This window comes from Lutra lutra, chromosome 2 (genome assembly GCF_902655055.1).
Source record: "Lutra lutra chromosome 2, mLutLut1.2, whole genome shotgun sequence".
Taxonomy (NCBI): domain Eukaryota; kingdom Metazoa; phylum Chordata; class Mammalia; order Carnivora; family Mustelidae; genus Lutra; species Lutra lutra.
Window position 1 is genome coordinate 197,556,684 of NC_062279.1, and position 69,785 is coordinate 197,626,468.

The following is a 69,785-nucleotide window of genomic DNA, read 5'->3' on the forward strand; positions in this document are numbered from 1 at the left end:
GCCAGGGAGTGTCAAGCTGGATGCTTGCCTCAGTTACAGAGCTTGATTATAAGGCAGCAGAAAGTGCCAAGCCTTTAGAGCTACTTAGCAATTCTCTTGTTGGAGATCCAATGAAATAAATTGGATCATCCTTCATAATCATAATTTCCCTAAATACTTAGGTAAGGAAATAGTTTTAAAAGAGTTTGACAACACAAAGAAAAAAAATGGATAGGCTAAACATCTAACAATTTGTTAGGTCAAGCCAAATGAAAGAAAAACCATGTAAGTGACATTCATGTAGGAAATTATAGAGAAATCGTCCCTGTAAATGCGTGCTCAATAGAGATTTTGTAGTAAAATGTCAGTGCAAGCAACTGAAAAAAAACGTTTATTTGAAAGAAGGTGTACTAACAATTTGTACATTTCATCAAGTTGGTTAAATTTTCAACTTCTTTTCCTCAAAAGTACATCACTTCATTATAGTTCTGTTCACAATTTTCATGAGGAAATACAAGAAGTTTGCATCACAACGCACGTTGAGTTCTGATACCCAGGTGTTGTGTTAGCTTTCAGAAGGGAGTAGTCCTGACACATGCGTAACCCAGCTTTAGTTAATGCGAGGATCCCATAAAAATTCAGTTACATTCATTATTCAGACTGCATAAATTGCTGTGCCATTGAATTTTAATGGATTTTATTTACGTTCTTTGGTGATGTGTGTGTAGGGGAGAGAAAAGGAGAAATAGGAAGAGAGGGAAAAGTTCCTTTTCTAAGATAATTCTATTAAAATTATACCATTTAACCTTTCTCTTCGCAAAACAACTCTTCCCATATGACAAAATTCATTACTTGTATTTAGCTATTGAGGATCCTTAAATTCTCAAAAATGACGCCCCCTGGGTGATCTTTAGTTCTTACGATTACTCCTATTTAGTTGATATTTAGTTGTTCAATAGGAGTATTTATGACTCGTATTGAGTTGTTCAAAAGCACTGTGTAGTTGTAAGTTAGCTGAGAAGGTTGTGTAGGTGTATTTCATCAGTTTATGGAGGAAATACATTCTCTCATAGAGATTAAGGAGATTTTTAATACAAGCCATCATAAAGTTATAATTCATTGGGTCTCAGTTGAGGAGTGACTGCTTTACCTTTAATCTTAAATGTCTGATATTCATCAGTTCTATGGGAGTGTGTTTTTATAGGATAATTAAGATGGCTGTAGGATTGTACAATGACTTCACATATTTAATTCTCAGACTAATACCACCTATAAAGTATTGCATAGCCAGAAATTTCAAATAAATACTATTTTTCTTGCCTTGTGCTATTCTTTCTGTCTTGAATGTTACTCTGCCACTTCTTCCTTCGTGAATTTCTATACTTTGCCCAATTTCAGTGAGACTTTTTAGAGAAGACTCCTCTGACCCTGCGGATTTGTCCAGATTCCTCTGAAGCCCACTCTCAGGGTACCTGTTTTTCTCATTACTGTCTCTTATCACAACTGCAGTAAAACTGTTCCCTCTGTAACTAGCTTACTTACGTGTTTCCCCTGCCCCACAGCCCTGATACAATGCATTATTCATACAGCTTTCTTGAGAAAACATAGGATCTGTGTAATAAAGAACAGATAGTGTTTGTGAAACCATATTATGGAACAGGATATTAAAACAGGGCACTTTTAGTCTCTTTTCCTCCTGAAAAGGAAAGTTTTGGAATTTTAGATATACACCGGCACACACACTTTGCCACAGAGATGCATTCATTGCACTAGACCCCAGTTTTTTCAGTTATCCAGTCACGATAGGCTGTCACTCGGGTATACACTCCTGGCTTATCTGGCAGACCGCATTGATCCCCCCAGCTTACTATCCCCACGAGGAACCAAAGCCGCCGTGAGTCCTCTTGAACGAGTGGGCCACCAGAGTCACCCTGAAGGAAACACAATGATGAAGTGTTAGGCAACCCTAAAGTATTAAGGAGTTTATTTCTATTATTTCCACTTAAAGGAAAAAAGCCCATGGGTAGTTAATGGTATTTTGAAAATTGATGAGCTGTTCCTCTCAATTTACATATAGCTTGCAGTCATTAAAAAAATGTTTAGTTTTGGGAAAGAGCCCACAGATTGGGATCTTTGAAAAACTGTGGAAGAGCTCCTTATCTACTTTTTCAAGAATGTGAGCACTAAATATAAAAGCCAGTAATATTTGAGGAAAGAATAAACCTGATTTTTCTGCATACAATTTGCTCCAGAAAACAGCAGCAGTTTCCTCAAGAAAGATTAATTTTTCTTGAATTTCCAGAAATGTAATTCCTGATAGTAAGTAGTTGCTGCTTTTACTAAATGGGGTTTCAGACATTAGATTAAAATCTACTGAAGGACATAACCACACTAATTTTTTAAATAATTTAATTAAAAATCTTAGTATTAAAACTGTGTTCTAATTACTTAAAGATTTCATAATTATTTGCATTTTTATGTTTGGTTGAAAATGATAGGCAGATCTAAATAGTTTTCCCCCCTCATTTGTGCTGTTTTACAGTTATGGACACTGTTGTGACTCAAATAACTAAGCTTTTTGTGTACGTTTTCTATCTTTAAGGTGCTGATATTCAGGTGTTTTTATATTTTAAAATCAATTATTGTCTATGACTCTTAGATGAGTGATTAATTAATTAATTTTTAAAAAAGATTTTATTTATTTATTTGACAGACAGAGATCACAAGTAGGCAGAGAGGCAGACAGACAGAGAGAGAGGGGGAAGCAGGCTCCCTGCAGAGCACAGAGCCCGATGTGGGGCTCCATCCCAGGACACTGGGACCATGACCTGAGCCGAAGGCAGAGGCTTTAACCCACTGAGCCACCCAGGTGCCCCGAGTGATTAACTTACTTAAACCTTTAGAGTGACTGAGAGTTTGAGATTGAAATGATATATTTTTCAGAGATTGAAGTTATTAACATCAGTGGTCATGGTCTAGATTAACAACAGTAAAAATAGCTGAGATGGCTGAGATTTCTTTGTTGTTTAGCGCATGCGACGTACTCCTCTTATCCCCAATTTATGGATAAAAGATTAGTTATAAAGGTTAAGGACATTATATGTTAATAAGAAAATAAATAAAAATAAATAAAATTTAAAAAGGTTAAGGAGCTCAAATGCAGTTCTGTCTTGTTCTTGAGCTTTGCTGGTTAAACAGTCTGGAATTCCCTTTCTCAAAATTAGTGTTGGATCACCTTCATAAGAGAGTTTCAATTAGAAAATCTAGATAACAAATTTTTAGAGGATCAGGGCTGTGTATTATAATTATGTTACCTCTATGCCTAGCCCGGTGTCACAGGCTAGTAAGTACTTATAAACTTAGATAATGATGTGATAACATTGTCACGAACTTACCCGGCATGCATCCACTCCACCTTGAGGTAGACCCGCACATAGCATTCCAGGCGAGACGGCTCCATTATAACTAATTGGTGCATTACATACATCATTACTTATTATTCTGACCCGTGCTTGCCGTAGATCTGAAACCGTGTTCCCTGTGAAGTATAAAAGCAAACAAAAACCAAAATTGATAAATTAATAACTCTATGGAAATAGGGGAAGGAATAAATGTATCCCAAACACTATTTCTTATTCAGCGAAGGAGACTATTGAAGATGTAAGTAGATTCCTGCAGTAGAGTAGAATAACCCCTGTACACAGATCAATTTTATTTTCTTGCTTTATCTTTGTGATGCAGTGCCCCTTAGACCTTGAAAGCAAAACAAATCTGCTATTGACTAGTAGTAGTCAAGTAATTCACTGACTGACTTTGAATTGAAAAAATAACATATTGAAGAACCTTTCTCGCAATTGAAAGAAACCAGTCTGGTTTCAAGGCTAAAGCACTAATTTATGGTATGTTGATGTTCCTTCAAAGTGGCACTGCCATTTTTGTGATTGGTACACATTTTACCTATTTTACCACATTACTTTGAGCCATAAAAACACAATGAGATATTTTCTAGGACAATTAAGCCTTCATATTATTCCTTGGAGATACAATCTACAACATGAGCTGAAGCATGTGGAAATTGTTAATGCTATCCTTCCATTGGCTGATATTCTCATTTTCACCATGTCCCTATTTGTTCCTTCATGTTGCCCTCATTTTTATGCCTATTTTCTTTATTCAATAAACAAGAGTGAGCAATGCTTATGTATATATGGAGTTTCTTGCTCTAGAGGCAAGATTCATTTCATCTCAGAACACCTTAATGGTTGTTAATACCCTTAGAGAATACCTATCCAAAGCTTCTTTTCAATTAAAAAAATTTTTTTCCTTATGGGGAGACATTTGAGATCTACAGAGTCTCTGGATCATTGAAGAACTCATGTTTCCTCATCACTTTGGTTTACATATCCTTATTACTATGTTTGAGAATTCCCCATAGTTCACAGGGACATTGTTTTGCTTTGCTGAGGAAACCCAGTAATAACTAGAGCTTGGACTCTTCCAATATAAGGTTGTTCCTTCCATAGAACATGTCCTTCAGGTGTTCCCTAATCTAAAAAAAATTACCTAACAGCAAGTGCCAGGGGATTTTGTTATTGTTGTTGTTGTTTTTTAATTTTCCTGAGACACTTACCACCAAATTCTGAAGATCCCCATCCTGTCACATAAGCAGAAGAACCAGGTGGAATATTCTGGGTAGCCTCTGGGAGACACACCCTATGGATATCTTTGGTAAAATTGATGCCTCCATCAAGTTGCATAGCTGCAATATCATTTTCATGAGTTGCAGGGTTATAATTGTTATGGATTAAAATAGTCCTTACTCTTCTTCTCTGTTTAGGAAATGTTATCGAAACACCAAAGGTGGCAGTCCATACACGAGGATTAGATTGGCTAAAAAAAAAAAAAAAAGAAAAAAGAAAATATACTTTGAAAGGGAATTTGTGAGTGTTTTTAATATTTGAATTTTGTGTTTGTCCTTCTTGTCACCAGCTAGCAACTATGTGACCAGTATCTCTTTGGTGTATATTTCTGGATTACATAGCTAGTAATGATTGATGATTTATCTAAAGGATATGTAAATTGGGGGTTGAATAACTTGGTGTTGCTCCTAAGGTTGAATAAAAATAAAATGTAACCACATAACAATGTAAGAGTTTTGTGGAATTTAGATAGAGATGATACAGAAATAAAAATATATATGCCCAGGAAATAATTTTATAAGGTACAGTAACTTATGTAAGAAGAATGCTAGTTAAAAATACTAATGAGAAAAGTAGTTTACAGTAAGCAAATTACACACATTTTTCATATTGAACTTCTTTTGCTCAGGTTCTTTACAGAGAAGATTCTTTTTTAAAAAATTTTTATTTATTATTTATTTATTTATTTATTTAAAAAATTAACATATAATGTATTATTTGCCCCTGGGATATAGGTCTGTAAATCATCAGGCTTACACATTTCACAGCATTCACCATAGCACATAGCCTCCCCAATGTCCATAACCCAACAATCCTCTCCCTTCCCCCCTCCCCCCAGAAATCCTCAGTTTGTTTTGTGAGATTAAACAGTCTCTTTTTTTTTTTTTTTAAGATTTTATTTATTTATTTGACAGACAGAGATCACAAGTAGGTAGAGAGGCAGGCAGAGAGAGAGAGAGGAGGAAGCAGGCTCCCTGCTGAGCAGAGAGCCCGACGCGGGGCTCGATCCCAGGACTCTTGAGATCATGACCTGAGCCGAAGGCAGCGGCTTAACCCACTGAGCCACCCAGGCGCCCCGAGATTAAACAGTCTCTTATGGTTTGTCTCCCTCCTGATCCCATCTTGTTTCATTTTTTCCCTCCCTATCCCCTACAACCCTCCACCCTGCCTCTCAAATTCCTCATATCAGAGAGATCATATGATAATTGTTTTTCTACAGAGAAGATTCTAAAGATATTCTTCATCTCTTTCTTCCCTCCCTTTTTTTTCATCCAGCATGTGAATAAGAGCATGATTTTGGAAAAAGTTATATTTAGATTTAAATCTTGGCCATGCCATACATTAACAGTGTTATTTAGGGCAATTTGTTTCATATCTCTAATTCTTAGTTTATTTTTGCATAAAATGTGATTGTTGATATGCTCTTGCTCAGTTTGTAAGTACTGAGACAAGTGTGTCAAGCACAGTGTTTGGTGCACAAAGTAAGCATTCAATGAAGATACCTATTATTTTCATTAGAGTCATTATTAAGTGTCTACTTTGTATGAGAAACAGTATGAGTGTCTGGGATTAAACATATAAATAACTATGCTATAGCAATCAGACAAAAGAAGACAAAAGGCATCTGAATCAGCAAGGAAGAAGCACAACTTTCATTATTTGCAGATGACATTATACCATATCTAGAAAACCTCAAAGACTCCACCAAAAAAACTGCTAGAACTGATAGATGAATTCAGTAAAGTTGCAGGCTACAAAATTAACATGCAGAAATCTGTTGTATTTCCATACAACAGTAATGAATCAGCAGAAAGAGAAATTAGGGAATCAATCCCATTTATAATTGCACCAAAAACAGGAAGATACCTAGGAATAAACCTAACCAAAGAGGTGAAAGACCTGTACTCTGAATACTATAAAATACTGATGAAAGAAATTGAAGAGGACAATGCAAAGACATTCCATGCTCATGGATTGGAAGAGCAAATATTGTTAAAATGTCTATATACCTGCCTCACGTTGAGGTCTTTTATCCATTTCAAGTTTATCTTTGTGTATGGTGTAATACAATGGTCAAGTTTCATTCTTCTATATATAATTGTCCAATTTCCCCAGCACCATTTACTGAAGAGACTGTCTTTTTTCTACTGTATATCTTTTCCTGCTTTGTCAAAGATTAGTTGACCATAGGGTTGTGGGTCCATATCTGGGCTCTCTATTCTGTTCCACTGGTCTATGTTCCTGTTTTTGTACCAGTACCATGCTATGATGTCTTGGTGATCACAGCTTTGTAGTAAAGCTTGAAATAAGGTCACATGATGCTTCCAGTTTTGTTTTCCCTTTTCAACATTTCCTTAGCAATTTGGGGTCTCTTCTGGTTCCATACAAATTTTAGGATTGTTTGTTTCAGCATCTTGAAAAATGCCGGTGGAATTTTGATCAAGATGGCATTGAAAGTATAGATTGTTCTAGGCAGTATAGAAATTTTAACAATGTTTATTTTTCTGATCCAGGAGCATGGAATGCTTTCCATCCTTTTGTGTCTTCAATTTCTTTCTTGAGTACAGATCATTTACCTCTTTGGTTAGGTTTATTCCTAAGTATTTTATGTTTCTTGGTGTTATAGTAAATGGAATCAATTCTCTAATTTCCCTTTCCATATTTTCATTGTTAGTGTATAAGAAAGCAACTGATTTCTGTCTCCAAAAGCAAAGGAAACAAAAGTGAAAATAATCTCTTGGGACTTCATCAAGATCAAAAGCTTCTGCACAGCAAAGGAAACAGTCAGCAAAACAAAGAGGCAACCCATGGAATGGGAGAAGATATTTGCAAATGGCACTACAGACAAAGGGCTGATATCCAGGATCTATAAAGAACTTCTCAAACTCAACACCCAAGAAACAGATAATCAAGTCAAAAAATGGGCAGAACATGAAAAGACACTTCTCCAAAGAAGGCATACAAATGACCAACAGACACATGAAAAAATGTTCATCACCATTAGCCATCAGGGAGAGTCAAATAAAAAACACATTGAGATACCACGTTACACCAGTTAGAATGGCCAAAATTAACAAGACAGTAAACAACAAGTATTGGAGAGGATGTGGAGAAAGGGGAACCCTCATACACTGTTGGTGGGAATGCAAATTGGTGCAGCCACTTTGGGAAACAGTGTGGAGATTCCTTAAGAAATTAAAAATGGAGCTTCCCTATGACCCTGCAATTGCACTACTGGATATTTACCCCAAAGATACTGATGTAGTGAAAAGAAGGGACATTTGTACCCCAGTGTTCATAGCAACAATGGCCATAGTCACCAAGCTGTGGAAAGAGCCAAGATGCTCTTCAGCAGATGAATGGATAAAGAAGATATGGTCCATATATAGAATGGAGTATTGTGCCTCCATCAGAAAGGATGACTACCCAAATTTTGTATCAACATGGATGGGACTGGAGGAGATTATGCTGAGTGAAATATGTCAAGCAAAGAAAGTCAATTATCATATGGATTCACTTACTTGTGGAACATAAGGAATAGCATGGAGGACATTAGGAGAAGGAAGGGAAAACTGAAGAGGGAAAAATCAGAGGGGGAGATGAGTCATGAGAGACTGTGGACTCTGAGAAATAAACTGAGGGTTTTAGAGGGGAAGAGGGTGGAGGGATGCGTGAGCCTGGTGGTGGGTATTAAGGAGGGCATGTATTGCATGGAGCCCTGGGTGTGGTACATAAACAATGAATCTTGGAACACTGAAATTAAATTAAAAAATAAAAAAGAAAAGCTGGAGTGATCACAATTCTGGACTTCAAGTTATATTACAAAGCTGTAGTAATCGAAATAGTATGGTACTGGCACAAAAATAGACGAAGAGATCAATAAAACAGAACAGAAAACCTAGAAATGAGCCCAGAATTATGTGGTCAATTAAACTTTGACAAAGCAGGAAAGAAGATGTTCCAAGCATTAAAAATCATGAATTCCTTTGGTAATCATTGACAATATTTATAACAATGGCTTTCATTATAGCGATATTCTTTACTTAGCTTTGGTGTTTGAGTCTGTCTAGGGCTTTGAATCCAGTACGTTCTTAATTAACGCAAGTATTTGCATTCCTGGTTCCCACACCCAAAGGTGATTAAAATCAATTAGTGCCATTTTTCTTTGGCTTTTCAAGGGGGGAATAAACATTGAATCTTGAGCTCCAGCCAGATTGTATTACTCTCTATCCCTAGATTCTGCCTACTTTTTCAGGTTAAAGAGCATTTGCTCAATTTGCTTCTTCTCTGTTAAATGTTACTATCCCTTCCTCCATTTTTTCCCATTGGAATTCTGAAAAATCTTCACTATTTGTAAGAAGTTCTTTGCAGATTTGAGGGTACTACTGCAGAATATAGTGCCTGTTACAAAACTGTTAAGAGAGAGTAAAGTTTATCAATGTTCCTAAACCTGAAAAAGTAGGTAGATTTCGGGGGTAGAGAATAACTTAACCTGGCTGGAGCTCAAGGTTCATGCTTTGAGAAATAAGTCTGGGTTGATTGGGGAGGAGGGCTTTAGGTATGTGGTAAATTGGATTTTAGACTGTGGATATTCAGTGAGTCTGAGAGGTAAATAGATATGGTCAGAGGCACATTTGATTTAGATCATCTTCACTTTTCTGAGTGAACGTTTAGAGTTTAGTTCCCAGCAACTGTAGGGGTCTAGGATGCTCCAATAATAAGGCGTGTCTGTACCTAACAGATTTGAGTCATCTGAGTCTAAAGTCCTTCTATTCTGAGTAAGTTTATGTATCCTACTCTCCACTGGCAGATTATTACCCTCATGTTAGCAATAGCCTTCAGTTACATCAATGAAGAATTTTTTGTAAGTTGTTTAAATTCATTTTATTTATGCTGCTCACTATTCTTGACCATTATTTTTGTGCATATTTATCTCTAACATTAGAATGTAGGCTCCTTTAAAGTACAGGCAATGTTTATCTAGCTGCTATGATAACACTGTGCTCATAGCAGATATTCAATAATTGTTTTGAAAGAATTAGTTAATAGCATAGGACAGTCTTGGATCAGCCATCAGTCTGTTGATCAGCTTACATGATATAATGTGAAAATTTCCTATAGCAATTCATTTTGCTAACATTTAACATATGTTTAGATTGATGTATTTGACCCTCTCAAAAACACTAAAACATAGATAATAGTAGGTTCCTAATTTGGGGGGGGAAGAGGCTTATAAAGGTTCAATAATTTTCTCAAGCTTTCATAGCTAGGATTTAAATTAAACATTCTGACATATAAATCATTGTTCTTTACCATGATGGCATACTATTACCCGAAACAGAAAAATAGGATTAAATTAGCAAGGTGAAGGAGAAAAAAAAATATTTTTGTTATGATGGATAGGAAGAAAAGACTCATAATTTTTTTTTGTATCCAATTATTTTTAGCACAATCCAATATGTTCCATCCTTGGGGTTTGGGTGGCATTCTTCTGTATATGTCTCTCCTAGTTGTTCCCAAATGGGTAGGTAAGCTGCGGCCTCACCTTCTGAAGCAGTGAGCTGCTGTCAGGATCCACATGCTGCTGATCAGGATGCCGCCACAGTGGTGAACATTATTCACCTGTAGACTGACTTGCCATGGCCAGTCTCCTTCCTCAGCCTGAGTGCCTCCTGTGATCCTCTCCTCAGACAAAGTTATTAGGTCTGGACGGGCCCCACAGCCTAATGAGAAAAGAACATGAATGGGCTGGGAAGGTCGTGATTCATTTACATCTGGGAGGTGCTGCTAGAATCTCTCCATCTTTTACAACTTTTCTGTTTCATGTGCTCTTCCCCAGAACATGTTAACCTTTCCAAAAGCATGATCAGTATGTTATTTTTTAGAGTACTTATGTGACTCCTGTTGACTATAGACTGCATTTTAGAGAATATTTCTGAACTTGAGATGGAGGCTTCGAATTCTGGAGAGCCTTCAGAGTTCTCTGGAGTTTCTCATGAATGGAAGTTAAGATGGGTTAGTGCTGGATGTAAGACCTTGGGCCAAAAGTTCATTAGGAAATTTTCATCTTCTCTTTAGCTTTGCTATTCAAAAGTGTGGTCTGTGGACCTGCAATATGGGCATACCCTGGAAGTTTATAAGTTTCTAAGTTTATTAGAAATGTTGAGACTGTGTGAAAATAACCTAAGGGTCTATCAGTGGATGAGTGGGTCAAAGGAATGTCTGTCTGTCTGTCTGTCTTTCTCTTTCTCTCTCTATATATATTTACACACACACACACACACAGGGATATTATTCAGCCTTAAAAAAGAAGGAAACCCTGTTGTTTGCAACAACATGGATGAACTGGAATGTATCTGTTAAGTAAAATAAGCCAGAAAAATTCTGCATGGTACCACTTATATGCTGTAGAATCTTAAAAAAATAGTCAAATTCCTAGAAAGAAAGAGTAGAAAGTAGTTGCTAGGAGATGGAGGGTGGAGGAAATGGGGAGAATTTGGTAAAAGTGTAAAAAAATTCAGCTATAAGGTAAATAGGGTCTGAGGATCTAGTGTGTAACAGGGTGTCTACAGTTGATAACACTATTGTATAATTGAAATTTGCAAGAGTATAGAATTTAAAAGTTGTTATAAAAAAGGGGGCAGCTAAATATGTGAGGTGATGAATATATTAACTAGATGGAATCTTTTTGTTATATATATATACATACACATATATATATAACAAATAATAATTTGTGTACTTTAAATATCTTACAATTTTATCAATTTCCCCTCAAGGCTGAAAAAAAATTGACTCTAAGGCACACGCCAGGGAACAAATGAGAAGCTGCATTCCCCCCCTTCCCAACGTTATTGTGGAACAATTGACAAATATAGTTCTGTATTTTTAAAATGTATAGTGTGTGAGTTGATATACATATACATTGTTGATTACCAAGGTCAAGACAACCAACACCTCCTTCACCTCACATAGTTAACTCTTGTGTGCATGTGGTGAGAATAAGATATACTGTCAGCAACTTTCAAGCATACAATACTGTCTTATTAATCATAGTCACCATGCTGTGTGTTAGAGCCTCAGAACTTTTTTTTTTAAAGATTTTATTTATTTGTCAGAGAGAGAGGGAGAGAGAGCAAGCACAGGCAGACAGAATGGCAGGCAGAGGCAGAGGGAGAAGCAGGCTTCCTGCTGAGCAAGGAGCCCAATGCGGGACTTGATCCCAGGACGCTGGGATCATGACCTGAGCCGAAGGCAGCTGCTTAACCAACTGAGCTACCCAGGCGTCCCAGAGCCTCAGAACTTAATAGAAGCTACATTCTAATGAGTGATTCCTGCGTACACTGAAGTTGGGGGAAAACTGTTCTTATCAAGAAATCACCATAGTGGTGACCCAGCTCATCATGAAAGTTCCAGTCCACCTCCATAACTCACTCTATATTACCAAATGCACCCTCAAAAAAGAGTTACTGCAGGTCCACAGAGTATACTTGAGGGTAACTGAGGTTTCTAAATATCTAGGTGAGATTTAAACATCTTAAGAGAGAAAGCCTATGAACACTCCAATGGCTGAAACTGAAATGATTATTCAGGTCCTCTCAATTCCCCTTTCCATGATTTACTTCCTTTTTTTTTTTAGTCTATTATTGAGAAATTAGAAGTAAACCACCACCAATAAGTTCTATTGCTCTAAAGTAGTGACACTGTTTAATAGAACATCCATCCAAAGGCATTTTTTCCTAACAGACTTTCCAGATAGAGGAGGGCCAGACTTTCATTTAGAATATACATAGAACAGAAATTCCTCTGTTGCATCCTTCAACCAAATTCCTTAGTAAATTACTTTGGCATATTTTCATTAAAAAGAAGTATAATTAAATATATAATGAAGTTGAGAAACACCCATAAAGGTAGCATTACCTTGTAACATCACTTAAGGATTTGAGATAGGCCAGCTATAGAGGTGCACTGAACTAATTTCTAACTACATTTCCTCACCAGAGAAGGAAACAGCTGTTTTCTAGGGATTATATTTCTACTGTCCTAGCCTGAGAGTGTACAGAATGCCATTGGAAAGTCATGACTCTTCCTTTAGATTAGAGACATAAAACTGACAACACTTTTATAATTTTTTAATTCTACTTTTTGGTTAACTTAAATCAATAACAAAGCAGGCTATTCTGGTGGTCAGGAGAAGCCATATTAATGGTGTCCCCAAACAGAATTTATAAGTCTACAGAAGTGCCACCATAGACTGGGGGTAGGAAAAGCTTCCCAAAGCTGTTAAGAACATTTTCCTGAGGTCAGACTTGACACAGAATGTCACTGTTGCCACCTCCTTCTTCTAAAAGGAGGGGAAAACCTAAACAACGCTCCATGGGCCAGTGGAATCAGCAGTCTTTTCTCAACAGTAGCCCACATGAGTGAATTATTAAGAATAAAGATAACACCTTAGAAGCTACCTTGGCAAAGAGTGCAAATACTTGACCATTTGCTATTTGTATTTTGATAAATAGTTTTTATAAGATAATTTTGAAACTTACCTTCAGTGAAAATATTTACTGTATCCTGGTCAGTAAGTGCTGGTATTAAAGAAAAAATAGAGAGTAAGATCAATAAGATCAATAAGGGTGTTTATTATTTAATCTTAATTTCTTAAATGTAGTTCTCAGACAACCACCATCAGAATCAATCAGGGATCTGATAAAATACAGATTTCTAGGCTTCATCTTAGACCTGCTGAAAGTCTCTGAGTCGTAAGTCCCAGAAATCTCTGTGTTTACAGCCTTCCCCTAATTTATTGTTATTTATATCAAAGTTTGTGCTTTAATTTTTCATCAAACACTAATAGATACTTAAAAGCTATTTAAAAGTTATCCCTGCTCTCACGTCACCCAGTTTAGTTGGGAAAACAGAAACATAAGCAAGTCGTTGAAATTGATGTGATAAGTAGCATAAGAGAAGTTAGATTTTCATTTACTTGAATATATATGTAGGTATATATAGATATATCTGTATTATACTACTGATACTATTCTTAGTATGGCAGATATAACACTGAAAAAAACACAGGAGGTCTGCCCTCACATAATTTACAGCTAGAAATAATCAAGGAACTGTTCAAATCAATTCAAGTGAAAGTGGAGAGTAGAATGGTGAGGGTGATCACGCTACCTGAGTCACTGAGTTATCATGGTGAGAAAAATATTTGAGCTGTATTTTGAAGACCTAAAAGGAACTTTCTGGGCAGACAAGCATTAAAAAGTTATTCCAGGTGAAAGTGTAGTGGGTTCAAGTGCACGGAGATGGATGATGTTTGTGGAGTAATCGCATCAGTAGGGCTGGTAGTGCAAGTGCGTCACAAAGGGAGATGGTGTGAGTGCCTGGACAGAAAATATGGTGATAGCAGAGAGTGAAGGTCTGTCTGTTGTAATTTAAGGTCTGCTTACAGAACCATCTTCTCTGCCCATCCTATAGCCATCTCAAACTCAGTGTGACCAAATTTACTCCAGATTTGCTACTTACATTATGTTTCCTCCTTTAGGAAATGGTCCCACTTCTACCAGTGGCTCAGAAATCTGAGTGTCTCTAATTCCTCCCTTCCTGTCATTTTCACATCTTATTGGTTTTCAGATTTTGTACCCTTTACCCTCTAACAATCTTTTGCATTAGGCCCATCCTCCTGATCCCTTTGGCTACCCCTTTTGTTGGTGCTGTCATCATTTGACATCTATACTATTTACAATAACCTTCAATCTGGATTCCCTGCCTCCACCTTTGTGCTTTTCAAGATGTCTATTTCCACTTTACCAGGGTGTGGTTTTTTTTTTCTACAAATATATGTCAGATTATATCTGTTTGCTTGTTTCATTTGTGGGAAGTCATGGGAAGCTTTTAAGTAATATTGAAATTATGTTTTAAAACATTTCCTTGATTTATGTAGACAGTAGTTTGGAAGAGGCCAAGAAAGTATTACAAAGAATAATGTGGAGGCTAGTGCAGTAGTTCAAGTCAGGAGTGATGTTGGCTTGGACCAGAGTGGTAGCAATGGAAAAAATGGAAATAGATTCAAGAAAGGCAGAGGTACAGATATTTTCAGAGAGGAGTTAGGAATGTTGCTAAACCTTCTAATTTCCTCCTTCATTCTACAAGTATTAGATACCTTCCAATTGCACCCTGTGTTCTGGGTGAGGTGGAGTGTTAATTAAATGGTTCTCTGACCTTGAACAGCTATTTGCCACTTCTATAACATACCTACAGGTTGAACATCTGACAACAACATCTCTCATAAGGAGTGTTGAGAGGGAAAATTAATAAATGAATTTTAGCTAGTGAAATTTACTATATGAATGCTGAATGATTCTTTAAACATTAGAATGTTTTATATTAGAGAACTATGCATTTTGTCTACCTTTATAGTATATTGTTTTCCTAAAGTTTAATTCCAAGGAAAGAAAATCAATCTCATTAAATTATGAATTATAACTGGTTAAGTTGATATATTGGGATAAAATGGTAAAAAAAAAAATAATGGTACTTGCATGTTATCTCAGTCGAAGGGTTTATTTCCAAGTTTCCAGAGTTATTCAGAATTTGGTGTAAAACAGACTCAATTCTGCTTTTCATTGATGCTCCATTGTTATTTCTAGTGAATTTAAATTTCATGACAACATCTGCTATCACACCATTACCCTCCTGCCTGAAAGCCATAAATATATTAAAAATAAATATAATTTTATGCTATTCTTTTTATATTCTCTTATTGATTAAACATTAAAAAATTCACTTGGAGAATTTAGCTTTAGAACAGATTGATTTAACAGTGTTTTCATACTTAATGATATATAACAATGTTATTCCACAAATATTTGATTTCAAAGCATGGTATACTATATCCACCATTCAGTATAGCTGGCTTTGAAGTCAGAACTCCAAAGTTTGAATATCAGCTGTGCCATTTACTGTTCGACTTTAGTAAGTTACTTCTTAATCTTTCTCTAAGTCTCCTCACATTAAAATTGATTGTTATGAAGTTTATGTGAATTAACACATGCAAGAGTTTTGGGAAGAGTACATACCATACAGTATTAGCTATTATTATAATATAATAGAATTATAATACTTATAAGTATTAGCTATTATTAGACTTCACAAAAATCTTCAAAAAGGAAACTCCCTTATCTCATTAAACAAACCTATAAAGAGAAAAGTTTCCAAATTTATGTGACTTAAAGACTTGGGTTAATTTTCTAGTACCCAAATGCATTAATGTGGCTACAAAGTCAAATGTTAAAACTTTATCTCTATATCAGTTAGCTACACATATTCTCCACAATGAAGCTTAATAAGTTGACTAAATGCTACAATGATCAAAAATCAATGTAATGTCCACTTCCTTATGTGTGAATTACCATGTTAATCATTGCCCTACCTAACATTGGCCATATTCTTTTCTGAAACGTGAAATAGACAAATTTGTCTTTCATATTCATTCTAGGCCTCTTCATCTCCTCTCAATTATCAGTTCTGCTGTAATATTCATTCCAGATATTAATTTAATATTTACTTAGCAAATGTTAAATAACCACCTTCTTGTGCTAGGCACTGTTCTTAGTTTCAGAAATTAACAGTGATCAAGATTCACACTTGCCATTCTCATGGATTTTGCAGTTTAGATAGAGGAGCAGACACTGAAGAAATAATTATTACTTTCATTTCTAGCAACATGAAGTCTAAATAATTAAAAAATTCTCCATATAAAATAACCAGAAATACTTGATAAAATAGAATAAATTTCATTTGAAATGCAAAACTACGCTAACATTAAAGTAAGGGAAATCTTGGAAGACCAAAAATGAATAACATGAATATTATGTAGTAAGTACTAGAATATCCAACAGACTTGAGTTGTAGCATTTACATGGATACAAGAGAGGAGGCTTTGGGCTAGTGCTAATTAGGGAAGTGAACATGAGGTTTCTAAATAAGGCCAGGATTCTTAAAGAACTAAACCCTCAGTGAAAGCATGGATTAGAAAGAAAAAAAATGTGCTCATCATGTCATTAAAAAAAAAAAAAAAAAGATAAGGAAGTTTATGTGTTTCAGGTTTCCAGGTCTAGACAGAAAAAAGATTGTCCTGACAATTCATGATCATGAGCCTAGCTGCATGAAAGTTTTAGATCTGCATTACCACCATCTGCATGATTCCAGAAACTTTAAGAAATTAACAACAACAAAAAATGGCTCATGTGCTGCTGATCCTCCTAGAGTGTCTGATAGAAGCAAATGCTCTGTAAACTGTATTTGCATAGTATCTGCATAGTATCCCACTTATGAAGTGGGATTAAAGTAATCATACAGTCCCAATGGCAAAGAATTTATCATGAACTAGAATCAGCAGAATGAGGACAGCATCCTCAAAAATTCATATAGTAAAATTAACAGGTGGAAAACTGTATTTGAAATGACCAATGACATAAAAGGGCGAATCATAAATGTGAGAAAAGTATACGACATTATCAAAACAGACCAGACAAGCTTACAAAAGAAACAAATAGAGCTTGCAGACAGGAAAATGTAGTCATAATTTTTAATCAAAATTAAAAACTCAGTGGATGGGTTACATAAAATATCAGACAAAGCTAAAGAGAAATTAATTAACTGAAAGATAAAAATAAAGAAATCACACAAAGTGTAGCATAAAGAGATGAAAAAGAGGCTAAGAGACTAGAGAAGTTTCAATGTTTACCTAATGCAAAACTAAAGAAGATCACCAACAAATAAAGGGGCAACAATATTATAAGAGATAATGAGAATTATCCAGAACTGATGAAAATATGAAGCCTTGGATCACAAGAGTCTGAGGCATACTAAATAAAAGAAATACCCTCCCCCAACAAATACATCATTAAAAAAACTCCGAACTCCAAAAACAAATGGAAGACTTTCAAACAATAGAGATGATTTACCAAAGAACATTTGACTGAAGGGCTATTTTTTTTAAATTAATTAATTTATTTTTTTAGTAAACATATAATGTATTTTTATCCCCAGGGGTACAGGTCTGTGAATCGCCAGGTTTACACACTTCACAGCACTCACCATAGCTCATACCCTCTCCAATGTCCATAACCCCACCCCCCTCTTCCAACCCCCCTCCCTTCAGCAACCCTCAGTTTGTTTTGTGAGATTAAGAGTCACTTATGGTTTGTCTCCCTCCCAATCCCATCTTGTTTCATTCGTTCTTCTCCTACCCTGAAGGGCTATTTCTTAATAGCAACAAAGAAGGCAGTAGATAACTGTATCTTCAAAATTGCTGAGAGACAATAGCAACTGATTTAGAATTTCACATCCATATTAAAGTATTATTCAAGAACGAACATAAAATAGGACTTTTTTTTAGATCAAAGCAAAACAAAAAGGATACTTTATGGTTCATGGCTCTTGTGAAAATTTATAAAGGAATTACTTCGGTAAGAAGAAGATTGAACCCAGGAGGATTAAGGTATGGTAATAAATAAAGAAAAAAAGAAAATGTCAAACTGGTAATCTATCATTACAGTGACTAATTCGGAGTCATTACAAATACGGTGGAGCTAAAATGTCATTCATAATAATATGAACAAGAGTTTCAAGTTCCTTATATTATTTGGAAAAAGGGTAGTGAATTAAGCCAACTCTTCTTATTTAAATTTTAAGGATAATCACTAAAAGCAAAGATGATCAGAATGCATTAGAAAATATAGCTCTCTTTCTTTTTTCTTTAATTTAAATTTTATTATTATTTTTTTTAAACATATAATATATTTTTATCCCCAGGGGTACAGGTCTGTGAATCGCCAGGTTTACACATTTCACAGCACTCACCATAGCACATACCCTCCCCAATGTCCATAACCCCACCCCCCCTCTCCCAACCCTCCTCCCCCCATCAACCCTCAGTTTGTTTTGTGAGATTAAGAGTCACTTATGGTTTGTCTCCCTCCCAATCCCATCCTGCCTCATCTACTCTTCTCCTACCCCTTCACCCCCCATGTTGCTTCTTCTCTCCCTCATATCAGGGAGATCATATGATAGTTGTCTTTCTCCGATTGACTTATTTCGCTAAGCATGATACCCTCTAGTTCCATCCACGTCATTGCAAATGGCAAGATTTCATTTCTTTTGATGGCTGCATAGTATTCTATTGTGTATATATACCACATCTTCTTTATCCATTCATCTGTTGATGGACATCTAGGTTCTTTCCATAGTTTGGCTATTGTAGACATTGCTGATATAGCTGTCTTTCTGTTTTAGGTGAAATGTCTAACCTATAAGGATATATAAATATTGAAAATAAAATATTGAAAACCCCTCTTGGGGTTAGGGATAGTGAAGAACTGACAGAAATCTAGTGGGACTGAGACTAGTCTAGGTGGATGGTAGTGAAAGATAAGCCCAGAGATGGAAATGGTAAGAAGAAATCAGAAAAAGGAAGGTTGGGTAAACTTTGTTACATATATGTGTATAAAAATGTCTCTCTCTCTCTCTCTCTCTCTATATATATATATATATATATATATATATATATATGTATATGTACATTTATATGCACACACATATGTACAACATTATATCAAGAATACATGTACCTCTGATATGCATCTATTATGTTCATATATAATACTTGGCATGTTGCAAAGGCAATGAGTGGCCAATAGAAGGGTTTTAACTAGGGGAATAATATGTTTAGAATTTTATTTCAAAAAGTCTTTCTGGCTGCTGTATAGAATGAGTGGAGCAAGAATGGAGGAAAGGAGGCTCATTCGGGAGACCATTCATAGTCCTGGAGAGAAATGGTTGAGGGAACTATTTGAAGAAAAGTTATGGATCTTAGAGATATTTAGGAAATAGAGTAGAAAGATTAGGTGGTTGGATGTGTGGGTTGAGGGAGAGGAGAAATTAGAGATGACTTGTATATTTCTTGAGCAACTGGGTTGAAAGTGATGCCATTATTAGAGGTAAGCAACAGTAAAAGAGTAATATTTGGTCAGGGAGAGTCAATAGATTCAGGTCTGGACACAGTAAAGTTGAGTTGTCTGTGAGATAACTGTATGATGACACCAAGTAGATGGCTGTGTACATTCATGTCTAGAAATGAGAAGAGAGGACTAGCCCAGAGATACAACTTTGAGAATATTGAGCATATAGGGGGCAATGAAGCCGCTGAAAGGACAGAATGTGAACTGAGAAGATGAGAGACTTATAGCACAGGCTGACATCCAGCAACATTTGAAGGATGTGTAGAGAAGGATGTGCTAGTGAAGAAAATTGAGGCGTGAATGGAGAGGTAAGAGGAAAATAAGGGCGTGTAGGGTCATAGAAACTACAGGATGGCACTACTTCAAGGAGGACTGAAAATACATTACCAAATACTATTGAGAGGTCCAAACAGAAGACTGATAGAGTTTGTTTAGAGCTTGTGACTTGGATGTCATTGTTGAACTTGGCAAGGGTAAGTAGCATTTTGTGGTGGCATCAGGAGTGAGATTGTGGGGAATTGAGCAGTAGGTGGGAAGTGAGCAAAAGGGGAGGAAATGCAGATGGTTCATCCAGTCCTATGGATTTTGAGAGCTAGTGGCTAGTACAGTGATTTTCACAGGAAAACGCTAAGGGGAATGTGCAGTGAACTGACTGAAATTCATGTTGGTAAATATGATTTCTTTCCATGGATTCTTCCTACTCTTCACAATTCTTAACAAGATTTATCTGATCAGATGTTCATGCTCCTGGGACTTATTCTACAGAAAAGAAGAAATATTAATTTTCTTGTGGTAGTGATATTTGAGAAATACCTCCCTTTCAAAGGAATTTTGCGTATTATTTGAAGGATCGGTTGATGTACTCATTTGAGGCATTTGTAATAGGGTTAGTATTCTAGTTGGGAGGGCCTGTCTCATCACATCACATAGACAGGTACACATTCAACTAAGGCAGGAATGTCAAATAACTAGAATGCATACTGCTACTCCCCTTATTATTAATTCTTGCCAGACATGCTTGGATTTAGCCACAGCATCTTTTACATTACAGCGTTCCAGGCAGACACAAACCAAAAAGCTTGATGTTGGTCATAGTGTCTGATCTTGGATGAATATGCCCATGACCACAGCATTGTACAACTCCAGGGACACTGTTTACATGTGCTAGATTGTGAATGGGATCCACCGGATTTATACAGTAGGATGGCTTTGTTACCATACCTTCACCAGACTCTCTTTAATCTTTCTTCCTTTCCTATCAAGAATTGAAGCAAGAGATGATGCTGAGTGAAATAAGTCAAGCAGAGAGAGTCAATTATCATATGGTTTCACCTATTTGTGGAGCATAACAAATAGCATGGAGGACAAGGGGAGATGGAGAGGATAAGGGAGTTGAGGGAAATTGGAAGGGGAGATGAACCATGAGAGACTATGGACTCTGAAAAACAATCTGAGGGTTTTGAAGGGGTGGGGGTGGGAGGTTGGGGGAGCCAGGTGGTGGGTATTACAGAGGGCACGGATTGCATGGAGCACTGGGTGTGGTGCATAAACAATGAATTCTGTTACACCGAAAAGAAATAAATAGTAATAATAAAAAAGAATTGAAGCAATATGTTTATTTACATTACTAAATGGATCATATGTGGCATGTTTTGTTATTGTTTTGGCATTGTTTTTTAAGCTGCCCATGATACTTCTTTCATAATATTGCAACAAATTGTGTGAATGCCTCATTCATTATCCATGCTGTGAACAAGAGTCAAAAGGGCCAAATTGCATCTAAGCTTATGTATTTTTTATAGAGTTCCACTTACCTCAGTTTGACAACATGAGCTCTGATGAACTGACTTCTTAAATTTGATTCTTTGAACGTTTTAGTAATCTGTAGAAAGAAAAGAAAAAAAACCTCTTTGTAGTTATAGTTGTTCTTCCCTTCCTTCTTCTTTCTAACCTAGCAACGTAGGACTTAAGTTAATGAGGAACAGGGATTGGAGTTTTCAGTTCAGTTCAGTTTAGTTCAGTTCCATCTCAGAACAGATGAGGTTGATTTAGACCAGTGATACAGCTTTCGGATACAGTGCCTATTTACTCATCTATGATACAAAGATGATAATGGACAGGATGCATCTTCACTAGAAGTCATCTCAACATTAGATGTTTTACTCAGGGTGATTTGGTGGCTCTTCCTGGGGGGGTCAGGGCCAGTGCCAAGCCAACACTAGGGGAATCCATGATACAACTTACATTTGTGTGATTCCCCAACAACTGTTTTTAAATGGGTAAAACCAGGTTAAAATGAGTAATGAAAAGGGGAAAACATGTAAAGGGCGGTTTTTTCCTTATTAATTCTGACTAATACCTAAGCATCCAAGGTTATTTGTGACATCAATCAGTAATTTCCTGACCTAACCTTAACTATTTCCCTGCATCATTTTTCTTTTTTTTGTATAATGTTTAATTTTTCTTTTTTATTATTATTTTTTAAATTGTATTTTATTTTTTCAGTGTTCCAAGATTCATTGTTTATGCACCACACCCAGTGCTCTATGCAATAGGTGCCCTCCTTAATACCCACCACCAGACTCACCTAACCCCCCCACCCCTCTCCCCTCCAAAACCCTCAGTTTGTTTCTCAGAATCCACAGTCTCTCATGATTCATCTCCCCCTCTGATTTCCCCGAATTCACTTTTCCTTTCCTTCTCCTAATGTCCTCTGTTATTCCTTAAGCTCCACAAGTAAGTGAAACCATTGATAATTGACTTTCTCTGCTTGACTTATTTCACTCAGCATAATCTCCTCCAGTCTCGTCCATGTTGATAACAAAAGTTGGGTATTCATCCTTTCTGATGGAGGCATCATACTCCATTGTATATATGGACCATATCTTCTTTATCCATTTGTCTGTTAAAGGGCATCTTGATTAGCAGTGTGGAGATTCCTTAAGAAATTAAAAATAGAGCTACCCTATGACCCTGCAATTGCACTACTGGGTATTTAGCCCAAAAATATAGATGTAGTGAAAAGAAGGGCCATCTCTACCTCAGTGTTCATAGCAGCACTGGCCACAGTCACCAGATTGTGGAAAGAACCAAGATTCCCTGCATCATTTTTCAGTCCCAGCAAGGATGGTGCTCTTGAGTTATAAAGCTCAGCTTCACAGTGAACTGTGGGTGGTTCTGTGACTGAAATGGTTCTCCCATGATGCAGGGTCAGTCAGAGGTACTGAGGTTTCCTAATGTGGGAGTGAATTCCATTGACTTGTACTGTGAGGCAGCAAAAAAGGAGATGTGGACGTGGAGATTAAGTAGTGTGCTGAATATTAGATTAAGCCAGGATTTGAAACCAATCCTTCTTGAGAAGGTAAAGTTAATGCAATCTTTATTACACCTCTTTGTATCTTTTAAAATATCCATTCCTATAGGCGGGTATCAGACTGCCAGTTATTTGACAAAATGATGATTTTCTTTCTTTTCAGACAACTTTGGACACTTCAAGAATAATGAGACTATGAGTTTTATGGAATAGCTCATGTTCCTTTTTTAAAAATTTAGGAAATATTAGTAAGTGTTGAGAAAGAAAAAAAAACACCTCCCCAAATTCTATGATCTAGAATTAACAGTTCCTGTTATTTGGTGAACTATATTCCAGTTAACTACAAAGAAAGATGGATTTTATATGCTTGTTAATATACTATTATAGGACGTATTTTAATAAACGGTTTAACTTTAGTTTTACTTGATTTTAACAGAGTAAAAGGAATTGACCTAAAGCTGAAGGAATTGGAAAAATCTGGCTTAACGTTTCCTGTGATTATATTTTAATTTATGGTTTGGCACTACACCTGCACAGGCTAGACTGGACCAAAGTTAAAAAATCCACCTTAATTATGACATTTTTGTTTTGTGGAAAACTTTAGTGATGACTAAGATAATAAGCAACATAAAACAAATTGATTAATTGGTTGATATCAAGATACAAGGATAAAAGAAGAGGACCATGGATAAGATTTCATATTTTCCAGAATACAATGTTATTGGCCCTCTCATTAAAACTTATCAGTTCTGATATCAGTTCTAATATCAGTTCTAACTTATCAGTTTCACTAGAACTTATCAGTTCACAGAAAATCAGTGAGCAGATGATTGTAGAGAATTCCAATAGGATAGTGGAAAGGGAAGTTGACGGAGAACACAGAGATAAGTTGGCTTGCTATAAGAACTTGAATGAGCCTTGTAACCTTTCTTCTTCTCAGTTTTTCCATCTGTAAAAGTACATCATGATGGTTTTGGAAGGGCATGGTGTTAGCTATGAAGAGAATTGAATGGAGATGAGGGAAATAGAGGGGAATAAAACCTACAGGGATTGGTAATGGATTGGATATTTGGAATGATAGAGGGCAGTAGGTCAAAGATGAATTCTAGGTTTTTGCTTCGGAAAACTTAATGAGTGACATTGTCGTTAATGGGGACAGGATTATTGGAAGAAGACTGGTATGGTATGGGGAGATCATGAATTTGATTTTAAGACATAATACATTTGAGATAAAAAAAAAACAAGTAGAGATATTAAGCAGGGAGTTGGATAAAACAGTCTAAAATACAGAAGGAATGTCTGGGCTTGAGACCAACTGAGTCATTAGTTAAGTATTAGTTGAAGTAGTGCACATGATGAGATCATCTACAAATACAAAACAGAGTGACTGGAGAGGAGAGAAAAGTCAAAGCCTTGGGGAATTTCAGCTTTGAATGCCAGCATAGAAGAGGGTGATCCTGTAAGGACACAGAGAAGTGGCCAGAAAAGCAGGATAGGAAAAGCAAATGAGTGAATATTTTGCTTGAAAATCAGAAAATGATAGACTTTTTGAGTTAGAATATACTATAAAAATCATCTGGTCCAATGATTTTATTTCACTGATGAGTGAATTGAGAGCCAGAAAAGAGACATGAATTGCCTAATATAACAGAAGATTCTGGGACTATTCTATTGCTCATTAAGTTATAATGTGTTGTTTGTGGGACAAGGATAATGATGGTACTCAGGTTACCATTGGGAAATGGTATGATCCTTGGATCTGGAGTCAGAAGCCCTTGGTTTGAATGCTGGTTCTACCACTCTACAGGTGATTGACATTTTAACATGTTTCCTAATCTCAAAACCTTTACTTTATCTATCTATAAAAATGATTTGTTAATTCATTTGGCTGTTGTGAACTGAAGATTAGAGAGTGCTTTGTAAACCATAAATTAGCACTGCACTAGAGTATTATTCATAAGGTGTTTTAAATGTTTAAAGTGTTTTTACTGAAAGATAAAGAAATGAGAGTGTGGAAATCATACATCAGAAGAATTTCAAGGGAAAACTTTCTCTGCTAGTTTAAGTATATTGTAAAACCACAGTACTCCAAATAGCTTGGTACTGGTACGGGTAAAGATTAATCAGTAAAGACAAGGAAGTACAGAAAAAAGAAAAGGAGGAATTTGTGTATAATAAAAGTGGCATGGCAAATATACCCATTGCACTATTAAACACACTGTTTTGGTACACCACCTAGCTATTTTGGGGGATAAAGTTGGATCTCTACCTTATTGCAAAGTAAATTACAGATGAATAAAAGATAAAATTATAAAAACTGAAATAATAAAATTATAAAAAGAAAATGAAAATGAATATTTTAAAGAGTATTTAGAGTGGAGAAAGCATTTTTAACCTAACACAAAAGGGAGAACTCATACAAAGGATTGATAATTTGTCTATATGAAAAATTAAATGTTTAACATTAAAACCCCCCTGTATTATAAACAGGATTGAGAGTTAAGTCACATTATTAGAGAAGTATATGCAATGTGAATGACTGGCAACTTTAATATTCTAATAAGTACAAGTTACAAGTTTTTTTTTTTTTTTTTTCAAATCCATATAAAATAGACAAGTGCTCCAGTAAGAAAATGGGCAAGGTCGTGATCAGGCAATTCACAAAAGAGGTTGTAAAAATGACCTATTCATATAGGAAGACAGATTAAATCTTAGTAATTAAGGAAATACAAACCAAAATAATTAGTGTTAGTGAGCTATCACTTCTCACCTCCTGAATTAGCAACAATTAAAATGATTTACGACGCCGCGTGTTAATGCCATGGGGAAAGCAGTGTACCTGTGTGGACTTACGTAATGCTGGTGAGAATGTAAACTGGGGCATTTCTGGAGTGCAGCCTAAGAATTAATCTTAAAAATGCAGAGAACACTATATTGATATAAGCAAGTGGTTGAATAAATACATGGGGAGAATAGAAAAAAAGAAGAATTTAAAATATCCTTCAAATATTCAAAGCATAACTTCCCGCTCCTCTACTTCTTATGCGCGGCTTAGACACGGTGTCTTTCTTTCAAAGAGTATAGTGTGGTAAAGGGAGGGAATGACTGTACGATGTAGAAACCTCACAAACACTTCAGCTGGGTGATCAAATTGACAGTGACTGACAGTGTAATGAACCCCCTTCGTGTGATGGAATGAAAATGATACTTTTCCTCTTTGGTCTTCCTCCCTCCCCAAACTCCACTCTAAGCAAGAGAAAACAAACAAAAAAGGCCCAGTTGTGGGATTTTACAAAATGACTGGCCAGTACTCTGCAAAACTGTCAAGGTTCTCAAAAACAAGGAAAATCGTAGGGACTCTCATAGATTCTCTTCCCAAATCAACTGATTCAGCTGTTTATTCTGATCTCATTAAACATTTAAATGATATACCTAACTTCCCTTGTTCTAATCCCATTGAACTAAGCAGTTGTTCCATAACTTGGCTTCTAGCGAAGTTTGCCTCTGGGGAAAAATGTGTTAGATGAGCCAATATTTAGTTTCCCAGCCATAAGATTTCTCATTATAGATCAACTTAATGGTTCCCAAAGTGTGGTCCTTGGACCATAAGCATCATCATCACCTAGGAACTTAGAAATGCAAATTCTTGAGTTCACCCCAGACTTATTGAATCAGAGACTCTGACATCAGAGCCTAGAAATATGTGTTTTGACAAGGCTGCCAGGTGATTCTGTTACATGCTAAAGTTTTAGAGACATTGGATTAATTTATATTCTTAAGACTCTTTAAAAGCTAAGTAAGCAACCTCAAGACTGGTCAACTCTGACTGTGTGAGCTAAAGGCCAGACTCTGGCCCTGGTCATAAATGAATGCAAAGGGTCCACTTGTGAGATTTCCTGGTGGGCCTCTTCAAGTGAAAGCCTGACCTTGCTTTGCATATTTCCTATGTCTATCACTGAGCCAGAGTAGGATGTTGTCTAAACTATGTTATTATTGACGTGCAAACATGTCATTTAACACCTGCTACCTGTGTATTAGTTGGGTAAGAAAAAAAGGAAGAAGGCCAAATGGAAAGGATTTAAAAAGGCAATCTCAAGGGGAGCAGTAGTAAATGCTCAACTTGCATGAACTATAGACTTCCAGCCTTTGAAGTCATAATCATATAAAATATGAATTTACTCAAGAGCCTTCTAGCACTTTTCACTCATGACTTAAAAAAAAAAAAGTAAAGAATCAGTATACTAGCAAATTAACTTGGAAAAAGCACAAAGAAACACATCTTTCAGTATTCAGGGAAGAAAAATATGCAGAGCATTTAACAGTTACAAATAGATCACAAAATATTAGATTTATTACGAAATTTGTTTTATGACAGAATAAAGAGCAAAGACAAAATTAACTTACCATAGATTCAATTCTTCCACTCAAAGCCCTATATTCCTGTGTACCTGGTGAATTTAACTGATTACTATATTTGACATTTAGGATTTTAAAGCTGCTATGGTAAAAGTAAGACTTTTGATCTGTAAAGCAAAGAAAAGGCAGAATCAGTCTCACTACTAAGTACTTTAAACTTCAATTTATCCAGGATTATAGGATGCTCTATTATACAATTAAAAAATTTGCTTCTCTTAAATGAATAGTTGTTTTCATGATTATCTTTCTCCTGGAAGAGTTGAATAGTATCTCATCCAAAAAAATTTCTTTTGCTTCTCTTAAAGAAAACCCCAAACTTACTATAAATGTAACTATAATAAAATTATTTTTCTTTCAGTTTTTAAAAAAACTGACAGATCTGAAATTGTTAAGGATATAGGAAAATCAGAGCAGCATTATTTGTGAAATTAAAGTGATCAGAAGTATCTTAATTTTCATTTTTATTATATTTTAGGGAGATTTGTGATTGCAGATTTATTCATCAAGAAGTATTAATGAATGTCTATAATATGCTATTATTCATTTATCACTAAAGAATAACCCAAAGCAATTCTGAATAGTTTTAAGAATTGTTTCAAATAATAATCATTTTAGAGGAATTAGTGACTTGTTAGTTTTTTAGAGTAAGCTAGAAAATAAACGTTTGAATAAAATAACTAATAGGTTGTCCAGTGTGAATTATTTCCACCAAAAAATGTCTGCCAGAGGACATATTCAGTTGGGTGAAGAAAGTAAATATTTCTAAAACATACTGTATACATCTTAGAAACATTATGAACATGGATATAATAACCTAACCTGTCTCAGGAAAAATCTTTTGATCATTCATAAGCATAATTCATGCAGAAAAGTACATATATCAGGGAAAGAGTTAGAGATCCTGGTGGAAGGGTGGTATAGTCCTTTGTGGTGGGGGGACAAGTCTTTTAAGGGCCATAAATGGTTACTGGGACACATTCTGCGGAGGATGAACCTAGACTCCTCCACTTGTGTGACAATATGGTACCACTAAAAGTGAAAATTGATTAATTTAATTGGGAGCTTGAGATTTCTTACCTCTGTAATTCACTTTAGATGTAGCTGCCCCCAGGTGATTTGACAGAAAAATGTAGCCACAATTTTATAATTAGCTTGACTGAAAAGATTATTTATTATTACTGGCTTTCCTAATGCTGGTAATTTTATTGTGCCATTGAGAATTTTTCAACTTTCACTTAAATATGCATTTTTGCCTATTTACTATGGAACGTATAATAAATTATATTCTCTCTGTCTCTCTACACTCATTCATACCCATATACCTAAACACACACCCACACGTATGATTTAAATGATTTAACAGAATTATAGTTGAAATAAAATAATCCCAAAATGCATTTTTAGATGAAAAAAGCATATATATTATTTAGGGAATTTGACACAATTTTCTTTATCTACATTAAAACATCTGAAAGAATGTTCACTGGATATTAAAGAACATTGTGAGTAAGCAGGGTATCCTGTATTCTTTGTATTGCTTCTTGTCCATGTGTCCTTTATTTTTGTGATATAATAATAATAATAAGAGAAATAATAAATGAACAGGTCCTTTTTAAAATTTGTTTTTCTCCTCATCTTTTGTAGCTGTTCTCCCAAGACTGTTTTATGAGGAGAAAGATCATGATTTAACATATACTTCCAAATTTTTAATGTTGAAACTTAAAATTCTTTGCGATATTTCACTTTTACAATTTTATCAGTGGAAATCATGATATTAAATGAGAAAACAAAATCAGCAAATTCTAGTATCAGAAAAGAATCAAGAGATTTTTTTTCCTTTGGCTAGAATAATTCTTGTCTGGGTAATACTGTTTATTCTAAAAAAAAAAAAGAGAAGAGAAAAAAGTACTGATTGAGGGAAATATAGACACAAACATGTATTTAGGGATATATAAGACATACAATTACATTACATTAAAAAATAATAGTGGCAATAAAAGAAAGAATGCCAAACTTTTCATCTGAAGGTATATTTAGTTATTTGGTTTGGAAAGTGGTCCTTTTAGTCTTCTAGTACTTACCAAAAGCTAAAAAGTAGATGAGTAGGGCTACGGTTACCGCCAAGATTACCACCCCCGCCACAACAACAAGACACACTACATAGGGATTCAGGAATCTTGAGGTTGACGGCACCCGTGCTGGCCTTAAAAAAAGAGAAAATGATCAAAAACTAACCTTTCATTCAGGGAAGCCATTATTTTAGGGTTTACGAACATTTTCTATCTTCCTATGTCTTTTAGTCTGAACATAGCTCTCCATATAGGAAACAACGTGATTCTTGACCAGAACCTTAGTGACTTTTCTTTCAAACGTTTTTTCAGCACGAAAATGCTGACATTTGGGTAGTTTGATAGAAGCATAAGTAAATCGGACTTATGCTTTGCAATTATTTCCCTTCCTCTGTCAGTTGATGAGGTTCTCAAGAGGTACAACTAATTGTACTGTTTTGTTGTCTTCCCAAGACCTTATGTTGGACACTTACTATGTATGGTAAAGCTCCCTTAACTGAGTACCATCTCCAGTGGTATACAGAAGAGAGAGTCCTTCTGGGTGAGAAGAGGGGTGGAGGGAGTCAGAACAGTAGCATTCCTCACTGTCATATTCTCTGTATTATTAAAAATAGGGGTGTGACCAGAGGTTGAGTGCTCAGGTCCAGGAGAGTAACAAGCCTGAACTCTGAAATTCACCTCTGAAATGAATTAGAACTGTCCCAACAGCAGAAGATTTGTGTGATTTATTATTTTTTTCCCCCGTGAATTTGTAAACTACAGTGCAAGCCAGTAGATTTGTACTAATATGGTATCTGGTAATTATTAAGTACATGATCCAGGTACTATCTTCTTCACTGCCTCCCTCCCCACAACCACATACACTTGCACTAGGGAGGTAACCAGAAGAACTAAGTGTGAATTTCTCTTTTCTCCCTTGTTTGCTTGGAGGTCATATTGTCATTCATCTGAGACTTTCTGAGTCTGACAAGTGGGATTAATAATATCTGTCTCAGGGCGCCTGGGTGGCTCAGTGGGTTAAAGCCTCTACCTTTGGCTCAGGTCATGATCCCGGGGTCCTGGGATCGAGCCCCACATCGGGCTCTCTGCTCGGCAGGGAGCTTGCCTCCCCCTCTCTCTTTGCCTGCCTCTCTTCCTACTTGTGATTTCTGTCTGTCAAATAAATAAACAAAATCTTAAAAAAAAAAAAAGAAAAAAAATCTGTCTCAGATTTTTGAAGATCTTTGAAGATCTTTTGAAGATCTTTGAAGATCAATGAGGTTATGTTAGGAAATATATTTCTAGTTAAATAGATTATCTACTAGGCGGTGTGCCACTGGAGGGGAAAGACAGTATGCATGCTTCTGTTTCAGACACTTTGCAGAGTAACTGCCGTAAATAGGTGATTCATAAATATTTATGATATTCATAAGTATTTCTTGCAGTGTTAACTTCTGAGCGCATTTCAGATTTAAAGCCTTAACATAGCTGAAAAACAGTTACATTTAGCAAGAATCTAGTTTCTCATTTTTCCTATTTGTTTTGCCAATCTTCTGGTGTAAGTGTGAATAGAATGTTCTGAGAGTCAGTGATTTGCAGACATTTAGTTTTCATAGTAGGGCTGCCTGTTGTTGTTAGGGTTCTCCATGACTCAGAAACACTTCCTGGTATTTTACAGTGTATCACCGGCACATCGTATTCTGTGTTTCTGAGACCAGTAACATATCAAGAGATTGTTAGAGGCAGACTGAGACTTGCCAACTTTCAATTTTGTTGAACAAACACATTAATCATACAAAAATTGACCATGCTCAAACATCATCTAATGAAGGGGCATTTACGTGCCTAGAAGTAGGAAAGACATAGTCTCAGGCTAGCAAAAAATGAATAATGTAGCTTTAGTTTTATGATATCTTTTTTACTGCATTGCTCTTTGTTCATTTTGTATACGTGAAAACTGACTTACACTGACACTGGTCCAGAGTCCAGCATTTGGAAACCACCACTGCGTTAAACTTCAAATTGGAGGAAATTGGCACTTTGACATTTGTTGATTTTTGAGACTCAGTTTACTCATTTGTTACCATATGTGGTCACTGTGCAAATGACACACAATCACAAATGCACGCTGTTTGGCATTTGTGATTTCAGTAAATTTTAGTGTCTGCTGAGTAGTGACAGAGTCAAAAGGAGACAGAGTTGGAGTCCAGGGTAAACCCAAAAGTCTGAATAATTTCCAAACTGATAGATCATTCTCCTCAACCAGAGATGAATTAATGTGTCAAGACTTATGAGTGTGGAGAGAGAAGTGGTGAGAAACAAGAAGTTGAAGGTTGAAAGAACACAAAGGCTGGAGTCAGCATGTGCTGGTTTAGCTTGGATGAGGCTCCCATGGGAATGACTTTATCGCCAACGTTGCTTCAGTTCATGGAAAACACCTTAAACTCAATGACTAAAAAGCACCAGGAGACATATGACTCAATAAACAAAGGGTGTGGAGCTCAAATCACCTTAATCCCACAAGCCATAAGTAATTGCATAAGAATGGGTTGATGTACCCTGTAGAAACCGCTGAAGAAATATCTACTCTTCTGCTGGTAGCGCCACTTGTCATTGAACCTCTGTATATGGTTGATTACAAAGCTTATGCCAACACAAACTAAATTGTGCACAGTATTTACTTTGAAACTATTGGAGATAACATGTTTGCAAACACTGAATTTTGAGGCAATGTAATGGAAATCTGTGCAAGAAAATAACTGCTTTTAAATCCTGTTCCTGATCAGTGAGATTGCCTTTGAACAAAGCAAAACAAATAATTCAGTTGTAACATGTTGAACCAGCTTTCCCCTCTTGTTTGCTCTCTTATTAACTTGGAAGAGTTACATTAATGCTGCAAAACTTATTCTATAGTTTTGGGAGTCTAAGTGTCAGGTACTGCACATGTGTATTAACAGTCTTCACAGCTGTAAAGCAGGTATTATGATCCTATTTTGAAGATAGGGAAAGTGAGGCTTAGAGAGTAAATAACTCAAAATTACTCAGGAGGGACCGCTGAAAATTGAAACGAGGTTGGTTTGAATCAAAGCACATGCACTTCCTTTCACATGCTCTTCCTCACACTATAGGAGACAGGAAAGCTTCGGGACTCCCAGCTCTTCTGACTTCATTTGGGGGAAGCAAAGGGGATCAACATCCATTGAGTGCTAGGACTTCGTTTTACACATAGTAAGTGTGCGATAAAATAATTGTTGATTTAATTTTTATTTGAAAGTAAATCTTACATTAATATATCAACATTATTTAGAAATATTAATTAATCTTTGCAATTGACACATAGTTACAGCCAATATAGGGCTGTGGATTAATAGAGCCATTGGCAATAATTTCCATTATCTGCAAGAATGGAGGAAAACAGTGACAGGGTAATTGTAAACTCAGATGCATATACATGTAAAGGACTTTTAGACAATTTTGTGTCCTTTAAATTACATTTCAGGTGTCACCATAACAAAGATTTGGACCACAGTTGTCTTCTCCTGCGAAGCATTCTTCCTCCATAATCCCACTCTATGCCATAGTTTCAGCAAGTATTCTATAGGATAACATTTTCTTTTTTTTTTTCTTTTCTTTTTTTTCAAGATTTTTATTTATTTATTTATTTGACAGACAGAGATCACAAATAGGCAGAGAGGCAGGCAGAGAGAGAGAGAGAGGAAGGGAAGCAGGCTCCCTGCTGAGCAGAGAGCCCAATGTGGGGCTCGATCCCAGGATCCCGGGATCATGACCTGAGCCGAAGGCAGAGGCTTTAACCCACTGAGCCACCCAGGTACCCCTAGGATAACATTTTCTAGGACAGATCCTCAGCCCAGACCTCTGTCTTTGAGCTTGATGCCATCATTGCTAGTTATCACCAGATATCTTCTGGATGCTTTACTAGTTATCACCAGATATCTTCTGGATGCTTTACAACCTCCTTAAATATGAGAGGTCTGGGAATGGGGTGAAGGTGAACTATTTTCTCTCTGGATATTTACCAGTCTCAGAGGATTCCAAACAGCACTTTGCACCACTAAGCCTTGATTGGTGTTGCCAGTTGTCCTCCCAGGGAGGGATTCTGCAGCTCTTGGGCAGAAAGGAAGCTGTGTGTGTGTGTGTGTGTGTGTGTGTGTGTGTGTGTGTGTGTGTGTGTGATACTCATGCATTGTCCTCTGCTATCTTTTTATTTAAGCTGGGGTACAGGGAGGCTGTGAGTAAGGGGAGGAGCAGGGTGGGATAGTTTCATTGTCTCTAAAGTGAGAGATTCCTTTTGATTTCTCTGTTGCCTGAGAGCTTCAGCTCTGGAAGCCTGACTATCAGGTTATGAGTTGCCCAAGTATAAAACCTGGGGATGGTGGGTGATACCCAAGCCATAGGTTTTATGTCTCTGGGGAACTGCTTTCTTCAGAGGGAAGGAGGTGAGATGCTGTGAATTGGCTGTGAGTTTCTGAGTTTTACCAAATGAAGTGGAATCTAAGATGAAAAAAAAGGAACCCTCCTTGAAACTGAACTTTTCCCTCAGTACTACACTCCCCACTATTTCTAAAATTGGTGAATTTCACTGCTATCTATCTGGTACCCCAAGTTGGAGACCTAGGAATTAGCTACATCTGTGCTCTCGGTCTATCTCACATTCAAGAGGTCACCACAAAATCCTTATCTTATCATTATCTTTCTTTTTCTATAACCTCTATTTTGTTCTTAATTTTGGCTGTTATGGCCTGAATTGTATTACTTGCAATGCCTCCTAACCGATCTCCCTGCTTCCATCAACTACAGTCATTAATTAGTTAATGCAAGACGCATTTGGTGAGTGACTTCGATGTTCTGGGTGCTGGAATACAATGAAAGAAACAGACAAACAGCAGTTCTAATGGTGAAGGGAGACAGAAATGAGTAAGTAAAATAAGGGAAAAAGCAGAGAGGTGGGAAAAGAAGTGTGTATGTGGCACTGAAAATTAAGGTAGCATGGCCAAGAAAGGCCATGTTAGAAGGTGATTTGAATAAAGGCCTGAAGCAGGTGAGTGAGCAAGCTATGAAGGTACCTGGAGAAGAGTGATTTCAGCAGAGGTAAGAGCAGACTCTGAGCCAGGAACTCGGCTTGTAAATTTGAGAAACAGCAAGGGGCCGCTAGATGGGGTGGAATGAGCAAGGTAGAGGTGTGGGCCTGAGAGGGAGACAAGGTCAGAAAGATGGGCGTAGGAGTCAGCAGGTGGCGCAGATCTTTTAGGGCTTTGCATACAAGGGCTTTGGTCTGCCCTCTGGGTGAAATAAAAAGTCTTTGAGGGTTTTAAGCAAAGGAGTGACATCACATCTATTTTTCTGATAGGATCACTCCGGGTGATGGGATGGAGCAGGGGCATGATTTCGGTCATTCAGTAGTTGAGGTGAGGAGGGATGGAAGTTTAGATGAGCAGGTGGGAGTGGACGTGGTGAGGAGTATCTAGTTTAGACCTATTTTTAATTTGGAACCTAGAGGATTTGCTGATGATTCACCTATGAGATACGGGAACAAGAGGAATCTAGATTGAAATCAAGATTTTGCTTCATTCTAATTAACCCTTTCAAATCCTTCCAGCGAGTTTTTTGAATTTAAATCTTAGGTTCTGACACTCTCTCCTTCCCCTGCCTCATTTGAAATTTATCTATAGATTGTCAAGATACTCAGGATGGGGGCATCTGGGTGGCTCAGTGGGTTAAGCCTCTGCCTTCGGCTCAGATCATGGTCTCAGGGTCCTGGGATCGAGCCCCAGCACTGGGCTCTCTGCTCAGCGGGGAGCCTGCTATGTTTCCATGCCCCCGCCACCCCCGGCCTGTCTCTCTGCCCATTTGTGATCTCTCTCTGTCAAATAAATAAAATCTTAAAAAAAAAAAAAAAAGAAAAGATCCTTAGGACGGCATCCAGACCTTCCAAATGGCACTGAAGTCCCTTCACAGTCATCTCTGCTTCTTTACCTCCTGCCATATCCTCATGTACTTACTTAACCCAGCCAGGCCAAATGGGGCAGCCAGTTCTGTGTGTGATGACCCTTTGCCTAGAAAACCTCATACCTCAACTGCCCAGTAGATTCCCATTTTGTTCTTAAGGTAATTCAACCATATTTCTTTTCCCTCCAAGTAGATACCTTCTTCTCTCCTAGCTTCCCCTCATCTGATCTCATAATTCCCGGTGAATTTCTCTATTCTAGTCCTTATTCTACTTCATGTGGGAAACAACGATTTTCTTGCCTGCACCCACCTCTAGGCTATAACTTCTGAGAAGTAGACATGCATCTTGTCTGTCAGGACATGTCTCATCCTTAGCACAACACCCATTACAGAGTCCACATCGGGTTTTATTTGTGAAAAAATTGAGGAATGACACTGCAAAGAAGAGTTTAAAAATAATTTAACTTGAGTGTGGAGGGACTTGATGTAGGATTATATGATGTGCATTTTGCTTTAAATATTGACAAATAAAATATAGACTGGAGAATAATGTCTGCTATCTAATGAGTGCTTGCTGTGCACCTGGCACTGTGTTGAATTTTTCTACATCATTTAATTTAATCCTTGTAAATAAGCCTAGTTTACAGATGATGAAAGAGAAGCTTACTTACTCAGCTAGTAAGCGATGGAGCTGGAATGTGAATCCAGGTCTGTCAAGCTCAAACTGCAATGTCCACATCAGATGGGAGGGGATTTTTCTGTTAATTATCATGTTGCTATTCATTTCTATCACTCTGCCTTACAGTTGATGCTAAGAAATGGAAAGTTAAAAAACATTGCTATAGATCTGTGTCTATAGCAAGATATACAAACACATATATTTGAATATGTGTATGTGTTTACATTATACTTTGGAGTTATGAAGACTATGAGAAATGGTTCCAACGTAAAGGGATTTACTTTACTTTAGTCCATTTCATTAACTCTAAATGTTTACCACTAGACAGGCAGTAGGGACTACCTAATTCAATGTTTTATTTTTTATTTTTTAAAATTTTAATTTTTAAAATTAAAATTTTAATTTTAAAATTAAAAAAATTTTAAAAATATTTTAATTTATTTATTTGACAGACAGAGATCACAAGTGGGCAGAGAGGCAGGTGGGGGGGGGAAGCAGGCTCCCTGCTGAGCAGAGAACCTGATGTGGGGCTCGATCCCAGAACCCTGAGACCATGACCTGAGCCGAAGGCAGAGAGCTTTAACCCACTGAGCCACCCAGATGCCCTATTTATTTTTATTTATTATTATTATTATTATTATTATTATTTTTGCTGAGAAACACTGTCTTCAAATAAGGTCTTGCTTGGAAGCTCAGAGATGGAAAACAGATTAAATGGAATAGCTTTTCTGTTTGAATTTGGGATGGGAGAAAAGGATCCCCTTCTATTTCTAGCAAATTTTCACTGATCTAGTCTAATACTTTTCTTTCTTTCTTAAGTTATTATTATTATTATTATTATTATTATTATTATTATTATTTTTGTTCTTGATAAACTCAGGTGCAATGTAAAAGAGAAACACAAGAGGATTATTCTGATTGTGTAACTGGATGGTGGCAGAGTTGGTGGATTTAAGACTTTAAGTTGGATTTAAGACTTTGTGAATATATTTATTTTATTAAACTCTTGTGCATTCTAAAAACTCTAGGTTCATGTGGAAGATGAGAATCTTATCCTTGAATCACAAACCCATACCACTTTATGAGCATGTACCCATGGAATGCACTATTGGACTTTCTTTTAATTCAATGATTTACTTGTTAATTTATTTTTATCTTGGGTATCATTTAAAGACATTTACATTTCTTGAGTATATAAATCACTTTATATTTCCTGAGGATACAGAGGCTGGGTAAATTGTGAGGGACCTGAGCTAATTTATGTAATACTTGGGTGAGAATTATGAAAAATCAGCTTTTCTGGAGACAGAGGCAATTAGGAAAGGGTGCTCGTTGGGCTGTATGGAGCTCTACTCTGGGACACACAGCTTGGCAGGGAGCATAGTCTCCATCTCAGCTTTCAATCTTCCCTTGAGCCATGCAATTTTGTGCATTGCAACAACTTCACAACTGTATATAGCAGATCTGAAATGATGTACAGAAGTTCTGGAATCTGCTACTTATAGGGAAAGCCCATCCAGGATTCAAAGTCTTCTCACAAAATTTGCAAGTTGATACGATTAATAGGTGAGTAAGGGTGTGTGTGTGTGTGTGTGTGTGTGTGTGTGTGTGCACGTAAGCATGTAGTAGTGGAGTTGAGAGTTGTAATGTTTTATGAGACCCTGCTGCCAATGAAGTTAAGAATATAGGCTCAATTGCTTCACAGGCTAGTTAAGTTTTTTTCTTTCCTAGGACTCAGGATATACTCTAGATCTCAGACTCTTTTCAATAATTCACATAATAGAATGAAACCCATGAGAGAATGTGTCCACAATAGGGCAAAGCTACCTTTACTGCTGGAGGAAATGCCGTCCCTAATGATGCTCTATTCATCTTTGTCTAATTGGTCCTAAACCTGAAGGAATCATTTTCATATACTGGAAGTCCGTGGGCATTCTTTCTCCATTTTATTTTATTATAGTATTGAAATGTATTTCAAGATATCTTACCACAATTATTACCTAATTTAGAAAAATTTCACTGGATCCTAGTGATTGAGGCTGAATTAAACAACTACTAGAGAAAGAATGTATTATAGGTCATGCTCCATCATAGTGTATTAATTTATTTGGACCCTGATAAGTCAAAAAATAGTTTTAGTTTTGTAATATTTTCCTTGTTAATATGTTCACTTTATGTTTCTGCAATAAACATAGTAGATGTTGAAATTTTTGCAATTAAAAATGATTTCTTCTTGGGGCGCCTGGGTGGCTCAGTGGGTTAAACCCTCTGCCTTTGACTCAGGTCGTGGTCCCAGGGTCCTGGGATCAAGCCCTGCATCGGGCTCTCTGCTCAGCCGGGAGCCTGCTTCCCCCTCCCTCTCTCTATCTGCCTCTCTGCCTACTTGTGATCTCTGTCTGTCAAGTAAATAAATAAAACCTTTTTAAAAAAATGATTTCTTCTTTTATGAGATTTTCTTTGTTCTAATACCAGTCATGTTTTTGAAATAAAAGATTTAAGATATAAGATTCTTTTAATTGACTTTTGAGCATTGTGTTTAATTTTTAATTATAAAAATTTTTAATTATAAAAATATTCTAAGGGATGTGGATAAAGACCTGGTGTTAGGAGATTTACATTATAGTCAGTCTTGTGTAATTATTAATAGATGATGTCTGAAGACTACTGACTAATAGAGCCAGTTAAGGGCTTAGAGACATATTCTGATTACTGCTCTGCTACACTTAATATACACTTGCTTTTTTTTTTTTAAAGATTTTATTTATTTATTTGACAGAGAGAGATCAGAAGTAGGCAGAGAGGCAGGCAGAGAGAGAGAGAGAGAGAGAGGGAAGCAGGCTCCCTGCTGAGCAGAGAGCCCGATGCGGGACTCGATTCCAGGACCCTGAGATCATGACCCGAGCCGAAGGCAGCGGCTTAACCCATTGAGCCACCCAGGTGCCCCTACACTTGCTTTTATAAGAAAGGCCATCTTTGCTGGAATCTACAGTTGCCCAAAGGGTGGGTTCTTGCTTCCGTGATTGAGATTATGGAGTCTTCTCAGTGTGCAAATAAAAACAGTGACATTATGATAGATTGTGGCATGGTCTACAAAGGTGAGCCTACCTAGGCGATTTGAGAACAACAGAACAGATGGAAATATTTCTTCTCAGACTTCATGATGCCGATACTTTAAGTGTATTTCTCTAGAAGTCATCTACCTACAAAGTTATAGGAACAATGTTTATTTTACCATTATCGAAGAATGTATGCCTAGTGTTTCAACAGCAACTGTCATGACAGAAATTCCTAAGACAGGTTACCTATCACCTTGCTAATTAATGTTAGGGAGAGCCTAGCATGTACTCTAGAGGGCACTGCTGTTCAATGTCAGTATTTCTTCTGAGGTCTAGAGAGTGTAGCTGTGGACAAAGCTATTGAACCTAGCAGGTTCTAAGCAATAAACAATTATTTAGTTGAAGTTTTGCATCTGTGTCTATTTTCCTCCAAACAACATTTTTGTCCGACCTGGATTTAGTTTTCAAGAAACTAGGTGTTTTTCTCCCATCCTTCTTCATTATTTCCCTTCCTTTCCTTTCCTTTTTTAAATTTATTTTTGACTGAAGATGAACTGTAACATTTATTAGCAACCAACATGATTTTGCCAACTTTCTGAAATTATAATGAAATATTCATTACAGTCTAAATATGTTGTATTTTCTTGTCTAAATTTCTCTTTGGAAATTGGAAGGGGAGGTGAACCATGAGAGACTATGGACTCTGAAAAACGATCTGAGAATTTTGAAGGGGTGGGGGGTGGGAGGTTGGGGGCACCAGGTGGTGGGTATTGTAGAGGGCACAGATTGCATAGAGCACTGGGTGTGGTGCAAAAATAATGAATACTGTTATGCTGAAAAAATAAAAAAAATAAAAAAAAAAAGAATCGACATACTTACAAAAAAAAAATAAATGCTCTTTGGGAAATGAGTCCTTGAAATTTTTAAACTTCAATGTATCTATCAGGATGATTTCGGTGATGGTTGTACAACTACCATTACTATGCTAGTAACAACTGAATTGTACCCTTAAACAGGTGAACTTTATGGTATGGGATTACATCTCAAAAGCCATTAAAAATTGAATTAATTTTTAAATAATTGTTAACTTACTACAATAACAAAATTATTAAGCTGTCAGAGAATCATTGATGATGAGGGTGGGCTTGAACTCACAGAAGCAGACAAGGACTCAACAGAATGCGTATTCAGTTCAATTTTCAGTGCCAGTGCCATGCAATTATCAGTGAGGTAGTGGGATACAGTGGTGTATTATTGTTGACAGCAAGCAATTTATTACAAATAGTAGTTAAAGCATCAAAGTTTTGGAATGATTTATTTACACAATTTAGAGCAGATAATTCTAGCATAACATTGCTCTTACTGGCTGCATTTTCTTATATCTTGGGGTGGAGTTATAAGTACTATGTGGGGAATTGCTTATAAGCCTGGTTAGATCCATGCGGGTATGTCACATATATTACTGTCATATGTCAGGGTGGAGAAGAAAGCCCCAGAGAAAACTTATATTTAAATTCAGTCTCTGAAATGACAAAACCCATTTGTTCTTTGCACATTCTCCTATTCTCCTGTTTCTTCCTTCCCATATGTGTCCTGATCTGACTAGACAGCAATGTTTCCCAAGATTGAGCATAGAAGCATTTATTCCTGAAAGACCTAACATTTTGAGGAACACCATGTTCCCAGACTCTGTTACGAAAATGCTGCTCTGTGAGTTCTAACTTGCCCAAAGCATTGTTTCTGCAGGAGAGACAAGGGAACTATGGCACACCCAGCTTACAGGGCATGCTTATTCATATTTAAATATACAAGGATGCTTCTTGCTTACCTCTCTCTCCATTCTGGATACTTAGGAGACTACCCTGTAGCTGTTAACTTTAATTGTAATTGTTTAGTGCCTCTAACATTTTAATGTATATGTGAGTTGCCTATTAAAATGCACACTTTAATTTAGTAAATCTGGGGTTGGGCCCAAGATTCTGCATTTCCAACAAGCTCCCAGGTGAGGTTGATATTATTGATCCAAGGACTATATTTTATGTAACAAAGACCTTGAATATAATTAGATGAGAGTAGATTCAGAATTGACGTGTGACTTTATTGAAAGCATACTAGTTTCTTCTTTGTTTCCTAAAGTTTAAGGACGTAAACAGGTCTTTTCTGTCATAAGGTCATTATGAAATGTTCAAAATCTTAACTTACCACTTTGTCAAAATATACTGACCCTAACGGTGAACTAGACACATATTTCTTTTTACAGAAAATAAGTGAGTAAAGGATTTGGGGCCCTTACTTCCAGTTCAATGTGCCTTAATTTTTATTATTAAATTGAAAGTGTCTAGATATTTCATTGTTTCTACAAAGGGAGTTCCACTGACATGGGGAATTTGGTAAGTTACAGTCCAAATAAGCACAAGGCAGCATTTTTGGCCCCCGATGTCTTCATCCCCCAATGTTTGATCTGATTATTACATATAGACCCAAATACAAAAAAAAAAAAATAAATTAACAATTGCCAGGAAACAAATCCTGCTTAGTTTGTTTGGAAGGATATATGCCATGTTTTTAATGTTATTTGCTTGGGGAGGGAAGCAGGGAGGCAGGGAAGGGGTGCTATGAATGATGGGGGAGAAGAAAGAAAAAATAACTTGAAATGCATAAGTTAAAGAAGTAAAAATCTACTAGTGACGGGTCTAAAGCAAGAACACAATCTGGGTGGCATAGGTTATTGGGCATGATAGAATCTAGAAATTTCCTGGAATAGTTCTCTCAGTTGAGAGTTATTACCAGTAACTTGGAGGGGATGAGTGGAGAATGGACTCAGAACCCCACATGTGTTCATCATAGTTCGTTCTATTTAACTATATCTGTACATGATATTGTTCTCATAGAAAAAAAGATGGCTTCTAATGAATCATGGGTAAAAGCCAAGATTAGCTGTTTCGAATGCTCTTGAGTAGTATTTAGTTACATCAATATATTTTAAAAACATCTAGTACTAAATACCTTCTGAATTTAATTCTAGGTGCTCCTTGCCCAGATTGTCTATAGAAGAGGAGGAAAGAATTGAGATTCTCAGTATTATTTTCCCAGGATGGTTTTGTGTCATAATGAAATGAACAGTGAAACTAATATTTTGGAGGCCTTCACAATAAAATATGTCCCTCAGAGCTTAGGAAAAATGCAGACATAGTACTTATCTTGGGAAGTAGTGTGTCTAGTAGGGATAAAACACTCTTGAGGTGTTAGAGAAACTGCTTGACATGAGGCACATCACTTCTCTGGACTCCAGTTTTCTCCTTTGTCATTAAACAAAGAATCAGTGAGTTTAATTGTCACCTCCACACTGTTCTTTCCTCCTTTGAAAGGAAGGCTCCTTCTCATTTCCATGACCACTCTTGTTGGTAGGTGTTCTCATTTTTATTGCCCACTCTGTTTTTACAAACACTGTGTTTCTTAAGCAAGCCTGTCTGCTTACAAGGTCTATTTTGTCTCCCATCCCCACACCTCTTCTCCCTAGTAGACTGGAACCTCCATGAGCAGGAGCATTTGAGAGCTGAGACTCTGAGGCTTTGCTGAGTGGGTTCAAATTCTACGTCTGCCATTTATTTACTGTGTGAACTTGGGAAGTTACCTAACTCCTTGATTTCCTTACCTGCAAAATGAAGGTACCAATAGTAAGTACCTACTTCCAGATTTTTGTGAGGACAAACGAGTTAAACATTTGTTAACAGAACTAGAATTATGTCTGGTGCTTGGCCCTGTGTTGGCATGTGGTTGATTAAATAAACGAGGGCAAGGGCTACTGGTGATTAGTTCTCCACTCTACCTCCCCAAGTTCTTAATGGTCTGTTCTTTAAGTGGAGCTGTACACGGGGAAGCTGGATTTGATGACGGGAGTGAGGCCCTGCCTATACTGTAAACATAGCTCCTATCATGGGCATGAAGACGGCATACATAGGGATTCTTTTCTGACTCCTGAACCAGTTCCTCCATTTACTGGGTTTCTTCTATTTTTATATAAATATTCTATGAAACACCAGCCCTGTCCAGAAGCCTGTATTTTTAATTATTACACAAGTAATATAGAAAGATAACATAGCACAATGGTGATAATCATGACTTTTGTAATTAGACAGAACTAACTGACTGTTGGCAAGTGATAAAACCCCTCTGAGCCTTAGTTTCCTACTTTGTAAAAGGAAGATAATTACCTGCCTCAGAGGGTTGTGAGATTAAGTGGGATGTTCTTTGTAAAGTGCTTAGAACTCTGGCCCATGTTCAATAAATGGTAAATTCTACATTCTTCTTTCAGGTAGAACTCAGCTCTAGCTGAAAATAAGCAAATTTTTTTTTTATAAATGACATTTCTCAAGAGTGATAACATTCTATAGAATCACAGAATGATAGCAATGGAAGAGAGTTTCAGCAATAACCACTTTGACTTTCCATGACGCAGAATAAACTGGCCTGCAGAGAGATTAAGTGGTGCTATGTAGAGGCTTCTTGATTTCTTTGTCTGTGCTCCTTCTCTGATATTTTATTTTATTTTTTATTTTTTGCAACCCAGGACATGGTGGGCACTCTATTAACAGTGATTATTAAGTAAATGTTAGAAAAATCAATAGCAATTGAGTACTTAGAAAATCATTCTGCTAAACGTTGGGGACATCTTGAAAGTAGTCAAAAACTTGTCCTTGCCTTAAGGCACTTCTCTCTTTTTGAGGGAGTATAAGACACCTGTCTGTTAGCAACATTTCCCACCGTTGACCCATTCTTTTTTAACTGAAATACTGTTTTTTTTAATTTTTAAATTTCCATGATTCCATACTCTTTCTATCCTTCTGGTTCCCCCTTTTAAATGTCTTTTGCTGGTTGCTTCTCCTCTATTTAACCTTTAATGTCTGATGTTCCTTCATGCTCTGTCTGTGTGTTCTCCTTTCTCTCTAGCTGATCTCATTCAATCAGCTTCAATTACCATCTAAGCCAACTGCTCTCAAGTTTTTGTGTGCATAGGAATCAATTGAGAAGCTTGGAAAAAACCCAAAGATTCCTGCATCCTCTATCCAGATAGACTGTTTCAGTAGGTCTGGTCTTGCTACTCAGAAACCTTCATTTTTTTAAAAAAAGATTTACTTATGAGCTATTTCACAGCTGTAGGGCTGAGAATCTTTTTGTAGTGGGATAAGAGGGAATAGGTTCAAGATAAACATGCACACACTCTATGACCCAGAAAATTCATTTTTCAGGAGAAACTCTGGCACTTTTGTGCCATGAGGTCCATTTGAGAATGTTCAGAGCTGCAATATTTGTAATGGCAAAATAGCAGAAGGGCGGATATGTAAGTTGGAGTATGTTCTGACAGTGGAACATCATATAGCTGTGTGAATAAATAAATCATTACTACATACTTTATAAACATAATTTTGATACCATCTATATTAATTTCAAATGTAGGTAGAACTGAATGATATGTTATTCGGGGATCTGTCTATTAATGGTAAAACAGTAAAGAAAATTGGGGACATTTATCTAGATACATGTTTTCTCAATAACATGCTAGATAACAGTCAGTTGGGCAGGGTTGGGAGAGGGCAGTTAATGGACAGGGTGTTACCTGGAAATGTTATTTTTCTTAATAAATAATGACTACTTTGGGGTTCATTTTAAAAATTAGTCTTTGAGTGATAGATTTCCCAATAAAATATCTAAAAAGTAAAGAGGATGAATAAGAGAAGAAAATTGAAACGGAGACAATGAGTCTAGACAAACGTTTGGAAGAATTTTTCTGTTGAGGGGAGGAAATGAGAAATAAGGCAATAGCTGGAGGGGGGATGTAGGTCAAGGTAGAGGTTTTTGCTTTGTGTTATTGTTTAACTGGAGATAGTATGGTACGTCTTTATGCTGATGGGAATATTCCAGCAGAGAAGCAAATTGCGTGTTTTAATCCATTCTTTGCAGTGTTAAACTCAGGCAGATATCCCAGCTAAGAAGTATGATTGTTGGAACAAAAATTTGTCTAGGTTAGAAAAAATACATTCACTGGCCCTTTTTAATATACTTCCTTGAAATTTGAGCTCACATATCCGTTTATTAATCACTAAGGCATTTGTCCATATCTCTGATAAATGGATACTGTAAATATTCAACAACATCTGCCATTTTCTTTCTTTCTGCTGAGTTAGTCCTTAGTGGGTAAACTTTTCCAAAGTCAATTTTATATTTGATCACTTTAGATAGTTACCCAATGAATGGTTTTATTAGGATGGTGCTTCTATCCTACATATCATAAGCATGTGCTATATTTAGACTTAAAGCATACTCTGGAATGTAAAGTTATGGCAGGTTTTCTTTGCTCAAGAGAATGGGATCCTTTAAGTTGGAGCAATACCTTTTGTGGAGTTGGACTGAATATCTTTAACTTCCCTTATAATAGTTGTTGATTTTTTGTCCTCTTGACTTACTTTAGGGGTATCAACTGTAGACATGTTGGGGGCTGAAGCAGCATAAAAATCAGGTAAATAACAAATTTCTGAGGAAATAACTTGTGAATGCCTTCCAGAGGACAACCCCTCCCATTCTGTGCCACCTCCCCTCCCAGCCTGAACCACCATTAGAAAAACATTCTGGCTAAATGTGGCAACTGTTTCAGCATGCAACCTGAGGTTTTTGTGTGAGCAAAATCTGAACTTTAAATTCAAAATTTTGGGGCTCCATGACTGTAAAGATAAGTTGATACTCAGTTGTCTAATTTCTATTAAGAGATACAGTCTTTGCCTAATGACTTACAGTTTTGAGCATGGTTTTTGAAATTTAACATAGCAATTCATAAAGCAGGACTGAAGTAACAGGCAGAGTTTGAAACATATTTTCGACAGTTTTGGCTTTCTTTTCTGACTTTGTCTCATGTTGTTTTGGGCTGGAAGAAGGCAGGCCACCTGATGGGCTTTGACATGTCTGTTTAGTCAGTTAATCATATCACGAGCACAGACAAAAGGGAAGAAAATGGAAATAAGATTTGTTATGGTCTGAGGCATTCTGCTGAGACTTGTCTTTTCCTAAGCTGAGATATGCTCCCTTACCTTAAGTCTTTCCTTAAACTGCATTCTCAATTCCAGTTTATAAATCTTTAGTCTATTTTTCCAAACCTCAGTTTATACTTTTTATATAATGTACGGGTCATAGACACTCCCTATGTAGACTTAACAAAATCTGGAATACCCAGGGATTTGAAATGAATAATGATTATATCATGATAATGGAGCTGTCCAGGTTCCTGGGCTCTGTGGTAGGATTTCCTTCTTTGGAGAGGAGTGAACAAGGTAGGTAAAGAAAGAAATATACCACCTTTGTAACCTTTAGGAAAGGACAACCCTGAGGGATCTGGGGGTTTAACTTATATATTAAAGTAAACAAATTGTCCACGAGAGCCCACTCTCAACCAAAAGTATCACAGAGTTTACCTGGAGATCTACAAAAAACTACCTAAAAATTACCTAGAATTACCTGAAAAAATATATTACGCACTTTTTTTCCTTTCCCTTATCCAATGTGGATACCCTGATTTCTTAGAGCATATGGAGGAATTAGAAAATCATGGAGTTGGAGATTTAAATTGGAGATAGCATGGCATGCTTTTATGCTGATAAAAATATTCCAGCAGAGAAGGAAACTGGATGTTTTAATTCATTCCTTGTAGAATTCCTTATAGACTCAGGCAGATGTGCTGGCTTTAAAGTAAAACTGTCAGAATGAAAAATTGTGTAATTTTAACTCCCTAGTCCATTTGAATATGCCTTCCTCTTTCCACTGAAAAGTCTCTTTATTCAGGTTGACAGAAGCATAGTTTTCTAGTCATGGATCCTCAAATTGGTGGTTTCAGATCCACGTTATTTTCAAAATTTCATCTATTTGGCATGGTAACCCTGATGATCTCATTCTGATAAAAACCAACCAACCCATGAACAAAATTAATCAGTAATTACATAAATTTTAGGTTAAAAAAGGAACAACAAATTGATTTTTAATAGATGCAGACTATTTAAGAGAGAAAATATTTCCGACTGTGATGTGTAGAAATCAAGGTTTCAAAGAAGAGTCTTTTGTACTTGGAAAATTTGGTTCTGACTGAGTGTCATATTTCATGTAGGGATGAATCAATTCGGGAATTAGATTGCTTCAAAGCATTCTAAAATTGTACATCTCTTTCACTATTTGCATTGTTTGTCTTTATTTTCCTTTGAATGGTATTTTGATGTACATTTAGCTGCTTATAAGTGCTAATTTTTGAAAAATAGAGAAATTTCTTTACAAAATTAAAATAAAATGTTTTAGCAAAATGCATTTCAAACTATATTATGATTACCAAAATAATATTACATTGTTATAGAAATTTAGAAAATAATGGAAAAAATGTAATTCATAAGCTGACTATTTAATTTTTAAAGATTTATTTATCTATTTTAGAGAGAGATAGAGAGCAGGGGAAGGGGCAGAGGGAGAGCGAGAATCCTAAAGCAGACTCCCCGCTGAGCATGGAACCCGACATACGGGCTCCTCATGGGGCTTGATGTGGGGCTTGTCTCAGGGGCTGGATCCCAGGACCCTGGGATCATGACCTGAGCTGAAATCAAGAGCTAGCCCCTCAACTGACTGTCCCAAGCTTACCACTTTAATACTAGTGTTTAATACAATGATTAGTGTTTTATGTACCTCATTAGACATTCTCACACGTGTACTTTGTAAACTAATAGTCTACGAGTAAATACAATTCTGTGATTTTTTGCATAAAGTGAGGACACAGTATATAAATTCATGGATTTTTTACCTCTTTTAGTGAATTCATCATATCCATTATGGAATGTGAAATTATTTTATTCATATTATTGTTAATTCTTTTTTTTTTTTAAGATTTTATTTATTTATTTGACAGAGAGAGATCACAAGTAGACGGAGAGGCAGGCAGAGAGAGAGAGAGAGGGAAGCAGGCTTCTCGCTGAGCAGAGAGCCCGATGTGGGACTCGATCCCAGGATCCTGAGATCATGACCTGAGCCGAAGGCAGCGGCTTAACCCACTGAGCCACCCAGGCGCCCTTATTGTTAATTCTTAATTATTTCTTGTTAGAAACTTAGCTACCCATTTTTCACTTGTCTGTATATATATTCAAATGCACATAATTGTACATATATTTTATTAAAATAATATAAGTTTTGATTGAGTTTTCTAAAGTTTGGTAGATTTAAAGTAAACTCAGCTACACTTAACATAGCTAACACATTACTTATGCTTTTACCATCTTTTTAAAATGACTTAGTATCACATTTTTCTGTGTTCATGGAAAAACAAAATGAGCAATATGTTCACTCATAGATGTACATACAAACACATCACATTATATAGTAATTTTGAGATTGTATCATCTGACTGTAGATGATACACAATTTGTTGCTTTCTTTATATGAATATGTGTGAGCATCAATATTCGTTAGCTAAAAAGAAAACTAAACAAATACTGTTTTTTTCCCCTGAAGTATCAATAAGAATTTACTTGAAAATACTGAAGCAGTGAGTATATGAAAAGTAGACAATACTATCTTATTTTCTTAAAGAGGACTTTAGGTTTCATTGTGTATTTCATAGCTAGTGATGATAGAGAAGTTAAAATACAGAATCCTGGAAAAATTCTAAAACAACAGATGAATTTTTTACTGATTATGTTTTTAAAATCCAAACATCACTTTTTGAAGGGTAAAGCATGAGAAAACAAAAACACTTCCTTCTTTAAAGATATGTTTTCATAACCCTAAGCTGTCTCTTTATGTTTACTCATTTTGTAAAAAAAAAAAAAAAAAAAAAAAAAAAAATCAGCCATGCTGTAAGCAACTTATTTAAATAATATCGAACATATTCTCTAAACAATCAAACATATTCTCTAAACAATACCTATATGTTTCAGTGAAGTTTCTGGAAAAGTAACTAGAAGATTGCTAGACAGAGCCAAAAGTTCTTCAGCCTCTGTATATTTCTCACATGCTCTGAGATATAATAAAATTTCTAAAACTACAGAGACAAAAACAGGACTTACCTATACATTTTGATCCTGAACAATGAAGAGATCCTCTCTTCTGCCTATCCAACTTCCCTGAGATTTCTACACAAAGGAATGGCTCTCATGCATCATGTGTGATCTATGAAGAAGCTGAAGACAAAGGAGGAAATCCCACATAATTAAACTCTAACTTGCTAAACAAGTTTGGGGGAATCACTTGAACCAATAGCATGACTTGTGGAATGAAATCAGAAACAGGGAATTTCACAAATCAGTAAGAATTTTATTTATTTTGGTAAATTGTGACTAAACATGATAGCAGGGGATGGCTATTTCATGAAAGCTTGCAACGACGCCACATGGCCTAGAGTCATTATTTTTAATTCAATGGTATGTGATACTCTTGTCTGTGTTATATTGTCATACACCTCCTTCTTTGCCACAGCAAGCTGAGGATGATCAGAAAATACTTTCCAAGCCCTAATGAGTCTAACTACCTCTAAATTTATTCTTCTCTGTGATGAAATACTTTTTTTCTTGTAGAATAGGAAACAGAGATTCAGAGAAGTAATTGAATAAGTGTATGAGTTGTGGGATAAGCAAGCAGTATGGTTGGAACTAAAATTGACTTTGTCTTTTTCCAAATATGTGTTTTGAAAAAAGTATTCTAACTTGCTGCTGTTAGCAGATGAGTGTACAGTACAGTGTAGTGAGAGCATGTATGGGGGTGAGCCAAGGAGGGGAATGTTAGCAGTGTTTGCAGGCCAGGACAGAGGCTCATGAAAACACAGAGGCAAGAACAGTGTGGAAATGAGAAAGGACGTCTCTGTCTCATGTGTTGGGAGGGAGTAGGGAATATATCTGGAAGGTTGTGCTGAGGCACTTTGTGAGAAACACTGCATACTAAAGAATTAGAATGTGTAATTGAATTAGATTGGGTACTAAAACTTAAATTTAGTTTTAGTTTATTTACCAACTAATTGTGTAGCCTAAGGGGAAAAAAAAAAGCACTATTCCTTTATGAATCTGATTAACCTACTGAGAAAGCAAGCTCAATCAGGTGGTTCTAGAGGACTCTTTTCAACTCAAATTCTATGCCTTTACCTTGTAAATCACTGATAGCTATTGGCTAATGAATTCACTCAAGGACTGCAATTAGACAAGTGTTCAATTTCTTATACATTTTTTATATAATGTGTATATCAGACAAGAGGAACTGGAAGGGGTGGGTTCCTCTCTACCCTTCCCTTATATATTTTCATTGATCCTGTATCTCATGCCTGATATTCTGTTCTTTTTTTTTTTAGTGGGAAAAAAAAAAGGTCTTCTACAAAGTTACCTAAACAAGCCATTTTCATTTTACATGTTAACCTTTAAGGACTTTTAATACATACGAGTTTTTTTTCATATAGTTATATCATAATGTATAACTTTGTATTGTGCTTTTTATTCTTCATGTAATTTTTATGAGTACCCTGTACTATTAAATTTTTATTTCTAGTAGCTGTATATATTATTTTAGTAGCTGTATATGTACCTAATAGTTGCATAAAATGTGCATTATAACTTTTTATTTTAATGTAATTTCAAACTTAATACATGCAGATATATTACATGGATTCATCAATTATTAACAATTTTAATGGCCACATTTTAAAGGGTGAATCATCTTGTACTGAATAGATATATCATAAAATACTGAAAGCATCTCCTAATGTATTTAGGTATTTTCTTTTTTCTTTTAACTGTAGTCACCTTTTTTTCTCTTTTTAAACAGGTATTATTTATTTATTTGAGAGAGAGAGTGAGAGAGAGAGAAAGCATGAACAAGGGGATAAGCAAGGAGAGAGGTGAGGGGAGATGCAGGAAGAAAGGCAGAAGCAGACTCCCCACTGGGCAGGGAGCCCAATGCAGGGCTGGATCCCAGGACCCTGGTATCGAGACCTAGCGGAAGGCAGATACTTAACCAACTGAGATACCCAGGCACCCTAAGTTGGTGATTCTTCCGATGGCCATCTTCACCAATATACTTTTTTTCACTCTACTGCTAAATTTTCCCTTGAAATAAATGGAAAGGAAAAATAATTTATTGGGCCAAATTATATAAATATTATAATGCTTTTAAAAATATGTTAAAAACAATTTTTTCAAGGGTATGAGGTATTATCTTCTGGTTTTTGTTGGCAGCTCTTTCTCCCAATGATACATGCTCTTTCTCCTCCAACTTTGCATTTCCTGGAGCACTTAGTGAGGCATTTTTTAGTCAATAGGTGCCCAGTCAACACATATTATTTAAATGCCCAGTAACTGACTGTATTAAGGCTGATCCCAGAGCCCTATCACTATTCACAACAGAACTTGGGAGTAAGTCAGGGGAGTGGCATGGGGGAAAAAACTGCCTTCAGTCTGAAAGCGACTTCCTGCTTACCTGTGATGATCTTAACACACAGAGAGAGGTGGGGCATAAAATTATGGTTTGCGAAGCAAAGGAATTGCTCTTACAGGGACTAGTTCGAAAGATGTTGAATCTTAATCTTCAGATCCTCAGGGAGGGGCGGGATAGGTCTTGACTTTTCTATTCTTTAGGGGCAGCCATTGTAAGAATAAGGAATAAAGGATGACATTATACCAAAAACATCAGAATCTTCTTTTTCTTTGTCATATGCGTGATTTTATTCCTTCAGTTGTGAACTCACAAAACAAAGACAACCCGACTTACGAAGACTGACATGAACAGGCTTCAGGGAAATAGAAGACATCATTTATTTTAGTGGAGGATAAATCATGCCATGTGTGAGCCATCAAGATTGGTTCTTTTGCCTGCTTAGGCTGAGGGGGAGAGGTTATGGTAAAGAAAATATCTCCAAATATGCAAATGTATGGTAATAAGCCTTGCTTTGACAGAAGTATGAATCATTCACTGGAGCCCGTCATAACATTATGAGCAGAGAAAACAACCAAAAAGCAGATGATCTAAGAAGGTGTGGGCCAGTGGTGTCTTTGAATTTGGAGCTTAAATATTTAGTCACTGGGTTCAGGGTAGCACAGTCATTGGTCTATGGTTGGTAATGAATGTGTCATGAGCTCCCTTACAGAGTTATTATATAGATAGAAAAAGAAAGATAATGGATGTGCCCACCACTTGAAAGTTATAAAATGATATTTAAATAGACACATTTACATTTATTATAAATGCCAATCTTAAAGTCAAGTAATAATTGGATTTTGTTTGTGTGGCCAAGTTTAATTTAACATATTCTTCCTTGTAGGTGGTTGGAAGTTAGGGAATAACTATGTCCCACTATGTTTCAAAGGCTTTAGTCTATCCAGAAGGCATGTTGTAGTGGAAACAGTATAGTCTTTGGAGTTAGAATACACCTAAAATCGAACTGAGGTTCTTCTGCTTACTACACAGCAGGGTTCAGAAAAGTTGCTTATGAGCCTCAGTCTTCTTACAAGTACAAATTGAGTTAAAGTACCATTCTCATAGAGTTGTAAAAATTAAATTCAGTCAAATCAAATCAAAAGAATGAACAAATGTAAAGTACCTGGCATGTTCAACATGTAATGTTGTCATTCCTTCACCTCCGATGCTCAGGGGAGTATGTGTATGTACGTGTGTAAGGGTCACAATTGTCTGAGACGTGGAGGGCATGTAGTTTGAAAATGGCCCCTGGTGTTTCTAAAATGCCCACCCACCTAGATTCACGCCCGTGATCTTGCTTCTCCAAACCAATCTTATTCCTAAAGCGTCTGTTCAAACACGGTTTAAGTAACCTAAAACTTACTACAACCTGTGATGGCTTTCATGTTGGCAACCAGTGATTTTTCTTGTACATGCCTCATGTAAATTTTTTAAAACCAGTTTCTAATAATAGTAAGAGATCAAAGACATATCTTGGTCATGGGTTCCTTTTTATTTTGTTAAAAGAAGTATGTATCATTTACCTCTCTCCTAAGGTCTCCACATCTGTCTTTCTTGGGTTGCATAGAATCATTTTCTCCTATGGAGGGCAATTTCCTGCACATATGTATGAATTTGATTCTTGAACTTTTTCTCTACGTTCAGAAAAGCAATCGGGGCAAATTAATATAATACATGTTAAGAGACAATGTAAGTGATCTTATAAACTGAAGGTTCTGGCTGATAAACCCAATTAAAATTATCCAGTACATCCACAAAAGGCTCTTAAGTGATTTTTTATTTGGTTAATAACAAGGTAACAATATGAATACATGCAACTGTTAGAAGTAGTATCTATTTTCAGATTAATTGCATTATCAATTAATGACTATTGGCCTTACCTGTTTCTTCAATACTGCCCAGCAACATAGCTAGGTTTCTCTGGTTAGTTTCTAGTTTAGTCTTTATAAAAACCATTTCAGATCTTCTCTACTCTTCCCCAAGTGTTTATTTTCTATTCTTTATTCCCTGCTCTTTCTATTAACTGATGACTTACAGTTCTACTGCTGGAGAAGAATACAGACGCTTTCAGAGGGCCACTCCTTCCACTATTTGTTACCATATCTATATATCTTACTCATCTGCCTCTATCCATCCTATTATAGTGGAATTGATTTTTGTTCTCCTTTGGGAGGTTAATCTTTTCATTTGTGCTTTGTATTCACATCTTCATCCTTCCTCTTCCTAAACCTGCTTCTCCAGTATTCCCCAGCTCTACAAGCCCTCTGCCATTCACTTGGTTTCTGACACTAGAAATCTGGATAGCATTCCCGACTCCCTCTCTTTTCTCAGTGTCTTATGTGCATAAATATTTACTGAACCCTTTCTTTTCTCTCTTCAGCTCCACTGTCCCACTTGACTCCAGGGCCTCAGCTGGATTACTGCCACACTCTGATTAGCTTCCTGCCTCAAGTCTTCCCATTCTAGTACATTCCTCATACCTACAAGAATGACCATTTGCAAATTGAGTTATGTTACCATTCTTAAAAAAACTCTTCGGTAGCTTTTTTGCATTAAAATACAGTTCATTTTCCTTAACGTAGGTGGCAAAGCCCCACAGCATTTGGACCTTGTCTATTTTTTTTACCTTTCTCTCCTACCGACCACATTATTCCACAGTAGACCATAGGCTTATGGGGGGCGGGGGGAACTGCTATGTTTTCAGAGCCTGTCATCCTTGTCTGGTATGTGGTTAAGTATTCATTCATGTGGATGGGAGGTACCATAGCTATGTTTGAGCTTTTATTTATTTTTTTAAGATTTTATTTATTTATTTATTTATTTAATTTATTTGACACACAGAGAGGGAGAGAGAACACAAGCAGGGAGAACAGCAAAGGGAAAGGGATAAACAGGCTCTCTGCCGAGCAGGGAGCCTGATGTGGGACTCGATCCAGGACCCTGAGATCATGACCTGAGCCGAAGGCAGATGTTTAACCACCTGACCCACCCAGGCTCCCATGTTTGAGCTTTTAAAAAAATTGTTCTTGTAGGACACATGGCAATATCCTTCAGATCATTTTTCAAGACAGAACTCAGCTGCCAAGTGTATGAGTACCTGTGTTTTAAAATATAGATTTTATGTTGGTTTAGGTATGGTAAGGAAGGCCGGCAGATCAGGAGATGATGGCCACTGAAAAGATTTTTATTTACTGTTCCCAAGAGAAAGGAGAATGCCATTCTAGGTAGGGCCACATGGGAAAGCACCAGAGTTAGAGAGGAGGCAGAGAGAAAAAGGAGGAGCTGTGTACAAGAGCTTTTACTGGGTTTCTGTAGGAAGAAGGAAGTGAGGCAGGGCAGGCAGGTGTAGGATGGGTAGTTTGAATAATTTCAGTGGGCTCTGTGGTAAAGGAGCTGTCCCTGAGTTGTCTGTTATACAGCCCGGGATACATGAACTGTAACTGTGGCCATATTCTTCTGTGGCATGGGAGTAATGGCTCAGAGTGCAAGAGCTCATAAAAGGAGGTTTTGGGATATGAGCTCTGGCTTGGCTGGTTGGCCTATGGAGACTAACATTCTGGAAACTCAATCTTAGGTATACTGGCACAGTTGGTCACCCCAGCGCAGTATCATGAAGTGTTGGCATTCACTCATGGGTGCAGTTATTTGCCATTTCTGGGTATTAGCTAGCCCTGGGAGCAGCAGTCCCTCTGGGGTTAGCAAAGTCCCAGATATTAAAACATCAGAATAAGAAGATATACTTAATACAATGTGACAGCCTCTAGCTGCTACTTTTGTCAAGTAGCAGTTTTAATGCCTCAGTTTTAAAGCCAAGGGCATTTTCTTCTCTTAGAAGCCAAAAACTGAGTGAAGTGGTAATATAAGAATATAGCTATTGCTGCATAATATGGATTTCTCTAATGGTAATAGTTACTCGTTCCCAGTTGATAGGTGGAGATTTTGTCAGACAGGCATTGCTGTCTGATAACTCCTCTGCCCAACCCCACTTCCTCTCTTTTCCTTTAACAGGCGTTACTTCTCAATAAACCTTTGTACTTTTATTTGTCTCATTGTTTATTATCCAGAAAATCAAACTTGTAATAGGTAGTACTGAGAGAGCTCCAAGAAAACAGACATCAAGATGAAATATGGGGACTGGATCACTCACCTCCCAGCTGGTAATGAGGATTTAGCAGTAGGTAGCACGTCAACAGCCTCTGGTACAGGTGGTGGTGTGATATTAAAACTCTCACCACTAGTGAGCTAGGCCAGCATGATAGTAGAAGTGAATGTACAGGGCAGTGTGCTGATTCGTGTATTTGAAAGATACGGAGGAGGGGGTGGTAGACCTAAGAAGAGTAGCTCTGCATGGTTGCTGCAAGGTTGGATGTGTGCCCCATAATGCAGTAGTAATGATAATGAAAAGTTGAGGGAAATGAACATAATTGAGAACCTAGTATGAGATCCAGAGGTTCTCTTTGGTCAATTATTAAGAAGCCCTCATCTCATGTAGTAGGTGAGTGGGAAACCTCACCTACCAAGCACAAGATTGGATAGAGTGGCTCAACTCCCATGATTGTTGAACACTCAACAGAGACAAGTCTGTTATTCCAAAGTCAGAGCCCTACTTGGGAAGGCCTAGGACCTGATCCATGGAATGCAGGTAGCTGGCTAGATATCCCTGAAGATTTTGACTCTCCAGAGTTCTTTTGAGCCTTCTGACTCTGCAGAAGTAGGTCTTCTATGTCCTTCTATGTCCTATGCAGAGTTAGTATTTTGCAGAGAGTCTCTTCCCTGTAAGGTGATAGCTGTTCTCTTCAGGAGCTGTGTGCATTTCCTCTCCTGGCTGCCAGTCAGGGTAAGTCACAACATAACCATCTGGGAATGTGTCGGGCCTGAAGAGAGAAGAAAAAAAAATCTATGTTACAAAGGAGCTGCAAAAATTAGCAGCAGATGTCAAGGGCTGTGGGAGCACTTTCTGTTTGACTGGATTTGTAGGGTGCTTGATCAAGAGATCTGGAACATAAGGTTGGGTAAGGATGGGTTGATTGACATGGGGCAGCCTTTCAGTATATAGGATGTAACATCTCCCAAGTTGCTTAGGGAATGGTGTCCCGTTTGCTGCTGGAGTGGCTCCTAGAAGTCTGGAAAAAACAATGGCCCATGTTAAACAAGGTTGAAATTCCAGAATTTTGGTGAGAGACAGTAGAGGCCAAATGATCAAAAGGCTCAGAGAAGTAGGCCTGGTGGAATGGATATATTATGGAAAGCCTCCTCAGAAAGTTAGGTTTCATGGGAGAGCCCAGATAATACACCATTCACCACAATCCTCAGGAACGTGCTGGTGTACCAGTAGGGGATAAACTTGTTCCATTTTGCCTGGAACTGTCCAGACTCTAAAACTCAAAGACTAACATTCTGGAAACTCAATCTTAGGTAAACTGGCACAGTTGGTCACCCCAGCACAGTATCACGAAGTGTTGGCATGATGGGTACATAAATGAGATGGCCACAGTGGGAGAGATGGAGGCTCCATATGGGTCCAAAAGCTTGTGTTCCCACTTACCAGCACTAGTCTAACTAATGCTTCCTTAGAATGTCCAACCCATCATCAAGAAAGTCACATTGAATCCACAGAATGGCACTGTTCCTTAAGGAGACCAACTGGCTACCTGGTAGTATATTTACTGTACTGGACCCCTTCCATCCTGAAAGCACCAGCCATTTCTTCCTTATAGGACTAGACATCTATTCTGGATATGAGTTTGTCTTGCCTACTCAGAGGGCCTTAGACTGTAACACTGGTTGGGCTGTTGTGAACATTCTAACTGGGTAAATTCCTTATAATCCAGAGTACAGTGTTTGTTTTCCCTGGAGATACTTCTTTAATAACTGATTTCATTATGATTGTTCAAGTCACTAAAAGTATTATATATTGTCCTGTGCATTCAGAAGTGAAATGAGAATGTCTGAAAGTACCACCTGCTATTTACTCTCACTTTTTTGACTTGTAGGGAAAAAACCCCAGAGGAGTTAACGTTTTTTTGCTATGAAATATGTTCTCTTCAGGTTATGACTAAGTGTAATTTGAGGTGTGATGTGGGTAGACTTATTTTTCCACTGTCATATCTTTTGTATATATTTTTTTCATTTTAGAAGGATTCTTGAGTATCATAAGACCATGCATTGGTATGTAAAATTGACATTAAAATTGTATCAAAGACAGTATAAAAGTCCCACAAGTGTTTGGATATAGTTCTTGTTCAATGTTAAGAAAGTACTATTTAGAAGATTTTATCCTAATATCATTAATGGTATAAAAGATAGCAAAGATGATGAAAAATGGAAGGAATTTAATTGTAATCTTAAAGTCAGAGACAATGCTTCATCATATATTGGCTTGGATATATGGTAATATTTTTAAAGTAGTTACTTTCAAAAAATGTAACTATAGCTGTGCAGTGTTGTAATTTAAGGACCTTAGAACATATTAAGTTATGGGTATGGATTCCCATGGTGAGTATGTTTCCGAATACCCTGTTGGGAACCACCATGACATCCTGAGAGAGTATAAATCAGTCCACTGGCAAAGGAGGAATTTCAGTGGAGAGGAGGGAAGACAGGAAGTGTTATGGAAGATGACATTACATTAAGTATTGGCATAAATGCTTTTCTTTTATTTTTGTTTTTAGATGTTTTAAAGAAAATAATTTATATATGTTTAAAACATTTACTAGACCATTATGAATACAAAAGCTTCCCCCAAGGGTGGGAAGTACATAGAAATATTTAGTAAGGGTCTTTATTATTCTGGGCATGCTATTTGGGGAATAAAATATAGATAATTAAGACATTAGCCAGACAACATAAGAAAAACATGGCAGAAATAAAGGTGACGGAAGTTGTAACAAATATAAAAATTATGCCAATATAGATGAAAGATTTCAATAGATATATTAAAAAGTGAAGTTCTAATGGTTTTAAAAGGCAAATCTAGTGGCTCTAGCCGCAGCTCAGGTCATGATCCCAGTATCCTGGGATCAAGTCCCACATCGGTCTCCTTGCTTGGCAAGGAGTCTGCTTCTCCCTCTGCCTGATGCTCCCCCTGTTTGTGCCCTCTCTCTCTCTCTCTCTCTCTCTCTGAAAAATAAATAAATAAATAAAAAATTTTACAAAAAGGAAAATCCAGTTGTCAGAAACCTATGCGTTATCAGATGCACAACTAAATCAAGAAGAAATTTAAAGAGAGGAGGAAGAACAAAGCAAGGAAGCAGAGACAATAAGGTCGGGGGTCCAAAGTAGCATTAGCCAGGGTGAAGAGGGTAATTTGTATTGATAAAAAAGTAGGGGACGCCTGGGTGGCTCAGTTGGTTAAGCCGCTGCCTTCGGCTCAGGTCATGATCCCAGCGTCCTGGGATCGAGTCCCACATCGGGCTCCTTGTTCTATGGGGAGCCTGCTTCTCCCTCTGCCTCTGCCTGCCACTCTGTCTGCCTGTGCTCGCTCTCGTTCTCTCTCTGACAAATAAATAAAAATCTAAAAAAAAAAAAAAAAAGTACACAAACACAACAATTAAAAACTTGAGAACAATAATAACAACAGATGTAGAAATATAAGAAATGATAATTGTGAAACTATAATAAAAATATTTAGTGTTCAGAAAATAGATTTCTGAAAAAAATGATTGAAATTTAAAATCAATTATTGAAATTGATTCAAGAACTAGGAGACTTGGACAAGAAACAACTCTGGAAGAAATGAAAAACATATAAACATTTTTTCCCTAAAACCATCTGGATTGCTCAGAAAACATTTCTTTTCTATGCTGTCTTAACTGTTCCCTTGACTGTATAAAACTTGCCGAAGGCTTTTCAGAGAATTTTATAATGCTGACCTTATATTGGTTAATTGAAATCTTGATAGAACATTAAAAAGTATACCAATCTAGTTCTGAGGAATTAATAATTGTATTCAAATAAATAACCCCCCGGCTCTGTCTTCTAGGAAAATCTGCATAAAGTCGTCTTTTGTAATCAAACACTTGTAAGTTAGAGTGTTTGCCCTCATGATCTTTACTCTGGGGTTGGGATTTAAAAGCTCTGTTTTTTAGTTTTACTTATAATATACTTAACACGTCCTATAAGGTCTTTAGTCATATAGACTAAATTTGAATTTGGATTTTTCATTGAACTTGGATTTTTTCTGCCTTTGGCCTGGAGATTGTTAAACAAGTAAATTTCTTGATTTTGTTTGGTTGGATTTGTTATTTTGAATAGGTTAATTTTCCCATTTATTTTTATTGGTATTTAGGGATAAATGCAAGGTAATTTACTGGTTTTCCTCAAGCTTAATTGATATATAATTGACACATAATATTGTGTAAGTTTAATGTGATGATGTGATGCACACATATATTGCAAAATGTCCTTCACCTCAATTGCCATTTTATTGTTGTTGCTGTTGTTATGAGAACCTTAAAGCTCTACTCTTAAGGCAACTTTCACAACCTTGCTGTAACTTAGATCCTGGAACCTATTCATCTTATAACTGAAAGTTTGTACCCTTTAATCAACATCTGCCCATTAAGCCCCTGATGACCTAATGTACATGGTGGTGACTATAGTTAATAACACTGTACTGAAAAAAAAAATTAAAAAATACTGTATTGTGTACTTGAAATTTTCATAAAAGAGCAAATCTTAAGTATCCTCACTACAAAAAAAAAATACCTGTGAGGTGATGAATGTGTTAATTAACTTAATGTGCTAATCATTTCACAATATATGTGTATTATTGAATTATCATGTTCTATACTTTATATACAATTTTGTCAGTTATATCTTAAACCTGGAAAAAATGTTAACATCATCCAAAACAACCTCACAGAAACATCCAAAATAATGTTTGACCATATATCTAAACTGAGTACCATGGCCCAGTCAAGATGACATAAAAAAGTAACCATCATGAAGTTCAAATAACAGACCCATTGTCACTCAGCTGGTAGGTTGTGGGACTGGGATTCAAATACATTTCATTGAATGTCATATCGTTTACTTCTATGTACACGATCCACCATTCAGCAAATGTGTGATTTCGTAGTGTAAACTTTTACAAATACCTTAAAAGAGTACTTGAACCTCTATTCAATTGTCCATTGATTCAAATGAGTATCAGTGGCCAGGTTCTGTATTGCTGTCTCACTCTTCCACCGAACTGTGAAATACATGAGTGTAGAGAGGTACTTAACAGGGCTTGAGGCCATCTGGAACCATAAACAGGCAACATAACATCCTTCTGATGCAAAGATAACAATTCTCACTTAACTGTTTGAAAAGCACGTACTTGAATTCTTTTTTGTTTTTGTTTTTGTTTTCAGTAATACTGGTACATTTCCACTGATTCATCCTGGTTTGTTTTCCAAGGTTTTTAAACATTTAATACTATGATTAATATTTATAATACTATGGTAGTTCTCTGGAATTAGGAATAGTCCATAGTTATGGAACAGGGAGAAGCTATCCAGCTCACCTTGGAATTCAGTCTATGTGTCTGTGTCCTTGTGTCTGTGTATTTTTTGTTCTATGCTCTAATATGTTAGTCTAATCTTTTCAGAGATACCTAATGAGAAGGAAATAAGGATTTTGGATCAAATAGGAGACATAGGGGTGGTGTAATCAGAGCATGTTAAGTTCTTTTAAAAAATGGCCCCGTGAAAGGTAATGTGAGGGAAAGGTTGTTTTCAGAGTGGTTTTCTCCTTCTTCTCCTCTCCCCCTCCTCCTTCTTCCTTTTCTTCTTCTTTAAAGATTTTATTTATTTATTTGAGATTGAGAGAGACTGAGGGAGAGAGCACAAGCAGGGGAAGAGCAGAGGGAGAGGGAGAAGCAGGCTTCCCATTGAGCAAGGAGCATGACTAGAGGCTCGATCCCAGGGTCCTGAAATCATGACCTGAGCCGAAGGCAGACACTTAACCAATTGAGGCACCCAGGTGCCCCTTTTTAGTGGTTTTCATAAAAAGCCAGGAGTAACGCTCGTGCTTTTGCACGAGGGGTAGTATGCGTTGCCTCAAGCACAGGGGGAGAGAAGAGAGAGAGCTCTGCTTAGCTGTGGGCAGGACTCATGACTTAGAAGAGGCTCATCGATACGCATCCAGACTGCTGGAAAAGCAGGTGTAGCTTTAGAGTTGGAGGCTCAGCCAGAGGCTTGTGCTAGACCCCCACCATGTGTATGTGATGGAGTCAGACTGTTATCACCTTTAGTATAGTTTCAAGAGCACTGAGAGGAACTGTGAATGTTGTCTCTATCTAGACATGATTCCCGCAAGATAATCAACACAATAGTTTTGTATGTGGGAATCTTCAAGGTTAGTAACAAACATTTAAGGTTCCCCAATGATGCATTTATACTTCAATGCCTTCACTTAAACAAAGTGAAACAAACTTTTACATGGGAGAGAGGTTTGTTTGGAACCCCAGAGATAACTGTGTAGTGTCTATAGATAATAACAGGGATTCCTCCAATCTCCTCCTATAAACAAACCCTGGCTTTTATCACTGAAACTGTAATTATCTTTTCTCAGGGGTCTCCATCCACATCTAGTTCTTCAGGAAAGCATTCCCACAAGGATCAAATATCTTGAAGAATTGTTATTTCTTCAACATTAAGCATAATATTCCTTTGAGGGGAACCAATGTCATGGAGCCATGTGTCTAGACTTCCATGGCCTATACTACCCATGGTCATTGCTGCCTTTTCTTTGAATGTGTTGCTTTTGCTGAAGTAGACAGAAGATTTTGAAGTCCTCTAACTGTCATGTTCCAGCTAACACAGACAATCTTTCAAAGGACAGCACAGTTCCTACGGATGATAGTGGATGATAGTGCATAACTGAGTGCCAGAACCTTCTAAGATGGCCTTGGGAGATCCAGGGTGCAGATGTAGTCCACTCTGATGTCAGTGACCACCTAACAGACAGGGGGGTGCTCAACCTAGTGCTTTTTCTATACCATGATGTAACGTTAGGTGGTCATTATAGCCCATGCAAAACATTCAACAGATTACACAGGAATTTTCATTGACAGCGTACCACACAACATCATCTGCTGTGTCTAAACCAATAACACCTGTTTTAAGGCTAAGGACAGATTAGTGAAAACTGAAGAACTGTTGTTGGTTTCTATTTCTCACCCCTGAAGCCTGCATTTTATTTTTGATTTTCCTCTCCAACATTAATGTAACAGTATCCTGGAGGCCTCCAATACCCTCATGAGGTTCTCAATCCCTGCGCTGGGCCTCACTCCCCACTATTACCATGAGTTGCCATGGAATTTTAAGCTACATGATATTCAGTATTCATTTAAGTAAAATACTTTTAGTTTTTGTTCTCTGCTCAGTTCTATTGATAAAAAGAATTTCAACTTGATAATTAGAAAAAATGTTTTATATTATCTGCCAACAGCACAATTCAGCTCCAGAAGGATTCCCTTATACTAATCCATTGCAAGTTAGGACTCAGTATGCCTCCATTTCATTCCACTACATCTCCAAGGGTCTCTAAGGCTCTAGTGGCTTTTTTAAAAAATATTTTTCACATTCAGAGAAATTTTAGGTTTATAGCCAAAATTGAGCAGAAAGTCCAAAGAGCTCCCACACAGTCACTCCCCCTGACACACATAGCCTCCCCCACTATTAATACCTGAACCAGAGTAGTTGACATCTGTTACAATCAGTGGACCTACAGTGATACATCATTATAACCCAAAGTCTCAAGTTTACATTTGGATTCATTCTTGGTGTGGACCATCTACATTTTTTTTCCTTTGGGGTTTTGACAAACATTATAGTATCATACAGAATAGTTCTACTACCCTAAAAATCCTTTATGCTCTACCTGTCCATCCTTCACTCCCCTTAATCCTTGGCAACCACTGATCATTTTACTGTTTCCATAGTTTTGCCTTTTCCAGAAGGTCATATACTTGGAACCACACAGTATTTAGCCTTCTCAAATTGGCTTCTTTCACTTAGTAGCGGGTGTTCAAGGTTCCTCCATGTCTTTTCATGACTTGGTAGCTCATTTCTTTCTATCACTGAGTAATATTCCACTGTCTGGATGTACCATGGTTTCTTTATCCGTTCATCTACTGAAGGACATCTTGGTTGCTGACAAATTTTGGCAATGACGAATAAAGCTGCCATAAATATTGTGAGGATTTTTTTTTAAAGATTTATTTATTTGAGAGAGAGAGAGAGAGTTGAGGGGAAGGACAGAGGGAAAGGGAGAGAATCTCAAGCATACTTCCCACTGAGCACAGAGGCCGATGAGGGGCTCGATCTCATGACCCTGAGATCATAACCAGAGCCAAAACCAAGAGTCAGGTGCTTAACTGACTGCATCACCCAGGCACCTCTGTGCATGTTTTCGTATTGACATAAGTTTTCAGTTCATTTGAGGAAATACTAAGGAGCACAAATGCTGGATTGTATGGTAAAAATATGTTTAATTTTTTAAGAAATTCCCAAACGTCCTTCCAAAGTGGCTGTACCATTTTGCATTCCTCTGGCAGTTTTGTAGCACTTGAAAAATACACAGGCCATACAGAAGTGCCACCAACATAACCTTTGGGGTATCAAGGTCAGGTGCCAGTGGTATGTCAACTGTGTGGCATCCTTAGGGATGCTGAATTTTCAAACTTAGGGAAGGCTATTGTGTAGAATATACTCTGACTCTCCTTATGGCCAGGGGCAGGAGTTCTGCTGGGCCCCTTCAAGGTGATGGTAACTATTAATATTAATTTCCTAATTTTCTGCTTCAGTTTCCCCATTCATCCTCATCCCTCCTTTCTTCCTCAGCTCCCCCCTTTGCCAATTAATTAAGACCCCACTCTAGCTTATATCTACATATCCCAATAATATTAATTTGAGTCAGAAAACCCAACAGGCTAAAGATGTTATGATATAACCCACCTCTCACCTTAGAAATGTAGCAAGCAATGTGGGTCTTCCAATGAATAAACCTAAGATAGTATCTTTAATCATCTACCATTATTTTTGTAAGTAATAATAATGTTACTCTATTAAAATCTGCCTCACTTTGCCATTAGTTATTACAAGAATTAGGTTCTGAGTTTCCAGATTTTCCTTTGAACTTACTCTTTCAGACTTACCTTGTTTCTACTTAAGCAAATTTGTATCTAGAGTCCCCTCCACAATGGCTTTCATATTCAGACTAAAAATCTGTAAGATGGCTTTTGGGGTGCCTGGCTGGCTCAGTGGGTTAAAGCCTCTGCCTTCGGCTCAAGTTATGATCCCAGGGTCCTGGGATCGAGCCCCGCATCGGGATCTCTGCTCGGCGGGGAGCCTGCTTCCTCCCCTCTCTCTGCCTGCCTCTCTGTCTGCCTGTGCTCGCTCACTCTCTCTCCCTCTGTCTCTGACAAATAAATAAATAAAATCTTTAAAAAAAAAATCTGTAAGATGGCTTTTGATATAGCTTCTCTCTAAAACAGGACCTCCACAATTCTAACTTTAGGTCAAAATACCACAGTTGTGGAAAAGTGATTTTTCAGTTACTCATCTAAAATGTGACATTTTCCTTCCAGTTTGGGTTTTCCTGGCATGGCATATACTTATATTCCAAAGAGTCTTTACACCCTCACTGAGTTTCTTGTCCTTCATTTGCCCATGAGGCGCAGATCACTTCCATTAGCACGTTTTTGGATTTTACTGTTGCATTTTGGGTTTTTGCCCTGTATTTAATTTAGTGATTCTGGTGTGGATGGAGTCTCCTGAACTTGGAAAACAGAAAAAAAGTGTATGTATGTATGTATGTATGTATGTATTTATTTATTATTGTTATGTTAGTTACCACAGTTTTAAAATATTAATCAGTTAAATCTTGATTACTAATGGAAATGAAAAGAACAGTCTTATATAGATAACTACAATCAATAAGCCAAATATCTTTTTTGAAATTCAAATTCCTTTATTTGTGACCTTTTAAAAAGTAGGTATATGGCATATGAGTTTTAGTTTTATCTCCATTGTCTCCTATTAGGCAAATTCAACAGAATAAGGCCTCCATCAGAAGAATATTGTCATCTAACATGTCCATTTGGAAGTAGTCAACTTTGTGAGGTCCATGAGAAAACAGGAGGAAAGGACAGTCCCAGTAGACCAAATAAAACTGATGACATGGAAAGGGAGATTTTTTACCTTAATTTCCAAGTATCCCTATGGGTTTGGGATGCGCTCACTTAAGGGTATACGGGGAAGAGTTTTTGAGGTCGAGGGCCTCTGGAAAGGCCACTATCATGCATAGCTTACTGTATTTTGATTACTTCTGGTGGAGGGGAAGCAGCAAGTCTTTAGGAACATTAAGGAGTATGAAAAGGAGGACCAGCACATGCTGGGAAGGAAAGTGATATGGGAGAAGCAGTTAATAATTGAGAACTGAGGTGTTTTACCTTCATAAGAATCATAATTTGCCTCTGTGAGTTTATTCTTTGACCTAACCTAATATATACAGAATATTATAATATTGTGGACAATAAAAAAATGAGTAAAGCAGTGTTTAGCCTGATGGAACTTAAAAGAATAGTTCAGAGGCAACATGGAGGATTTTGGGGGTAGGAAAAGAATAAATGAAACAAGATGGGATCAGGAGGGAGACAAACCATAAGAAACTCTTAACGTCACAAAACAAACTGAGGGTTGCCTGGGGGAGGGGTGTAGGGAGAGGGGGGTGGGGTTATGGACATTGGGGAAGGTACGTGCTGTGGTGAGTGCTGTGAAGTGTGTAAACCTGGCGATTCACAGACCTGTACCTCTGGGGCTAATGATACATTATATGTTAATAAAAAATAAAAATTATTAAAAATAAAATAAAACCTTTTACTGCAAAAAAGAATAATTCAGAGATAATATATGTACTTTAAAACTATAATGCAAAGTATGAAAAATACTTTAGAGGAGGAACAAAGAAATTTTTGTGCACTAAGCATAAGCAAAACAAGAAGTCTGTTGGTTGTTGGCAGATTGTGCAGGGACTAAAAGCTATGGTGACGTGGGTTTACACTATTTGTCAGGCTAAGGGGAAACCAGTGAAGATTTAAGTGCGTGGGAGCAATGTTATTGAATAGCGTCATAACTGAGCTGCAATTTGCTAAATGGATAGCAGTGGGGAGAGGCTGAAGGTGAAGAGAGCAGTAGGAATAGGTGAGATAATAACAATATGGTGTTCATAATTGTGGGTTATTATTCTAGAATGTTCTATAGGCACTGCAAGTCATGGCCCACTAGGTTTTGAAATTAATTTACTTGGTGGGGCAAGCATTATAAAACACTGAAATAGAAAAGAATAGAAAATATTGGATTTTACTGCACTCAGTAGGATAAGTATTATTTTATGAAACTTCTGTTTCAGTTTTTAAAATATATATATATATTTTAAAGATTTTATTTATTTATTTGACAGAGAGAGATCACAAGTAGACGGAGAGGCAGGCAGAGAGAGAGAGAGAGGGAAGCAGGCTCCCTGCTGAGCAGAGAGCCCGATGCGGGACTCGATCCCAGGACCCTGAGATCATGACCTGAGCCGAAGGCAGCGGCTTAACCCACTGAGCCACCCAGGCGCCCTAATATTTTAATATATATGCATTTTGTTATGTTTTTATGGAGCTGTCATGTGAAATACATTTTCTATTGTGGATTGCGGTCCAGAGAGAGAAACTTTACTAGAGGGTGTATTTATAAAAGCTTACCTTCATGGTAATGGTTAATGGCAATACATGAATATACTCTATCTACTTTAGGCAAGGGTATGAGAGAAATCCTTCAAGCACACTGTGTATAGGGGGATCAGTCTGTATTTGAAATAGCCACTGTCTTATTCTGCTACTTATTTTAGAAACGTCAGTTTGATCAGGAGACCATAAGTTTTGAATACTCAGTGTCATAATTTTGAGGTATCTCCTGCTTGTCTTTTTTTTTTTTTTTGGATATTTTATTTATTCATTTATTTTAGAGAGAGGGAGAGAGAGAGAGAATGGGAGAAAGCAGAGAGAGAGAATCTTAAGACCAAGAGTAGGACACTTAACCAACTGAGCCACCCAGGTGTCTTGCATTTCCCATCTCTTGCATTCCTAAACACGATCAAATGCTTTCAGAACAATAGTTCTCAACAGAGGACATTTATCAATGTGTGGAGATACTTTTGGTTATCACAATAACCAAAATGACCTAAAATAGTTAATTAAAGGAAATGCAATTCCTAACAGCAGTTGTTAAGATTCACGCTAAGATTTGGTCTAACACAGACTCAGTGATATTATTTGTAGAATGCTCCATTCATCAACTTTATTATTAGATTTAAAATGATGTATCAGTACTTGCTTATGTGAACCAGAATGAAATGGTGCATGTAACAGTTTAGCAATATAAAGTTTGTAACTCTAGGATCATTTTTTGTATCTTGACATTAAAAGCAGAATTATATGTTACCACCATAATATCAACTAATTTAAAAGGCTATGTATATTTTTATATGTGAAGAAACAACTTTATCTTGAAGTGAGTTTAAAGAATAGGCAGCCAGCTGCCCAAGTAAATCACATCATTCAAAATTCTTTTTTTTTTTAAGGATTTTATTTATTTATTTGTCAGAAAGAGAGAGAGAGAAAGCACACAAGCAGGCAGAGAGGCAGGCAGAGGCAGAGAGAGAGGCAGGCTCCCTGCTGAGCAAGGAGCCCGATGTGGGACTCGATCCCAGTACCCTGGGATCATGACCTGAGCCGAAGGCAGCGGCTTAACCCACTGAGCCACCCAGGCGTCCCGCATCATTCAAAATTCTTTTTTTTTTTTTTTAAAGATTTTATTTATTTATTTGACAGAGAGAGATCACAAGAAGGCAGAGAGGCAGGTAGAGAGAGAGAGAGGAAGCAGGCTCCCTGCTGAGCAGAAAGCCCGATGCGGGGCTCGATCCCAGGACCCTGAGATCATGACCTGAGCCGAAGGCAGCGGCTTAACCCACTGAGCCACCCAGGCAACCCTCATTCAAAATTCTTAACCTAAGAGTTTTATAATTTAAAATAGATTCAATAGAAGTCACTGAAATTCTTATAGAGCTGATTATTTAATAAAATATAGGTGATCAGAAAGGAATTTTGTAAGGAAAAGGGCATGTGAAATTGGTACCAGGGTTGTTCCAGGCCCGCTGGGATACAAACTACATATAGGTTCACCAAGTCATTTATGGCTTCAGCTATCTGAACCATAGGTGTGTTGGCCTGCATGATATGCAGACTTTCCTAAGCCTTAAAACTCTGTGAGTCTAGGTTATGGATCTGTGTGTGTGTGTGTGTGTGTGTGTGTGTGTGTATAATTTGTTAGTGTCTTTCAGATTATTGCAGTATTATTTTCATGCCTTATCGATAGCCCATGAGGAGACATTGTTATAAAGCAACTCAATTTTTCAGTGGTTTGGCTTCTATTTGGCCTATATGAGTAAAAGACACCCTGCTTCATAAACCTGATTTTTAGCTGACGTTGTCACAGAGTAACTGTTTCCACAAGCCCGACCCTCCTAATGTCTTCATAAGACACTTTGGGGGTACATTTGTTTTTTCAGATCACTTTGTTCATGTGTTCTATGGGGTAGGTCCTTAAAATTTATATTTATCAAAAAAATTTTAAACTAATGTTTCATGGTTGCAATAGTTAGGCTACTGCCCCAAGCCTTAAGAGATCATTGGCTGCAGCAATTCAAAGGTATGAATGTTTCTTTTTATGTAGAAAGATGAAGCTCATTGATTATTCAACATATTAGTAAATTCTCAATTTTTTTCAAGGCATTTAACCTTACAATAATGTACAGAACCACCTCCTGGTGGTTCAAACATGTAAATGGATCTATGAAATGTCAAATTTTTGTGCCATTCATGACTCATGAAGTTACCATTACCTTCCCCCAGTTTTTGTACCAAAGATACATTTTTGATTAGCTAGTTATTATGTATACTTATTTATTAATCAGGATTTCTCTGGATATATAAATCAGTATTTCTCTTTCTCTTTCTCTATTTTAAAAAAATCACTAAGACATTAGGGAGGTTTCACCATACTTTGTTTCCTAGATGTAACTATTTTTTTTTTCAAAG

At 36.9% G+C, this 69,785-nt stretch overlaps 1 protein-coding gene across 1 annotated transcript; it reads right to left on the bottom strand.

Annotated features, from left to right (window-relative positions):
- Window positions 1-405: 405 nt before the first annotated feature.
- On the bottom strand, window positions 406-49,341 carry TMPRSS11D (transmembrane serine protease 11D). Its single transcript, XM_047719968.1, has 10 exons — window positions 49,267-49,341; window positions 29,513-29,634; window positions 27,420-27,538; window positions 21,517-21,584; window positions 15,221-15,378; window positions 13,223-13,261; window positions 10,225-10,402; window positions 4,610-4,869; window positions 3,375-3,517; window positions 406-1,910 (listed from the first exon to the last, which is right to left on the bottom strand). The coding sequence occupies exons 1-10, from the start codon at window positions 49,272-49,274 to the stop codon at window positions 1,749-1,751; spliced, it is 1,257 nt and encodes a 418-aa protein (XP_047575924.1). The 5' UTR covers window positions 49,275-49,341; the 3' UTR covers window positions 406-1,748.
- Window positions 49,342-69,785: the final 20,444 nt, after the last annotated feature.

Coding starts and splice junctions, on each gene's coding strand:
- TMPRSS11D (XM_047719968.1), bottom strand. Junction 27,539..29,512: donor CATCTACTTTTTAGCTTTTG/GTAAGTACTAGA, acceptor TTTGCTTTACAG/ATCAAAAGTCTTACTTTTAC. Junction 3,518..4,609: donor GGGATCTTCAGAATTTGGTG/GTAAGTGTCTCA, acceptor TATACTTCACAG/GGAACACGGTTTCAGATCTA.